Below are 70,414 nucleotides of genomic sequence, written 5' to 3' on the forward strand. Positions count from 1 at the left end.
GTGCCAAAACAGCCTAACCCTGGCCTCATCTGTGAGGTGTCATCCCTGATATACTGGAAAACATACATAACCCACCAGACCAGATTCTCATCTAGCACTTCAAGTTAGGCTAAAGAGGTTCACTAATCTATGGCTGACCCTGTAAAACAACCCATTTCACTGCACCTATCTGGTGTACAGTGCATTCGGAAGGTATTCAGACCCCTTGACTTTTTTCACATTTTGTTACGTTACAGCCGGATTCTAAAATTGATTAAATTAATGTTTTTCCTCATCAATCTACACACAATACCCCATAATGACAAAGCAAAAACTGGTTTTTAGAAATGTATGCAATTGTATTAAAAATAAAAAACGGAAATACCTTATTTACTTAAGTATTCAGACCCTTTGCTTTGAGACTCGAAATTGAGCTCAGGTGCATCCTGTTTCCATTAATCTTCTTTTTTTTGTTGACATTTTAGTCATTTCGCAGACACTCTTATCCAGATCGACTTACAATTAGTGAGTGCATACATTTTTCATACTCCTTAAGATGTTTCTACAACTTGATTGGAGTCCACCTGTGGTAAATTCAATTGATTGGACATGATTTGGAAAGGCACACACCTGTCTATATAAGGTCCCACAGCTAAACGTATAGGTGCAGAGCCCTTTATTGTACATAGAAGGCTCTGGGTAGGTGTACAATTTCTCACAGCACCCGTTTAGCGATAGTATTCTAGAATAAGGAGTCATTCTGTGGGAACACTGTCTATGAGGATGAATTGTATTGTAGTAGAACAACACACTACTGCTTACATCCCTCTCTGTTCGAGTCAGACAGCCACTTGTTGATTCAGGAATTTTCAATGTTTTCAAACACGTCTTGTCCGTCGGGTGTGATTGTCAATGACCTGCTAAGCCAGCTGCACATGCCCAGTTCAGATCTGGTTTCGAAGGTCCACATTTGGTGTGGGAGAAGAGCCAATTCATGAGGCTCCGGTTTGTCTGCAATGTGGCTCACGTTCCCCATTCGTGCTATCGGAGGTGGAAACGGACCGGTGCGGAATCTCCCCATGCAGAGAGAGTTGAGATGAGCATCAGAGAATCTGTGATGGGCCCTGTGTTGACAGTCCCTGAAACGCACACTGAGTGATGGGCTACGTGTTTGCAATGCAGATGTAGGAGAATGCATTTCTGCCGTGCCGAGTAGAGCCAAGCACCTGCCACATGGCAGGCCTCAAGTGTGGTGAGAACGGGCCCTGATGTGCCTTGAAGGCAGATGGACAGATGGATATTAGTGTTAACACTGTGGAAGTTTCTAACCACTTTTATAAGGGCCCGTTAAATGTGTCTCAATCTGCTCCCTCCATCTCAGCTTCATTTTCCGCTGACACATTTATTCTGGAGAATTAAACGGCAGAGCAAATTCGATTGACAGAGAGACATCTCCTTGCCAGCAGACAGTAGGTTCATCTCAGTGATAGCCCCTGCATAGCCCCCTTCCCTCCTCCTCCTCTGCTCCTCTTCTCCACTCCTTGCCTCCTCAGCCCCTCTGCACAGGCCAAGCCGGATATAAATAGCCATGTGGATGGAGGGAGCGAATGTCAGCAAAGCCAGTGCCATGACACATCAGCACTTTGGTAGAGCCAGGCAGGGGTTTTGTGCTTTGCTCCTGTTCTTTCATTCCCTCCATTGCCCTGCTGTTTTGGCCAGCAGGTACTGCCTCACGCTGGTCACAGGAGCCCTGTTTATTCCTGGTTCTAATATGCAGCCTTTGTCCTGATCTTGTAGATGTAGACGATTAAAAGACGCATTGTGATCTGATTGTGATGAGATCTTATAAGTGTAAACAGACAAGATCAGGTCAAGATCATGACGAAGGGCACATTTTAAACGGCATGTATAAACAGGGCTTAGGTCACTGCAGCAAGTTGGTTTGCCTTTATCCTGACTATGGACTAAACTCACCCTTAAAAAAGATGCACATGATTAATCTCAGGCCAGTTGGTGCGTGTGGTATATCCCAGGGGAGTCATGTACCCCAAAAATCTGAGGGGGCACAAAGTATGTGAGCATGGCTAGGGGGTGGTTGGATCATTTTGCATTTTCAAACACCTGAAACAGCGTTTTCCTGCAATCTAGAGCCATAATCATTATGCCTAATTCTATGTTAAAATTATCTATATTTTTCTGCATATCTAAGCATACCTCTTGAGCTGTCTGTACCCTCCTGACTGGTGGTTATTTAAATAAACTAAACATGCTTTTCTGTATCTTTGCTAAAATCTGGTAAAAGATTGAAAGGAATGTATCTTATTCAGTACATTTAGTAATTGCTTCTAAAGTTTACCAACCTTACCAGCAGGCATGCCAGCTAAGACAAGCTAGCTACTCTGATTGATAACCTGAAAGGTTGGGAGATTGGGAACCTATCTGGGCTAGCTAAAGCATAAACGTGCTAGGTGGATAGTAGGTGGATAGTAGTATTACAGAGAAATATTTTATTTATAAAAATACATTTTAAAACAGGACAAATCTGAGGGGTCACGTGCCACTGTGCCCCCTATGGGCATGACGCTTCTGGTATAGTATATTCTGTTCCCTTTCTCCCATTAAATGTCATTTTGAATCAATCACTATCTGTCTATACACAGTCATAGACTGCTCCTAGTATTGCTGTCACTGCAGGTATTTTTGGTTTATCACCAACGGCAACTGTGAGAAAGATTGTGGCGTCAGCTGCACCTAAGTGTTCCATGGCAACCACTGCATGTGTGAACAGGCAAGGTGCAAACCAGAGTGAATGGTACCTTGGGAACAAGGGATTCCGTGGCCGGGCTGAGAGGATAGATTTATTTGCAGTTAGCATCCGAGGGGAATAGGATAGCAGGATGTGTATCAGTCCTGGGGAGGGAGGGGAGGCAGGAGGATATGGGAGATAGACAACTTGCTCAAACTGGGCCATTAATGGGAATGCACCCTCAGGGAGAATGGCATTCCCGTGCTGTGCACTAAAGCAGAAGGATATTCCTGTTACTGCCATTAAATCTAAGCTCTCTGGTAGACAGCAGGCGCTATCTGTCCTGGTTAGTGGAATTATGATAAGTGTGTGTGTTTGTCATAGAGAGAGCCTCAGGGAACAATCACATTGAGGTGGAGGGTGACATGGGGTGTGCAGGTGTTTTCAGCACAGACGGCAGATTTAATTCATATTTAATGTGTTTGATTTGATCTGTGTGGCTTGTTAACCACACTGTGGCAGAGAGGGAGAGAGACGGCTCCCCCAGCTAGTGTGCAAGGTGTGGATGGGATGACGCATGACGAGTGCAACAGTGTGTGAGGCAGTGCCTTAAGCTGTGTGATCCCCCCCAGACAACTAACTTCAATTTAAATGCAGATGGATGAAGGGTCCTACTCATCAGAGACTGGAGCGATTTGATCTGTTTGCAGGAGCTGCGGAGGAGCTGGTAGTGTGTATCTGCCTCCAGAGGACTAATGTCCATATGGTAGAGGGATGCAAGGGGAGAGAGAGACAGAGGGCGACAGATAGAGGCAGAGAGAAACAGAGGGGGACAGGGTGAGTTAGAGAAAGGCAGAGAGAAACAGAGGGGGACAGTGTGAGGCAGAGAGAAACAGAGGGGGACAGTGTGAGTCAGAGAAAGGCAGAGAGAAACAGAGGGAGGAAGAGGGAGGCCGACGGAGACAGAGAGACATAGAGAGACATAGAGAGACATAGGGAGACATAGGGAGACAGAAGGAGACAGGGAGACAGGGGGAGACAGGGGGAGACAGAGGGAGACAGAGGGAGACAGACTCAACATGCTGTGGGTCCAAGGAGGGCGCTTAGGTGGGGTGGGTGGGGAGGGACAGCAGGAGTGCCGCATTACCCAGATTGGCACAGTAGCTTCAGTAAGAGTTGTTACTGTGCAGGGGAACAGTGTTGTCTCTCTCTGGAGCTCTAGTGCAGTGAAGGGAGAGAGTCACATTGAGCAGGTTGGCACATTTCAGACCACCGTTCTGGTTCCACTTACTGGAAGCCACTGTGTGACCTGATACAGGAAAAAGTCTCCAGCCCAGTGTAATTGAATTGTTTTTGTGTTGTTCAGTTTGTTATTGTTAGCCTCTCCTATGCTGTGATGGGGCATCTGTCTCTCTGGCTGCCCTCCATTGATGCCTTAGAGGCATTTTACAGCCACTGAGCCACCACCATACCTTCCCTGAGGGGGTAAATAGACCCTGCCTGGTACTGGTACTGCGTGCCACACCCGTCTCTCTCTCTCCTGGCAGAGCGAGGGGTGACTTGGGGCAACATTTGCCAGACACAGACCTGTTCTGTCACAGCACAATTTCATCCAAAAAGATCCTAATAACTCATTTGATGAGTCACTGCAAATAGCTTTAATGGCACCCTGCTGATGTAGTTGTATAGGTAACTGCCAAAATAAAGGAAACACTTGAGTAAATGAGGGATACAACGTATATTGAAAGCAGGTGCTTCCACAAAGGTGTGGTTCCTGAGTTAATTTTTTTCATTAACATCCCATCATTCTTAGGGTCATGTATAAAAATGCTGGGCAGGCCATTATATTGGCTACCATGGCTATGCCCTCATAGGATGACAATGCCCCCATCCACAGGGCACAAGTGATCACTGAATGGTTTGATGAGCATGAAAACGATGTAAACCATATGCAATGGCCATCTCAGTCACCAGATCTCAACCCAATTGAACACTTATGGGAGATTCTGGAGCGGCGCCTGAGACAGCGTTTTTCTACCACTAACAAAACACCAAATTATAGAATTTCTCGTGGAAGAATGGTGACGCATCCCTCCAATAGAGTTCCAGACACTTGTAGAATCTTTGCCAAGCTGCATTGAAACGGTTCTGGCTCGTGGTGGCCCAGCGCCATTTAAAACACAAATGTTGGTGTTTTGTTTATTTTGACAGTTACCTGTATGTTTGCCAGCCTGAGAGTGGTCATCACAAATGGAATAAAAACAAATAAAAAAATGGAAAGAACTGTTGCCCAATTTGGTCTAAAATTGGGATGTGTACCTTTGTTGTTTCAGGTGAATCTCCTGCTGTCTGGTTCTGCTGTTCCAACATGACCTCAGGCTACTGAAGACCTTCCTGTTATTCCTCCTCCTGCTCTCTGTATCACTCCTACTACTATATTCTCCAATGGGCTCCCACAGTCAAAGTGGCTTTTTCCACCATCACCACCACAGCTCGGTGGTGCCCACGGCCGTGCCCAGGCTTCTCACAGAGAACGGCAGTCTGCTAGGGGGCATCGCCCAGATCACCCCCAACCTCTTCCTGAGCCGGGGCAACGTGGCGTCCAACCGCAGCCTGCTGCTGTCCAAGGGCATCACCTGCGTGATCAACGCCACTATTGAGCTGCCCAACTTCAACTGGCCCCACGTGGAGTATGTGAAGGTGCCCCTGGCGGACATGCCCCACTCCCCCCTCTCCCTGTACTTCGACAGCATAGCTGATAAGATCCACAGTGTGGGGAGAAAGCGGGGGGCTGTGCTGGTGCACTGTGCTGCAGGGGTGAGCCGCTCAGCCTCCCTGTGCCTGGCCTACCTGATGAAATACCACCGCGTGTCTCTGGCCGAGGCCCACGCTTGGGTCAAGGCCCGCCGGCCAGTCATCCGGCCCAACGGGGGCTTCTGGATTCAGCTCATCGACTACGAAAAGAAGCTGTTTGGCAGGAACTCTGTGAAAATGGTGCAGACGCCCTATGGGGTGATACCTGACATCTACGAGCGGGAGCGCAGGAATCTGGCACCCTACTGGGGCCTGTAGAGGAGGGCTGGGGCCTCGCCAAGGGGGGAGGGAAGGAGACGGAGAAGAGTGTCCTCCAGTGCTGCCGGTTCATGCATGTTCCCCCAGCCAGAGATGCAGAGTGAGATGAAGTGTGTGACTGTCTGTCTATGTGAAGCTTAATTAATGAATGCATTGGGATGGAGGGAGTCTTAGTAATCAGTCACTACACTGCCGACTTGTAACTGGTGGGTGATGCTACACTACACTGCATCGAACCCCCGTCTGTCTGTCTCTGAGAGGGAGCAAGGCCACCTCAAGTCTGGAATCCTCAGGACCAAAGGAGTAACAGAACCACGACCAAGCCAGACCACAGATCAGCTGACATGGCCAGACCCAGACTGTGACTTTGGAGTCTAGCTTGACTCCCCAGACTCCAAAGAACAGGAGCATTCTGGGAAGGTGTAGGCGGTGCTTTAGACTCAGCAATTCTGACAGGCAGCGGTGTGACTCACAGAAGTCCAGTCCCGACGTAACGTCATGTGATGCTATTGTGCCAGTTTTGCTGTTGTCTTTAATGTGAGAACTAGCAGCAGTCCTGCTCTGTTTAAAACTCTACAATTTCTTTTTGACAAATTGAATTATGCTCTTGGGAGAAAACTGAAATCAAGAAAAATAAAAGATATGGTGCACAATTAATATTTAAAGCTGTTAGGGTATACACATTTTTAATCAAGACAACATCTAAGGCTTATAGTGTGTACACTTAAAAGTCCCTATTTACTATGGGGGATGATCGTGCAGAATATACTGTACTGGTACTAATATTGTACAATATTATGCTATTTTAGAATGTCACCACCCTCTGTTAAGAGGAAGAGAGTACTGTGTTAGGGGCTTCGGAGAAACACACTTTCTATTTCCCTATTTTTGCCTCATATTGATGTTTAAGTTAAAAGAACACTGGTGTGCTGTCATTGATAAACCTTCCTCTTTTTTTGTGGTTTGGAAGAAGTCTATACGCTACACACGAAAAGCTTTAAATAAAATGTTAATATTACTGTAGCAAGTGAACAATGCCCTTGTCACAGGTGTAAGCAGAAAGCCAAGCTTCCATGAATGTAGTGCTCTATTCAGTCGATCGCTGAAGCGTTACAGATTGTGCGATTGAAATGTAAAGGTAATTTCCGATTGAGCCGACATATGCAGCGTTTACCGTGAATGCAGTCTCCGCTAACGTGGGAACATTGCCTTAAAATTTGTATCACGCTGTAACGCTGAACTTCCGTGATACGGATTGAATAGAGCCCTTAGTTTCATACCCTAAGGCAATGAATGATTAACAAGCTAATGTAACAGGTTAGCTCATGCAACTGTTTGTGTTTGAAATTAATAACAAAATAAAATAAATTACTGATATGCGTTATTGTCAGTTTATACTTTGCCCTGTAAATATGGAATAGTACTGAAGCAGAGTAACAAAATGGATCCAGATACAGCGTGACTGCACTAGTGTATATAAAAAAGAAAATATATACACTGAGTATATCAAACATTAGGAACACCTTCCTAATACTGAGTTGCACCCCTCCCCCCTTTTGCTCTCAGAACAGCCTCAATTAATTGGGGAATGGACTCTACAAGGTGTCAAAAGCGTTCCACAGCGATGCTGGCCCATGTTGACTCCAATGCTTCCCACAGTTGTGTCAAGTTGGCTAGATGTCTTTTGGGTGGTGGTCCATTCTTGATACACACAGGAAACTGTTGAGTGTAAAAAACCCAGCAGCGTTGCAGTTCTTGACACAAACCGGTACACGTGGCTGGCACCTACTACCATACTCCGTTCAAAGGCACTTAAATATTTTGTTTTGCCCATTCAACCTCTGAAAGGCACACATACACAAACCATGTCTCAATTGTCTCAAGGCTTAAAATCCTTCTTTAACCTCTCTCCCCTTCATCTACACTGATTGAAGTGGATTTAACAAGTGACATCAATAAGGGATCATAGCTTTCACCTGGATTCACCTGGTAAGTCTATGTCATGGAAAGAGCAGGTGTTGTTAATGTTTTGTATTTTCAGTGTTTATATGGAACGTTTAGGAATGGTAAGACTTTTGGGGGGGACTTTCAAGTCCCTCAGTCGAGCACCTGATTCCCTTTTTGTTTAAGCTGGGTTGAAGCGTGTTTTGGGTACACCATTATTTTTTTTTTTGATTGATAATGGTCAATATTTATCCAAGGTGTTGGTAAAGTCATTGTCAATTTGAGAGCTAATCAGTTGATTGTAACTGACCATGGGGATACTCATTGTAATACAGTGGGGGAAAAAAGTATTTAGTCAGCCACCAATTGTGCAAGTTCTCCCACTTAAAAAGATGAGGCCTGTAATTTTCATCATAGGTACACGTCAACTATGACAGACAAAATGAGAAAATTTTTTCCAGAAAATCACATTGTAGGATTTTTAATGAATTGATTTGCAAATTATGGTGGAAAATAAGTATTTGGTCAATAACAAAAGTTTCTCAATCCTTTGTTATATACCCTTTGTTGGCAATGACACAGGTCAAACGTTTTCTGTAAGTCTTCACAAGGTTTTCACACACTGTTGCTGGTATTTTGGCCCATTCCTCCATGCAGATCTCCTCTAGAGCAGTGATGTTTTGGGGCTGTCGCTGGGCAACACGGACTTTCAACTCCCTCCAAAGATTTTCTATGGGGTTGAGATCTGGAGACTGGCTAGGCCACTCCAGGACCTTGAAATGCTTCTTACGAAGCCACTCCTTCGTTGCCCGGGCGGTGTGTTTGGGATCATTGTCATGCTGAAAGACCCAGCCACGTTTCATCTTCAATGCCCTTGCTGATGGAAGGAGGTTTTCACTCAAAATCTCACGATACATGGCCCCATTCATTCTTTCCTTTACACGGATCAGTCGTCCTGGTCCCTTTGCAGAAAAACAGCCCCAAAGCATGATGTTTCCACCCCCATGCTTCACAGTAGGTATGGTGTTCTTTGGATGCAACTCAGCATTCTTTGTCCTCCAAACATGACGAGTTGAGTTTTTACCAAAAAGTTATATTTTGGTTTCATCTGACCATATGACATTCTCCCAATCCTCTTCTGGATCATCCAAATGCACTCTAGCAAACTTCAGACGGGCCTGGACATGTACTGGCTTAAGCAGGGGGACACGTCTGGCACTGCAGGATTTGAGTCCCTGGCGGCGTAGTGTGTTACTGATGGTAGGCTTTGTTACTTTGGTCCCAGCTCTCTGCAGGTCATTCACTAGGTCCCCCCGTGTGGTTCTGGGATTTTTGCTCACCATTCTTGTGATCATTTTGACCCCACGGGGTGAGATCTTGCGTGGAGCCCCAGATCGAGGGAGATTATCAGTGGTCTTGTATGTCTTCCATTTCCTAATAATTGCTCCCACAGTTGATTTCTTCAAACCAAGCTGCTTACCTATTGCAGATTCAGTCTTCCCAGCTGGGTGCAGGTCTACAATTTTGTTTCTGGTGTCCTTTGACAGCTCTTTGGTCTTGGCCATAGTGGAGTTTGGAGTGTGACTGTTTGAGGTTGTGGACAGGTGTCTTTTATACTGATAACAAGTTCAAACAGGTGCCATTAATACAGGTAACGAGTGGAGGACAGAGGAGCCTCTTAGAGAAGAAGTTACAGGTCTGTGAGAGCCAGACATCTTGCTTGTTTGTAGGTGACCAAATACTTATTTTCCACCATAATTTGCTAATAAATTCATAAAAAATCCTACAATGTGATTTTCTGGAATTTTTTTTCTCAATTTGTCTGTCATAGTTGACGTGTACCTATGATGAAAATTACAGGCCTCTCTCATCTTTTTAAGTGGGAGAACTTGCACAATTGGTGGCTGACTAAATACTTTTTTCCCCCACTGTATTCATGGTGATACTCACGTTAATTTGTAGGAAACATTGTTTCTCAGGTTTATTATTCAGACCATTGGAAAATAAAGATGTAATGAGGTTAACAGGACAATTAGTTTAGAATAATTGCAGCATTTTTCACTTTTGATAGATCCTGTTAAAAGTCCTGCTATCCAGCTGTGCCAACAGTGAGGCTGGAATGATTATAACGTGGTTCTCTATAGACAAAGACAATTCAGAAGTTTCTGTAAAACATCATGATTGAAAATACACATTCCTACAATTTAACCTTGTGCTCTCTGTTTCTTTGTGACTTTAAAAGTCTTTAATAGAGAGGTTGATATAAAAGTACACTCTGTACACCGGCTCCTTCAACAGAAGACCATGGATGCATCCCAAATGGCACTCTTTTCCCTATATAGTGCACTTCGTTTGACCAGAGCCCTATGGTGTCTGGTCGCAAGTAGTGCTCTATAAAGGGAATAGGGTGTCATTTGATTTGGGACGCAGACTACTGAAGTCGCTCACAACCATTTGCCCCAGAGAAGTCTTCAGATGTCACAGCAACATTCTATAATTCATTTTCATTTGGCATGGCCACAGAGAACCAGACAGACAGTGATGGGGACTATTTGTCTTGTGGCCTATTCTACTGAGGGATCTCCAGAATGGCCTACACAATAAACACCATTAACCACACAGACACTGGCTCCATCAGATGACAGGTCAAGCATAATGAGATGCAGGAGTGATGGGCCCAAATTATACGTTTCTGTACCAGCTTGCTTCCCCCAATGGACTGACTGTGTGTGTGTGTGTGTCTCTCACTAGCTGATCCTCAGGGAATAGTTAGCCATCCTAGAGTAAAGACATACTTCAGCAGCAGAATATGACCATTAATCAGGAAACCAGTAAGCAGAGCGATCTACATCACCCTGAACATCAGAGGCTGTAGACTGGGCAGCAGTGCCGTGGCGCAGGCCATGCAGAACAAACTGCTGTCCTGAACTTGGATGAGATGTCATTAGGCTGTATGTAGGAAGGAGATGTGACTGGCAAATGGTCTCACAACAAACTACCTGCCTGACTGCAGCTTAATACGCTCTGCAGAGCTTGGAAGGTTGCACTCTCATCAAGTTTGTCTCTTAGAAGATACTCCATTTTAAATTGGAATATGATAAAATGCAAATAATATTTTTTCATGACACTAACATAGTAGTAATGTTATGATGCATCGCATCTCTGAAAAAAAAGGAAAGTGTTCCTATTCCAGTAGCCTTGAACTTGAATTGATGCCCTGAACACTACAGATGTAGGATCTTACTTTGAGCCAGTTTGTTACAGCAGGAAAATAATCATGCAGCAACAGGAAATGTGAATTATACTGAAAAAATATATAAATGCAACATGTAAAGTGTTGGTCCCATGTTTCATGAGGTGAAATAAAAGATCCCAGAAATTTCTCATATTTTGTGCACAAATTTGTTTACATCCCTGTTATAGTGAACATTTATCCTTTGCCAAGATAACCCATCCACCTGACAGGTTTGTCATATCAAGAAGCTGATTAAACAGCATGATCATTACACTGGTGCACCTTGTGCTGGGGACGATAAAAGGCCACTCTAAAATGTGCAGTTTTGTCACACAACACAATGCCACAGATGTCTCAAGTTTTGAGGGAGCATGCAATTGGCATGTTGACTGCAGGTACGTCCACCACAGCTGTTGCCAGATAATTGAATGTTAATTTTTCTACCATAAGCTGCCTCCAACGTCGTTTTAGAGAATTTGGCAGTACATTCAACCGGCCTCACAACCGCAGACCACGTGTAACCATGCCAGCCCAGGACCACCACATCCGGCTTCTTCACCTGCGGGATCATTTGAGACCAGCCACCCGGACAGCTGATGAAACTGAGGAGTATTTCGGTCTGTAATAATTCTGATTGGCTGGGCCTGGCTCCCAAGTGTGAAATCCAAATGAATTTATTTAAATTTACTGATTTCCTTATATGGCCTCCCAGGCCCACCCTGCCCAGTCATGTGAAATCCATAGATTAGAGCCAAATGAATTTCTAAATTGACTGATTTCCTTATATGAACTGTAACTCAGTAAAATCGTTGAAATTGTTGCATGTAGCGTTTATATTTTTGTTCAGTATAATTATGTGGATTGTAATATATTTGTAATATATTTTGTAGAGGTTGATACATATTACATTAGGACAAATCAAGTCTGAAATTCTAAAGTTGAAATTGCAAACTTTAGAAGCCTTTTTAAACCTTGAACACAAGTTTACATTTCCTGCTGTTGAAGAAAATTCTCATCAACAAGAGTGATCAAATTAGATCTTACATCTGTATAATAGGTGTGGTTCCATTCTGCCTTTTATGCTTACTTTTAATTAAAGTAGCTCATCCTGTTTTCTTCCTGGTATATATCATGCTTTTCTATTTAATAACAAGTTACAGACAGAGAGCATAGCCACAATATTCGGACAAATAATAATCACGCTTGTCACACCATTGATGGCATAAGAGAAGGCTGCCTGAAAGGGACATGGTTTTCTAAAGCAACCAATCCTCACACAGGAGGGGGGAGATGCACTTTATGACAATACCTTTACAGCAAATGAAAACTACAGTAACCTTGGTAACAGTCACCAAGGGCAGTGGTGCTGTTAGTGATTAATATTAACACTGAATCAATGCCTGGGCACAGTAATCAATTGCTGTGGCAAGCGAGCGCTGTGGAGGAAAGAATGGTGGGAGGAGGTGAGGAAGAGAGAGAGAAAGAGAGAGTATACTGTATGTATGAATGATAGACTGAGTTCATGTCCATTTGAAAGTGAAACTCAATAAAAAGGGAGACAGAATGTGATGGTTGATGAATAGCCCAAGCATCATCAAAGCAGTTATATTTGTCCATCACGGAACCGTCTGTGTTCATTCCAAAACCATTTGGTACAACGACTTCTATTGAAACACAATCATGGATGGGTCAGAAACCGAACACAGAAAATCACAGAATTCTTGCTCCTTCTCCATAGTTATATAGTCAAAGATTGAAGTTCAATCGAGAGAGAGAGAGACTGACCTTGAAGTAATTAAATTGAAGCGGGGGTGGATAAAGTCATTCTTTCTCAGTGAGCGGTTGACTGAATGTGATTCTATCCTCTCTTTGAGCCTGCCTTCAACTCATCTGTCCATTCCCCTTTAGAATGAACACTGATGTGGTCTAAATCCATGGCCCTACCTCACTGGGTTGTCTGGATCCGTTTATAGAAAGGTCACAGATGCTGAATACTGTCTATTTGTAATAAATAATACATGAATGATTAATACATAGTAATGATTTCTAATAGTTTCATCTCGTCATTGTTCAACTGAACAATTGAAAGGGGCTGTAGGAGATATCTGACAAATCTTGTCAGTGCCTTCTTCAAAGACCCATATTTGACCAGACAGGGTTTTCAAATCATTAATTTCTAAGTACAAGATCTTGGACACTCAAGTGAAAATCTTCACAGATCTCAAGCCCTTTAAGCCTCAAGCCTTTTAAAAACAGCAAAACTACAGCTTAGTCTGAAATATCACCCATATTAGGCTGTGAACACTAGCTTTCATGGCCGATAGGATGTTTGTATGAATTACAAAGACAAAAAGAAAAATATACATTTTTCGAAGGACATCAAAGTAATAAAAATCCTCACTTGAGAATTAAGAGTAAAGGCAATTATTTGCGTGCCAGGTGAGGAAAAATCTGCCTTTAATCAATACAGTGACTGACAATGGGCAGAAAATATGAAAGAGCCTGCGGCTGAAGAATAGCGGTCAATACAGTAGGGTAGCACTCCCTCCCATCTCTCTAGACCCATTCTCCTGAGGTGATCCTCTGAGGCACAGCCCTGCAGACAATACTAGGCATGAAGAAGACAGGACATGGGGAGAGACAGGTGGGTCTGCATTTCAAATTTACACAGCCTTATTATTCAGTAATTTATTTGAGCGTTTGTAATTTTCTGTAATCCGGCAGCTCACAGTGAGTAGAGGACGGAGAGAGGAATTCATTTTCAGCAGGATGTTCAATTAGGGAATGGTGAGAGATAAAATGTATGTTGGAGAACACACACACCTGTCCTGTACACACGAGGCAACACAATGATAATGAGACTGGTTCCATGCATGGTGCCACTGTAGGCATCTTTTTCTTCTGATTGTCTTAGCTCTCTGTCATCCAGCGATGGCCCAGCAGGCTTGTCTGAGGGTAATGTATTTCATTTGGTCACAAAGTGATAGAGATGAAGCCTCTCTGGTCTGAGAAATAGCAGGTTATTGAGTGAAATAGAAAAGGTGAGACAATCTCAAACCATTTGGCGTAAGTACTGCTTATATGATATTGCTGCATTAGACTCTGAACATGACTTTGTTCCAGATGTCATCCAGATTAAACGACTTGTGCTATTGGGACAATAGAATGCCTTCAGGATTCATGTTGACATTCAAACCAATTCAACAGAATTGTGCAATACTCTTAATTGATTTGTATGGTAATAGGCTTCCAGGTAATACATTAATTGATGACTTGATTCATGACCATGAAAAGTATTTAATTTATGCATCAATGTATTATTTATGTAAATGTCATCATTCCACATTACAGTTAGTCATTGTAATTACAATACTAAGATACTGTAATCCACACAAAGTGCTGCTGCAATAGTAGTCCATAATCACAGTTGACTTCATTCAAGACTTAGATCTGCAAAAACATCACCATCATCAGCGCGAGTATATATACACTGGCACAGCAAGACAGAAAAACAAAACCCACAGCCAACAACCTTTAAGAATTAAGACTCTCTTTCAAGTCACAAAAATGTTCAAACAGCACATTAACATTCATTTAGATAAAGCAGTCCCTATCAAACAATACAAAGACATTAAAAAGCATTTAAATGTCACACAATATTTAAAAAGATAAATATCAATTAAAATGTTAGCAACCACAGACTATCCTTTTAGAGACCCGACCATCAAATTGATTCAGTTCCAGCAGTGTGATGATACCACATCCCTGATTAGAGAACAGAGAGGAGAAAATACTACTTTAAGACTGAAACCAACAAAGTCCCTCTTTCTTTGCTGAGCTCAAGCATTAAAGAGTAACAAAGCAACAAGTGAGGGAAACGACAAATAGCTTTACATCTCAGTTTGTCTCCAAGTTCCTTCGTTACTAGTATATTGCAAATTTTTTATCGTTTGTTATGGACTTGTTGAGTCACAGAAAGAGTGCATTACAGAAAGTGTTGAGAGACCCATTACCCTATTCATAAAACTTTCCAAATTTTCTCCTGCTCTGACATAGGGACTAGACCTCCTTTGGGTTACCGTAGCACAACATTGGTTAATTATCTGAATACTGTTTGACGAAATAAATCAAGCCTGCCAGAGAAGTCGCATAAGCATCAATGCTAAAAGGCCAACTTGTAACTTCTATTGCATTCTACTGTATATGAGACCAGACAAAGTCAAACAAAAAAATAGACAAAATGAGACCATTCATGAAGTATAATTTCACAATACATTATGATACAGAATAGGCTTTACAGTGCCAAGCTTTGAATTTGTACAAACTAGCAGATTTGCACTTCTTCACCTCCGCAAAGAGCACAGAGAGAACCTCTGAGAGAGAAAGAAAGAGAGAGAATAAAAGGCTAATAAATAAAGAGGATTCCAGTGACTTCTGAGTTCTCTCTCTGTGATCTCTGCACTTGCAGCCCAAGGTGAGAGGCCGTGAGGTGTACGGCAGAGAGTCCGGCTGTTGCACCTTGCCGGTGTTGATTACCTGGTGCCCGTTGCCATGGCAGCGGTGTCTGCAGTTCAGAGCAGGTCGGGCAGAATGAGGCCCGGTGGTTTGGGCTCCACGCAGTTAATCCAGAAATTGGCACAGCTGGCGTGGTACTGGTGGCCCCCGTACGGCAGCTTGAAGTTGTCCGTCTCTGAGTTGAAAGCCTGGCGGAAAGGTCAAATAAGAGAGAAACGGGGGTGATGTTAGGACAACAAGGTTCTACTGAATAGTTAATAAACAGATGAACTTGGCAGTAGCTCAGGCTAACAAATAGAAATCAGTGGTAAAGATAAATCAACGATCAACAGTAACAAAATAATTAATCTATGAGAGTAACGCTAGAAGCAGGGATTTGTGGGTAGCTTAACCTGCATACAGTATCTCTACTGTGGCACACAAACAAGGGGTCAATGAAAACTGATCCTTTGAAAATATGACTCATGTTTGGCACATCTGTTTACTGATCAATAAGACTGTTGCTCATTGCCTGTCCTCCTGACAGTTAGTTGAATATATTGAGATAGCTGAATGGCACTCCCACATAACATCTGACTACAGCCGTTGAGAAAATAAACTTAGTGAACTGAGAGGGGCAGAGAGCTGTTATGTGAGCTTGCATTTAGATGAGCCCAGCTGTAGCAGCAGGTTGGTGATAAGGAGGAGATGCTAATGTGTGTGTTGTGCGGTTTAAGAGTTTTCATCCCTGGTGAAATGTCAAAACTAAAGCAACAAAGATAAATAAGTCATCTGTGATTAATCATATCCTCCCACAGACAGATTGCATATACAACAACCTAGAAACACACACACCATACAGTGTACTCATACCTGTACACCTGCTCACAAACCGTTTACAGTACATTTACTATGCTGTGCACACCGGTTGCCTTTCTCACACACACTCACACACTCCTTTTCTCACACACTCAGGTTTCACAGACACAATGTACTGTCGTTCCGTCTTCTGTGCCTCCTCCTACTTCTTTTCTCAGACCTGCATTTAGCCTGCCTGCCAAAGCGTGGAATGTTGGAGAGAGAGAGAGAGAGAGAGAGAGAGAGAGAGAGAGAGAGAGAAAAGAAAGAGGAGAACACAAAGGCATAACCCCTAGTCTCCTTCTCCTCTCTCTTCTTCAATCCCACTCCTCTCCTCCTCCTCTCCCTCACCTCCACCTCCCCACTCCTTGCCTGCATAACCGTAATTATGTGCAATTTACCCATCAAACATGATTGTGCCAACATACATAATGTGGAGAGTCATAACATAACTAGAAAGTGCTGGATAGAGGATATGTTTGGGAGAGTTTGACCATTTGAAAACAGATGGAGGAATAAAACAAAAATGAAAGGTCAGCATGATTAATCCTAGGTGACCTTTCTAACTGTAATCTAAAGGTTAATAACCCTCCATTAGGAAACCAAGAGGACAGTGCTGCTCATGGTGCTACAGAGCTACAGACTAGAAATGCCACCTGTTAATGCAAGGGGCACCATGCCTAAAGCAGGAAGCTACAGTCTACTGCTGCTTAAGAGGCAAAAATAAGTGAAGCATACCCTTACCCTTAACCTCCTGTCATGGTCTTTAGCCAGTGCCTGTAAGTAGCACAAGAGGTGTCAGCATTTTCCTGGTTTCATGCATTGTCCTGAGTAAGCAAACTGAAACTGTACAGTAACTGAGGATCAGTCCGTCAGTACGTACGGAATGTTGGTACACCAAAGGAACTGAAAGAGCAACCCGTCTCCAGAACATTCCAAGAGCCCCAAAGTGAAAGAATCTAAAGTACCACCCTACGATCATCCATCTAATTTTCCAATAAACATCAAACAGGGATGGGCATCTTTCAAACAGGGATGGGCAAGATTCCAGACTCTGCAATAGATTTGAGATAAATACTATGCAGTATGCAAACCCATGGAATTAGGCAGCCACTGCCAAATACATTTATTTTCCAGAGAAAGTCATAACCAAATTACACAAACTGAAAAATAACTTCAAATACTGGAGGTACAGTATATTTCAGAATCTGACATTTATGAATAATAATGCATCATACTGCATAAATTATTATTGGGAAAAAATTCTCTGGAAATAATTTGCATTTATCATTGAGCAAAAATAGCAATACTTCATTAAACTCAAATTATCACTCAGAGAGTTTATAGCTTGTTGCAGTCTCCAAGTAACAAACTATGTTTAGATGCTACCTGTTGCTTAGCCTGATAGCAGATCTGTATGTGCTTTAACCAACTCCCTTGTCATTCGTTGTCATGCCATACATGTTTGACATGACAACAAGCACAACAGAGGCTAAAACCCAGACTGATCTGCTACCAGGCTACATGTTTCTGTTGCCCATCCCTGACTCAACGTATGAGGATGATTGGATGAAGAACATGGAGACAGATCTCCATTGGATAAGATAAAACACAGACCCGAGTCAGCAGTCTCAAAGACCAACAACCTAGCTCCAGTCTCTCAATGGTGCCCAACATAATATTATGCAAGCGATGCCATCATCACCACACACCTACAGACAGAACCTACCTGTACTCTGAAAGACAATACTATTATCAGCTTCTGTATTAAAACGCTTTCTGTGATTTCATTATTCTCTGAGGGGATGTTATTCTCTGTTTGGCTTTTATGCTTTCTTACAAATGCTCCTCTGAACAAAAATGTAATTAAAAGGGGCATGCTGAATAAAACTATTATTCAGCCTGACTCACTCCACACGAAAGAGAGAGAAAGAGAGAGATAAACACAAAGCGAGAGAAACACAGAGAGAGAGTAGGTGTGTGAGAGAGAAAGATAGAGAAACAGAAAGATAGAGAAAGCGCGAGAGAGAAAGAAAGATAGAGAAATACCCTATAACCCTCAGCAGATTTCTTAGCACCTGCGCTCCCAGCTCCTGACTGATCTGATGCATCTAAACTCAGTCCAGACTCCAGAATCACATCCCTCTCAGCCATCCTCATCAATCTATCTCTGGCTAAATGATGCAGGGGAACACAGCAAGAAACAATTAAGTCAAACAATAATATTAATGGTCCCCAAAATGACAGATAGTTACTGATGATCAGGGTTTGACAAGTGGAAAAGAAAGTGTCACAAACACATCTTAAGCCATAGCAGAACTCAAATGAAGTCACAAATGAACACACAGATATGGATAAGTATTGTATAGACTTGTTGTTAGTAGCTGGTAAGAGGTGAAGTGAAAGGTGACCGTCAGATGAAGGTTGAGCTACAAGCTTGTTATTGTCAGAGTAAAGCTGCATGCTTCAATGACCCTCCAGAAACCTTCCCACAATTCCCTCAGCCCAACCAGAGGTGCCAAAAGAACAACTTTACTCCTCTCACATCCTATCTGTCTGTCTGTCTGTCTGTCTGTCTCCTCCAACTCTCTTTTTATCTCCCTATTTTTCCTCCTTCTCTCCCTTCCTGAAGAGTTATCATCTTAACGGTTATCATTTTATCATCATATTCTAAGACTCATAAGTGAAGATGACCTAAAATAATATTGGAGAATTTGGTGAAATAGGATTGCCTGGTCACTTCTAACCCATCTGTGCATGAACACAGTGCTACTGCTGTCGGCACTGGCAGCGTATCAAATAGCACTCTATTCCCTATATAGTGCACTAGTTTTGACCAGGGCCCATTGTGTCTTTTGGGATGCAGTCAGTGTGAAGGGAGGGAGCTGTGAGGAGAAGAGTGTGCTGTCAATTTGGCACCCCATCATCTGTCTATCAGCAGAGAATTTGGCCCCCAGGCCCCCAGTAGGAGAGAGTGAAATGAGATTCAGTTGACAGTTCACTGCCTCATACTCTTTTAAACAGACGTCCAATAGTTGTCTCTTCTTTGCTCTGCAAAATGTTCAAAGTCAAAGAAACGATCATTTAGTTATTATGCGTCAACCACTAGCTTAAAAACAGCTCTAAAAGAAATGGCAAAATGATTCATGGTTTAGTCAACTTCAGAAATCTGTTGGAACGTATTTGTAATCAAATGTTTCAACAGTTGTTGGGTCCATCTGTTGAGGGATTGCGGGTGTGTTGGTTGGCAATCGTTATTGTGTGTTGACTGAGAATTACTGTATGCTTATATGTGTTGTTGTGTGTGCGCAAGTGTGTGTCTGTACATGAGAGTGTGTGTGTGTGTGTGTGTGTAGACCTTGCTGCGTGAGTCCACATTGAGCAGGCACACCCCACAGGCCAGCTCCTTGGCGTTCTTGATGCCGTGTCTCAGGATACAGGAGGAGAAGTCCAGAGAGCTCTCATCAGGCTGTACAGAGAAACACACAGCATAACATTACACACACAGTTCTCCCGAGTGGCGGGAGACCCATGAGGCGGCGCACAATTGGCCCAGCGATGGGACAAGGATGTCCTTGTCTCATCGTGCTCTAGCAACTCCTTGTGGCTGGCCGGGCGCATGCACGCTGACTTCGGTCACCAGTTGTACAGTGTTTCCTCCAACACATTGGTGTGGCTGGCTTCCGAGTTAAGTGAGCAGTGTGTCAAGAAGCAGTGAGGCTTGGCGGGGTCGTGTTTCGAAGGACGCATGGCTCTCGACCTTCGCCTCTCCCGAGTCCGCACGCGAGTTGCAATGATGGGACAAGACTGTAACTACCAATTGGATATCACGAAATTGGCTAAGGGCTGTTCTTAGGCACGACGCAATGCATTCAGTGCTCGAACGACCTGGTTTACAATACCTGGATACAGACCACTGTAACAGCTTTCTCTCCAACACTGAGCTACAGAACACTAGCTCTAAGGAATACACATTTCTCTATTAATTCATTAACCAGCTAAATTAACTGAAGTAGAAATATGTCAATACAATCCATTAGTCTGTTGGCAGCAGAGATGAACAAGTGAGAGTGCCCCGTGCGTGCCTGCAGAATCAGAAAGCAGCTGCAGGTCTACGGTCTGAGATAACGTAGCATTACTACTCACTCACTCACTGACTGACTGACTCCATCTCCCTCTACCTCTCTCTCCGCTCCAGTAATTCTCTCTCTTTCTGTACTGACATTATCTTGAGTCAGGAGATGGCGTCCTGTATTATCTGCTGGCATTTGAGAAGCAATGTTCTTCGTGAGGCTGTAAGGGATAAGGCCAGCACATCTCCTCTTGGCCTCTGATCTCCATACATCCCTACAGCCTACAACAGACTGCTACACACTAACAGATACCACCCTAGGGTTTGGTTTAGTACACTTTCAAGGTTTCATTGACTATCCTATTAGGCATGAGTCTTTATCCACTCAACATTTAATCAGGAACACTTTCTAGACAAAGTTGTTACAATCAAGTGTCAATTTCTCAGGTCTGTGTGAAGCCAAACCCACTGCATTGGAGGAAGGGAGGTCTGTGTGTGTGTGTGTGTTTGTGTTGACTGTACTGTGTGTGTGAGTCTGTGTCTGTGCGTGCGTGTGTGTGTCTGGGTCTGTGTGTGTGTGTGTGTGTGTGTGTGTGTTTCTTACCGCCAGGTTGGCCAGGGACATGAAGCCCATGAGGTTGTTCCACACGTGGCTGATGTCCTTCAGCAGCTGCTGTAGCTTCTCAGAACACACGGCCGTGGCCTTGATACCCAGCTCCACACGCTTGGTCACGCGGTATACCTCCACCACACCTGCCACATAAACACACACACTTACAGTGCCTTCAGAAAGTATTCAGACCCCTTGACTTTTTCCACCATTTGTTACATTACAGCTTTATTGTGAAATTGATTAAATAAATAAAAATCTCATCAATCTACACACAATACCCCATAATGACAAAGCGAAAACAGGTTTTTAGACATTTTAACAAATGTATTAAAAATTAAAAACAGAAATACCTTATTTACATAAGTATTCAGACCCTTTGCTTTGAGACTCGAAATTGAGCTCAGGTGCATCCTGTTTCCATTGATCATCCTTGACATGTTTCTACAACTTTACTGGAGTCCACCAGTGGTAAATTCAATTGATTGGACATGATTTGGAAAGGCACACATCTGTCTATATAAGGTCCCACAGTTGACAGTGCATGTCAAAGCAAAAACCAAGCCATGAGGTCGAAGGAATTGTCCGTAGAGCTCCGAGACAGGATTGTGTCGAGGCACAGATCTGGGGAAGGGTACCAAAAAATGTCTGCAGCATGGAAGGTCCCCAAGAACACAGTGGCCTCCATCATTCTTAAATGGAAGAAGTTAGGAACCACCAAGACTCTTCCTAGAGCTGGCCGCCCGGCCAAACTGAGCAATTGGGGGAGAAGGGCCTTGGTCAGGGAGGTGACCAAGAACCGGATGGGCACTCTGACAGAGCTCCAGAGTTCCTCTGTGGAGATGGGAAAACCTTCCAGAAGGACAACCATCTCTGCAGCACTCCACCAATCAGGCCTTTATGGTAGAGTGGCCAGACGGAAGCCACTCCTCAGTAAAAGGCACATGACAGCCTGCTTGGAGTTTGCCAAAAGGCACCTAAAGGACTCTCAGACCATGAGAAACAAGATTCTCTGGCATGATGAAACCAAGATTGAACTCTTTGGCCTGAATGCCAAGAGTCATGTCTGGAGGAAACCTGGCACCATCCCTACGGTGAAGCATGGTGGTGGCAGCATCATGCTGTGGGGATGTTTTTCAGCGGCAGGGACTGGGAGACTAGTCAGGATCGAGGGAAAGATGAACGGAGCAACGTACAGAGAGAGATCCTTGATGAAAACAGGACAATGACCCTAAGCACACAGCCAAGACAACGCAGGAGTGGCTTCGGGACAGGTCTCTGAATGTCCTTGAGTGGCCCAGCCAGAGCCCGGACTTGAACCCGATTTAACATCTCTGGAGAGACCTGAAAATAGCTGTGCAGCAACGTTCCCCATCCAACCTGACAGAGCTTGAGAGGATCTGCAGAGAAGAATGGGAGAAACTCCCCAAATACAGGTGTGCCAAGCTTGTAGCGTCATACCCAAGAAGACTCAAGGCTGTAATCGCTACCAAAGGTGCTTCAACAAAGTACTGAGTAAAGGGTCTGAATACTTATGTAAATGTGATATTTCCGTTATTTATTTATTTATTTTTATCAATTTGCTAGAATTTCTAAAAACCTATTTTTGCTTTGTCATTATGGGGTATTGTGTTTAGATTGATGAGGAAAAATACAAATTTAATCAATTTTAGAATAAGGCTGTAATGTAACAAAATGTGGAAAAAGTCAAGAGGTCTGAATACTTTCCGAATACATTGTAGACATTAACACACAACCTTAACACACCTGCTCCCAGTTCTCTCCCACATAAGCCAAGGTTAGACAGTGAGAAATACAACAGGGACAATGAAAAACACTTCCAGGAAAACAGCTAACATGTCTACACTCCCCTATGTTGAAACCTTCTCTGAAGATGGATCATTAGACCAAACTGACATAATGTTGGCTGTAACACTACACTTCCCTCCCTAGGGATTGAAGGGTTAACATGGAATGGTGATTGGAGGTTGAATGTTTAACATGGAATGATTGAAGATTTAAACATGGAATGGTTATTGATAGAGTTGTTGTTCTCCGTTGAGGTGGAGAGCTCAAAGGTTTATAATGGTCTGTTTTTGGAAGAAGACTCTCAGCAATTGTGGTACACTGTGTTCTGTTCTCAGCCCCTCACAAAGGCAAGTGTGTCTGCGCCACTCTCACCACTCATTAAAAGGAGACACTGTATCTCACCCAGTAGGTACTCCATGCCCTGAGCAGACTGGATGACCTCAGTGCAAACAGTAGAGCTGCTGATGCTGTTCAGGGTGTTGTTGGCTTTAGTGATGACCTGGGGACAGAGACAGACAGCAGAGTGGGTTAGGGTTACACGCTGCACACACAAACACACGCACAAGGGTGGATATAGCAAAACAGGAGAGGGGGAACAGTCCTGTACAGTATCTTACCTGTAGAGCACTCTCCAGACACCTCTGCCACTCATATGCATAGCGCTCACTCTCCTGAAACAACATACTGTAGATGTTAGAATGAGTTCAGATATATGAGAAGACATTTATACATTTCCATAAAGACACTTACAAAAAGACAAAATAACCTAATCAACTTAAGGCCAAAGCCTCTGTGGTTTGCTACTGAAATGTGTATTTATTATGGATCCCCATCTTCCTGGGGTCCAGCAAAATTATGGCAATTATACATTTTTAAAAACATTACAATACATTCATTACAGAATTCACAACACACTAAGTGTGTGCCCTCAGGCCCATACTCCACTACCACATATCTACCACACAAAATCCATGTGTGAATGCATGTGTCTGTGCCTATGTTTGTGTTGCTTCACAGTCCCCGCTGTTTCATAAGGTGTATTTCTATCTGTTTTTTTTATTTTATCTGATTCTACTGCTTGCATCAGTTACCTGATGTGGAACAGAGTTCCATGTAGTCATGGCTCTATGTAGTACTGTGCACCTCCAATAGTCTGTTCTGGACTTGGGGACTGTGAAGAGACCTCTGGTGGCATGTCATGTGGGGTATGCATGGGTGTCTGAGCTGTGTGCTAGTCGTTTAAACAGACAGCTCAGTGCTTTTAACATGTCAATACCTCTCACAAATACAAGTAGTGATGAAGTCAATCTCTCCTCTACTTTGAGCCAGGAGAAATTGACATGCATATTATTAATGTTAGCTCTCAGAGTACATCCAAGGGCCAGCCGTGCTGTCCTGTTCTGAGCCAATTGCAATTTTCCTAAGTCCCTTTTTGTGACACCTTACCACACGACTGAACATTAGTCCAGGTGCGACAAAACTAGAGCCTGTAGGACCTGCCTTGTTGATAGTGCTGTTAAGAAGGTAGAGCAGCGCTCTATTATGGACAGACTTCTCCCCATCTTAGCTACTGTTGTACCAATATATTTTGACCATAACAGTTTACAATCCAGGGTTACTCCAAGCAGTTTAGTCACCTCAACTTGCTCAATTTCCACATTATTTATTACAAGATTTAGTTGAGGTTTAGGGTTTTGTGAATGATTTGTCCCACATACAATGCTTTTCGTTTTTGAAATATTTAGGACTAATGTCTACTGAATTTCTAAACACTCTACAGAGCATCTGGATAACTGGCAAGGGTAGTTAACATGTCTGGGATAGAGTGACTCTGTGTGGGTCTCACCTCCACCTCCCCAGTCAGGTCCTTGTACTTGTCTCTGATGACGGGCAGGGCAGGCTTCTTCTCACTCAGGGTGTTGGAGCGGTCTCTGAAGGGCTGCTCCGGGGCCGGGGAGGGGGGCGAGCGCCCAATCTCCTTCTCCCCCAAACTGTGGCTACGCTTGTGGGAGCCTGAGACAAGGAGAAGAGGAGAGAGTGTCTTTATACGTACATAAATAGTATATACAGGCAATGTCTGTCATACATACAAATTCCCTTTTAATGGCCACTTCTACTAACCCAGATATGTTGGCTAATTCCAGATATGCACCTGTTTGTTTACTATGGCATAATTGGGACTTTTTACTGAGCTCATATTCTGTTGTGGCTAATTCCTTCCGGACAAGGACACAGACGACAAACACTTCATTTACAACAGATGATAATTATGTACAAAATAGCGCCACGGCAAGCAACGCAAGTATGAATAATTCATGAGGGCTCACTCACTCAACACAGACAGACACACACAGAAAGAACAGACAGATACACACAGAAAGAACAGACAGATACACACAGAAAGAACAGACAGACACACACAGAAAGAACAGACAGATACACACAGAAAGAACAGACAGACACACACAGAAAGAACAGACAGATACACACAGAAAGAACAGACAGACACACACAGAAAGAACAGACAGACACACACACACAAACATGAAAACAGACAGACACATTAAAAAAGACAAACACACAGTCACATGCTGAGCCCAAACTATTCCACAGGGGCTCTGTCTGTCTGTCTGTGTCTGTGGTGTGTGTGTGTGTGTGTGTGTGTGTGTGTGTGTGTGTGTGTGTGTGTGTGTGTGTGTGTGTGTGTGTGTGTGAACCAGGTTATCACCCCCTGCGTAGACATGCATCACCCTCCCCACAGCATGATAGCACTAATACATTCCCTCATTACACCACACTGATCAGATTACCATTCAATAAGGACAGGGGAATAACAAGAAAAACTAATAAAGTTTAACACTGGGCAAGAAATCATTGAGGCAAATTAGCTTTTATCACTTTGGAGGTAAGAATCGCTAATTAACTATGCGTGAAACATAACACCGGAAAACGGCAGTAAAAAATTAACACCCACGGAGTGAATACGGTTAATTTAGTCTGGGCATGGATTTTCTGGGCTGTGTTGTTAATTCATCTCATCTGCCTGTGTTGTGTACCAAGGATGTGTTTTATAGTCTCTGGGCTGTAGTCACAACTCTGCCATCTATTGTCTGACATTGGAACTGCACTGAGCTGCCTGAGGGGCCACAGATGCTCCAATATGAGGTGATGAAAGTCCTGCTATGTCACATCAGGGCCAGCTGATCTGATTCACGCCACTACATCAGAACTAGAAGGCATGGAGTAACTGGACGCAATTTATCTACTTATCAGTTGACTTTCGAAAATAAGAGCGAGTACAGGTCAGATGACTCACCTTGTACAGAGAGGTCAAAGGTGGCAAGTTCGCTCTTGATCATCTCTTCACTGGACTTGACCTTGGTCTGAGAGCTGGCCTTCAGAAAGTCAGACTTCCCAAACTTGGCCTTGTCCCTCTGAAAGACCCCGAACTCATCCAAGGCCTCGTTCAGGTTCCCCTCGGAGCCCAGCTCGGCCACTGCCGCGGGGGAATCCGACTTCTCCGACACCGTGCTGGCAAAGTCCCCAAAGTCATCATCCTCATCCCCACCCAAACCTCCCGGCTCACAAGTGCCAAAGTCAGCGAAGGCCTCAAACTTGCTGTCGGTCGACACACTATCCTCTGTTGAGAAGGTGGTGATCTTAGTCTGGGAGGTGTGTGTGATGGGGATGTTCTCTGTGCTGCCGAACGACATCTCTTTCCTGTGGACTACGTCTAAGGAGGGGAGAGAGGAGGAAACACCAACACCGTCCAGGCCCAGATGCTTCTTGGCCTGACCTTGAGCGGACAGGCATTCCTCTCTGTCTGACCAATCATAGCTGGCCAGGCTGCTGACTGCTGACGTTCCGAAGGGGTCAAACTTCATGTCGTCTCCTTCTGTAATGACAACACAAAATACACACTGGTAGCTCTAAGTGGGAAAAGCATAGGGTGCTGAAATGATATTTACTAGTCTGTCAGCCATGATAAAGTGAAAAGGCATCTGGCGAAGCTATGATATGTTATATGAAAAATACTTACTGTGGAAGCCATATTCTGTTTCTGATGCTGAATGTGTGTTGACTTACAACAAGCAGCTTTACTTTGCTCAGAGTACCACCCCATCTCCCCTACATTGTAACAGTGAGATCATATGCACTGCATTTAATCATGTGCTGCACTCTAATGTGTGTAAGGGTTCACTTACTAGGGTGTGGTCACCAGCTTAAAGGAGGGATAAAAAGCTGAAATCGATTGTGTTCTAAACATATGTTTCTTCACCAGTCTATTTCCAACAGCTGACATAGACGACAGATAATATAGGGGTACAACATACACTCGTTGCTCACATACAAATACAGACAGTGAAATATTAGTTTTGATAATACCAACAGGTTTAGGTTAAAGGGATACTTCAGGATTTTGGCAACGAGGCCCATTATCTACTTCCCCAGAATCAGGTGAACTTGTGGATACCATTTTTATGTGTCTGTGTCCAGTATGAAGGAAGTTAGAGCTAGTTTTGTGAGCCAATGCTAACTAGCGTTAGCGCAATGACTGGAAGTCTATGGGTATCTGCTAGCATAAATTAACCAAGGGTTGTGTTAGCTGTCCGCTGATGCAAAGGAAATAGACGTCCTGTCAGGGTTGGCTGCTGGGGCTGTGAGGTAGATTGGAGATCTGACAGTTCTGATATAGATAAGAAAGGATAGGACATAAGGCCCTGCTGTAGAACACCTCTCTACTGTTTTCTCTAGGTGTGTGACAATACCGTAGCACAAACTATTAGAAGCAGACTGTTCTGCTAACATGATACAAAATGATATCTGTTTCATGACAGATTGCCATGGCAACGTCAGTAGTGGAGTGGAGCAGTTCTTTCTCTGTATTGATTATCTATCCCACAAACTGTGTTGTACAAGCAGAACACTGTTCAATTCATAACATATCAGTAAGGAATCATATGATTACCGGTAACATAAACAAGTACTCACACAGTCACACACACAAACACTCAGAGATACACACTCCTTCTAAGATGCAGTATAACCTGCAGGCACGTGTGGACCCCAGTCAGCGTAGCCTAATGCGTGACAGAACCCTTGCACACAAAAACGCAATTTGTGAAATTGACAAGGAGCTAGTGTAGTAGTAAGCCTAATGTAGCTAGATCATAATCTGCCCTCTGAGGATAGGGAAGGGAGAAAATAAGACGGTACGCATTTCAGCAATACCAATAGTAATATTTATTATGACAACATGGGTAAAGAGAGAGAGAAAGATCACAAAATACTCTGAGAGAGGTCTACTGTTACAAGAGGTTTGCCAAACTAACACTTGTAAAAGTATATTTTAATCATTTAGAATACAAGGGCATGCAGAGTCAGAAAATAAGAGAAGAAAAACAAACAGAGAAAACGGTAAAAGAAAGAAAACCCCAGAAGAATATAGATGCAGAAACCAGAATGAGAAGGCACATTCACAGACTAAAATGAGTAAATCTTTGTAGAAGAAGACACACTGTAGTTGTACTAATAAGGTGGAAAGCAACAGGTTGATTGATTGAAAGATAATTGAATATAGAACACTTGAAAAGCCAAGGTGATTTAAAGGACAGGTTCAAGGCAGGAGAGTGATTAACCCTTTGAAGACCTGAACGCTTCTCTACTATTCTCGCCAGAAAACTCAAACTCAAATGTCAACAGCAGACTTTTGAGATAAAATAACGGTTTTGTCATTTTTAAATCAAAACTGTTTGTGTCCTACTACAATGACATAATGTCAACATTATATAAATAGGATATATTTATACATCTACTACATCCAATAGGACTCAGAGGCATTACATTGCCTTACATTCTATTTCTGAGAATTTGGAGGAGAGGTATGGATCACCAAATCCATTGTTTAGCACATGTATGTAAACTTGTCAAGCGATCATACTACATTTCTCTCCATTTGTGTTTTCTGTATGATTCTTCATAAAACCAGTCTGCTCAAGCTCTCAAAGGGTTAAAGAAACAAAGTGGGCTATCTTACCACAAGACCTTAGAGAGGATCTTCATCTTGTCCAATCACAGGTGACAAAATAGATTTAAAGAGACAGTATCATTTTTCTCTTGCTACCTGTTAGTTCTAGGCTCCGGTGTACAAGCTCTTAATAGGACCCATTCAATAACTAACAGCAAGATAGGGTTTCTCAAGACAACAATCAATCTTTGATCTGAAATATTTTCCATAACTAGCCTATCCGCATAAGTACATTTAATCTTCAAATAGTTTACATAACACATAGTTTAAAACAATATCAGGAAGTCGATCTAGTTTGAAAATAAATAAGAATTCATTTTCCTGTAATAAAAATACACTATTAAATCTGTATACATTTAGTCTTTTTTTCTTTCCTTTGATAAAAACAACTAGTAATACTGTTATGCAGAAAAATGGCATCCTATAATAATATGTTCTTGTCAATTTCACAAATTGAACAGGCAGGCACACCGCAGAAAAACAGCAAGGCAGGGAGGGTATCACTAACTTCAGTGTGTTCTCAGAGAGCCTGTTCATGGACCCACACATAAAAAAACATACCTGAATATCAAAGACAAACGAACAGGCTTCCTTTTGAGCTGCTCTGACCCAAAGGAGCCCCGGTCAGGGAAAAGAGATACTGTCTCTTTAAGGTTGGTTACATTATATCCAGGATTGAACACAGCACAAGCATGGTGAGGCTTTCACACTCCAAGGCCTGCTACTGTACACTTTCTTAAAGATGAGATTTGATTGGTGCTGTCCAAAAACAAAAATCCTGATTGGATGAACATGGGCCAGAATAAAATAGAGCAGCAATTAACAGGTTTCTGGGGAATGTTTTCAACGCTCCACTACACTATCTCCATCATATTAACGGCAAACATTTTGTTGCAGCTCCGGGATCAGTTGCCATTGGTCATTGTCCTACTCTCTCCTTCGAGAGTAGCCTAACAATTTCTGTTAAACTGAAAGTTGATTTATTCTGATGTGCAATAAAATTGAAACAAAGAAATGGGCATCATAACATTGATCATTTCCGATTTAGAATAACTAAAATGGTCAATTCGTAGACGGAACTTGATTGACATGCGTCTTTGCCCAAACTGCTAAAACAAATAAACTGATAGGTTGGCTAGTGTTGAAATATTATAGTCTATAAGGACATCTCACTGCACACTCATGCCAATAGATAAGCACATGGGTGTTAAAAGGAGTGTGCTGCTCACACACAGAGGCTGTAAGGAGAGACCTTGAATGTACTCTGAGGAATATGAGACATGACATGGAAGACGAGATGCTTGGTAAATTAATTATGATCATGGGAGGGGAGAGGAGAGGGTGTTGATATGGACAATGCCTGGACATTAAGGCAAATTAGATTCCATGACAGTGTTTTCATTTAGAGGTTCAGTCCACTGTCTGCTCCGCTAACCTTTGATCTCTTTGTAGTGATGTGGGCTTTGTGGGGTCAAGGCCAAGAGACCACTTAGGTTTAGGGAGATGGAGCAAAAGCACTATGGGAGATTGATACCCAACACTGGGAGTGCCAAGGAATACTATATGGGTACTCACACACAGTAGGAAAACTCACTCGTACACATACAAAACACAACCAAGCAATCACACTCACACATACCAACACACAACGAGCAATCAAAACAATTTACTCAATGCAATATGATCAACTGTAGAGGTAAGGTGATTTCTGCCATTCATAAATACTTTCTGCCTTTTCATAAGTACTTTATTTTCACATAATACTTAAGTACAGTGCATTCAGAAAGTATTCAGACCCCTTCCCCTTTTCCACATTTTGTTACGTTACAGCCTTATTCTAAAACTGATTACATTATTTTTTCCCTCATCAATCTACAAACAATATCCCATAATGACAAAGCGAAAACAGGTTTTTAGAAATTTCGCAAATTAAAAAAACTAAAAAACATAAGTATTCAGACTCATTGCTATGAGAATCGAAATTGAGCTCAGGTGCATCCTGTTTCCATTGGTCATGCTTGAGATGTTTTTACAACTTGATTGGAGTCCAAGTGTGGTAAATTCAATTGATTGGACATGATTTGGGAAGGCACACAACTGTCTATATAAGGTCCCACAGTTGACAGCGCATGTAAGAGCAAAAATCAAGCCATGAGGTCGAAGGAATTGTCCGTAGAGCTCCGAGACAGGATTGTGTCGAGGCACAGATCTGGGGAAGGGTACCAAAAGATTTCTGCAGCATTGAAGGTCCCCAAGAACACAGTGGCCTCAATCATTTATAAATGGAAGAAGTTTGGAACCACCAAGACTCTTCCTAGAGCTGGCTGCCCGGCCAAACTGAGCAATCGGGGGAGATGACCAAGAACCTGATGGTCACTCTGACAGAACTCCAGAGTTCGTCTGTGGAGATGGGAGAACCTTCCAGAAAGACAACCATCTCTGCAGCACTCCACCAATCAGGCCTTTGTGGTAGCGTGGCCAGACGGAAGCCACTCCTCAGTAAATGGCAAATGACAGCCAGCTTGGAGTTGCCAAAAGGCACCAAAAGGACTTTCAGACCATGAGAAACAAGATTCTCTGGTCTGATGTAACCAAGATTGAACTCTTTGGCGTCACGTCTGGAGGAAACCTAGCACCATCCATACGGTGAAGCATGGTGGTGGCAGCATCATGCTGTGGGGATGTTTTTCAGTGGCAGGGACTGGGAGACTAACGGTCCCGTGTAGCTCAGTTGGTAGAGCATGGCGCTTGCAACGCCAGGGTTGTGGGTTAGAATCCCACGGGGGGCCACTAACTGTAAGTCGCTCTGTAAGTCACTAACTGTAAGTATGCACTCACTAACTGTAAGTCGCTCTGGATAAGAGTGTCTGCTAAATGACTAAAATGTAAAAAATGTAAATGATCGAGGGAAAGATGAACGGAGCAAAGTACAGAGAGATCCTTGATGAAAGCCTGCTCCATAGCGCTCAGGACTTCAGACTGGGACGAAGGTTCACCTTCCAACAAGACAACGACCCTAAGCACACAGCCAAGACAATGCAGGAGTGGCTTCGGGACAAGTCTCTGAATGTCCTTGAGTGGCCCAGCCAGAGCCCGGACTTGAACCAGATCGAACATCTCTAGAGAGACCTGAAAATAGCTATGCAGCGACGCTCCCCATCCAAGCTGACAGAGCTTGAGAGGATCTGCAGAGAAGAATGGGTGAAACTCCACAAATACAGGTGTGCCAAGCTTGTAGCGTCATACCCAAGAAGACTCGAGGCTGTAATCACTGCCAAAAGTGCTTCAACAAAGTACTGAGTAAAGAGTCTGAATACTTATGTAAATGTGATATTTCAGTTTTGTATTTTTTATACATTTGCAAAAATGTCTAAAAACCTGTTTTGTGTTGTCATTATGGGGTATTGTGTGTAGATTGATGAGGGGGGAAAATAATTGAATCAATTTTAGAATAAGGCTGTAACGTAACAAAATGTGGAAAAAGTCAAGGGGTCTGAATACTTTCCGAATGCACTGTGTCCACGTTCAGGGAACATCTTTACACATTTCCCTTGTATGCCTCTTATTATCATCATGTTTGATTTGATAACGGAGCATTAAGCGTCAACATAATATAATCAATCTGAGGAAGAATTTGGCTTGCTCTGAGTAAAAGTAAAGCCTATTGCAGCATACAGTAACTGGGCATTCTGAAAGTGATGTGAATCAATAAAATCTCCTGCACAGAGGCCCATCACCATTACATGGCCCTGCATTCATCTGCATTCAGCCATTTTAGTTGCGTCCCTCAACACACACAATCACGGCTGGGGAGACAAAAGGTGTATTGAGGAGATGAGCGATGTGAGCTATGACAGCACAGACAGGGAATGAAGGCCAGTGGTATCATAGAGCAGCCTGACTGCATCACATCAACCTGACTCTGTCTCTCATCAACTCTATATGGATGGAGCTAAGAGGAGGTGGAGAGGCCAGTGCTTTTTGTCTGTGCTACACAAATGCTAAACAAATTAGTAATAAATAATACATTCATCAAAAGTACCTTAATATGTTTAATAAATAAATAAATAATAAATAAATAAATATTAGGTTAATAAATATGCTGAATTTAAAACCAGGTAATGATGGGTTTGGGAATGAATGACTGATGGGTGTGATGAGATGATATGCTAATAGTGTGAGGCATTTGACTGTCTCATCATGATTCAGTTATCTGGCTGAGCTAGCTCACTGCTTTGCCCTCTAGTCTAACCCCTGGTTTAGTGGGCGCTAACGGGCACTGAGGGGGGTGGAGACAGAGAGGCCACCGCCAGGCCTACGATTGGTTCTCTATGTGTGACTGGGCGGGGCCTCACCAGAGGAGGCGCACTAGTTCCTCACCTGCGGCGGGGGGTTGGTGGGCTGAGAGGCCCGGCAGGTCCAGAGAGCTGTCTGACATCACATGCTTCAGGTCTCCGCCCATGTCCGACAGCTTCATGTCCAGCTGCACTGACAGAGCATCCTCAGAGTCCTCCTTGCCCACGCTGCTGCCCCCGATGGATGGGAGGTCTAGGGACTTAACTGAAGCCGAGTCCTCCTTGCCTCCATGTTTGAAGGCTGCCAACTTATCCACCAGGCTCTTCTCTGAGGCCCCCAGCGCCGTGCAGAACTTGGACGACTGGAAGTCGGCGAAGTCGTCTGCTTCGCTCCTGAGGGAAGAGAACGAGCAGCCGGCGCTCTCCTTGTTGTCATCGTACGCCAGGCCTCCCTCCAGAGACAGCTGCTTGAACACGTCGTACTTTTCAGAGCCCTGCGGAGCAGTGGTGGTCTCTCCTCTCCCCCCTGCCCTGCCCTCTACAGACCGCAACCCCTCACCCTTGGCCTCCGCCCCAGAGCTGCCGAAAGCCATGAAGTCTGCAAAGTCATCCTGAGATGCTACCACGCCCCCTCCCACAGCAGGGCCAATAGGAGCAGCCTCAGAAGATGAGGCGGGGCCAAAGAGGGCAAAGTTGCCAAAGTCCTCGGCCCCTCCCCCAAGGGGCTTGGCTCCACCTGGTGGGAGCACTAGGGAGAGGTGCACAGAAGGGAAGGGACTGGGCTTGGTCTCAGCAGGGGTGGGGGCTGAGGGAGTCATAGAGGAGAAGAGATCCAGGTCAGCCATGTTGAGAGGGTTTTTAGGCTGAGAGAGAGAGACTGCTGGTTGTTGTTGATGTAGAGACTGAGAGTTAGGGAAAGCAGGAGAGAAGGCTGGCTGAAACATCTTGGCCTGGTCTGGAGGGTCTAGTGGAGAGATGCTGTCGGCGGTTTTAAAGTCTGTGAAGCCATCATCCACGCTGACAGACTTGAAATCGGCAAATCCTTCCCCTGCGAAACAAATAGAACAATTGAAGGAGATTGCAAAATCATTTAACACAGCAGCCAGACAGGGAGGACATTGGCATGACACAAAGTAACATCAGTCGCCTCAGTTCCGGATTTTTTCACAATCCTACAAGAAAGAGAGGGCCGGATTAGTTACGCCTCTGTGACATAGCAGATGCTCGTGGTGAATTTCAAGCTGTGGAGAGAACTGCGCTGGGCTGCAGTCCAGAGACACACTGCTATGAGAGAACAGCAGCAGCACACGGCAGTGCACAAACCACATGCATCAAGCCGTCTGTCCCTAACTGGGACAGGACATGATTAAGCTGTGACTTCAGAGGAAAGAACTCCTTACAATCTACAAAGTCTCAGTAATGTTTTAGATTTTTAGAACAGCATCTTATTCCCAAACCACACATTTTACTTCAATCATGACACAAAGGAAAAGTGGGTAGAGAGAGTTGTGGTTGTAGGGGCTGCTACACCACTGCAGTGACAGAAGCAGGAAATTGTGTTCACACCACTGCTGTTTTGTGGGAAAGAGAGAACTAATGGGCTCATTATGGAGAGTGAGCCTGGCAGGCAACACACAGGAAAGGTCACTGCAATCAGACTCAGGCAGGACTTACTGGAGTCATGAGAGCTGCTGTCCCCATCGGAAACTGTTCTAGTGAAACAGGGAACAGCAGGAAACAGACCTAAATCAGGGCTACTGCTGAATGTACTGAGCACTCTGGAAATGTGTGCAAGATAAAAGCACACACACCAAAAAGCAAACATGGCACTCAGATATTATACAAATAGAATTCTTCTCACTTTCTCTAACCCATTCCCATTTACACAATTGGTGTAATTAAATATAGGTAGAACACATGGCTATTTCTGTCTACCTACAAAAACAAGTCATCCAAAGTATTTTATTTTCTCCTCCAAGGCTGCTGTGACTTTGTGTTTGAAGGTCTGTCAGTTTCTTCCTCTAGCCATCTGTTGAGTACAGGGACCATCTCAGAGCCCAGTCCCACTATGTACTCTCTGTCAGAAGGCTTGGGAGCTGTGGGGGTTCACTTGGGAACAGTGTGTGTGTGTGTGTGTGTGTGTGTGTGTGTGTGTGTGTGTGTGTGTGTGTGTGTGTGTGTGTGTTTGTCTCTGTGTGTGTGTGTGTGTGTGTGTGTGTGTGTGTGTGTGTGTGTGTGTGTGTGTGTGTGTGTGTGTGTGTGTGTGTGTGTGTGTGTGTGTGTGTGTGTGTGTGTGTGTGTGTGTGTGTGTGACCCAGCGCAGAGCCAGAGAGGATGGAGAGCTCTACTTACCTACTGGTTTCCTGTCACCTGGTGGCTCTAGCTGTCGGAACACACTGTATTTGTCTCCGCCAACAACATCTGGGTCAAACCAGATAAACAAAACAGGTAAGCTTTCAACTAAATGATAAATGACTGCATATTTGGCAGGCAGGCAGGCAGGCAAATGTACTGTACTACAATCCACACAAAGACTATTAGGTAAGTATTCTATGACAAACAACATCAGCAATGTCTTCTATTTTCTACACATCTGTTAGTTGTGGTGGAGGATGAGTGTATTAGCAGTTGTTGAGGTGTGTGTGTGTGCATGTACATGTGTGTTGTAGGGCCAGGTGAGTGTGTACCTGAGGCAGGCTGAGTGGGCTCTGGAGGCTGCTCCACAGAGAGCTGCTTGAAGACAGCATACTTATCAGAGGATGACGAGGAGGAGCCAGAGACTGGAGTCAGAATGGCAGGAGCACTGCAGACAGACAGACAATACAGCATGCTCAGTCCACAGGGGAGTCTGGGGCTATGTCCCAAGTGGCACCCTATTCCCTATATAGCGCACTACTTTTGACCAGAGTGCGCTATGTATGTAGGGAATAGTAGTGCACTATGTATGAAGGGAATTTTGGACGCAGTCTGGGGGTCAATGCTGCGCCTATCTCCTATACCTTAATCCCTTTAAGCTGCCTGAGCTAATTGGACATTTATAATCATGAAATCCCACAGCAGTTTTACACCATACTGGACCGCAGATAAGACACAGTGAATCAAAACCCTGGAGGGATGAGGGGCCTCTCCAGACACCTAGCCTTCCACTGAACATCATCTTGTTAAGAACCATTCTACTGCTGCTGTGATAGCCACCTGTCTATACTGAGGATTCAGCATGGGGTTTCTCAGTCTCCCTTTTAATTAGACAGTGATCTGAGACCGGGGGGGGATTGGAGATACGCAGGAGGAAACAATGAAGCTTTTGTTTTTGGGGAGAGAGGAAGGGTATTGTAAGGGACTATGCCACTCAGACGTGTGAGATCCTTTATTTCCACATTCTCTTTGTCTTATAAGATAACTGGCTTTGCGCTGCCTCTCCCTGAGGGACAGACTCCCCACGCAGGGTTTGAAAAGTAATATAAAGAAACTCTACTGTCCATTGAAATTGATTCATTAAGAGATGGCGAGGTGCAATTGTTATGCTGGAGAGACTATTACAAGCAACTAAGAGACCATGTACTTGTTACCCACAACACCTGTATAACATGTAGTATTCAGCTTTACTTCCATACAGAATGAGTAATCTGATTTAAAGTAATACCAAACACTGATCCCGCCACTGAAGTCAGTCACTCCAGCCAGTCTGCACTGTACCTGTTCTGGTGCTGAGAGGGTGTGGTGGTGGGGAAGGTTCCCCCTGACTCCCCCTGGAACTCAGTGAAGGACTGGTCCCCTCCTCCTGCCCTGGGGGCCTCCTGGAAGTCCTGGAAGTCATCATCGTCTGCTTTCCCCTAAACACACCACCAAGACGATGGACATGAGTGAGTAATAATAATAATAATAATATGCCATTTAGCAGACGCTTTTATCCAAAGCGACTTACAGTCATAATGAATGCACACACTACTGGAAGTCGCTTTGGATAAAAGTGTCTACTAAATGGCATAAATGATATATTATTATTATACATAATGTGAAATAAAACCACATGTATCTGTATATACTATGGAGAGGCTTGGTTGGCCCATTGGCTTTATGTGTTACCTGCACATGTGGGAAGTTTGTGATGAAGTTAGTGGGTAGTTGGACAGAGGGTAGAGGAGCACCAGGAGGAGCCCTGCCCATGACTGCTGGTGCTGGGGTGGGCATGGCCATGGACACAGGGACGGGGGGCTGAGTCATCATGGCCTGCTGGTGCTGGTGCTGCTGGGGCATGACAGGGGCCACAGCCATGGTCAGAGCAGGCAGGTTGGGCACCGGGGGAGAGGGGAACTGGCTTAGGATCTCCACATTCATGGCTGGAAGACCACTCTGCAGGGGAGGGATGAACAGGGATCAGTGGTCAGGTTCAGATAAGGCTACGTCTCCTGAATGATGATTCTATTTTTGTAATATATATATTATTTTTTTATCGCCTTTTTCGATCTTGTCTCATCGCTGCAACTCCCCATCGGGCTCGGGGGGCGAAGGTCGAGTCATGCGTCCTCCGAAACATGACCCACCAAACGCACTTCTTAACACCCGCCCGCTTAACCCGGAAGCCAGCCGCACCAATGTGTCGGAGGAAACACTGTTCAACTGACGACCGAGGTCAGCCTGCAGGTGCCCGGCCCGCCACAAGGAGGCGGTAGAGTGCGATGAACCAAGTAAAGCCCCCCTGGCCAAACCCTCCCCTAACACGGACGATGCTGGGCCAGTTGTGCGCCGCCCCTATGGGACTCCCGATCACGGCCAGTTGTGATCCATCCCGGGATCGAACCCGGGTCTGTAGCGACACCTCTAGCACTGCGATGCAGTCCCTTAGACCGCTGCGCCACTCAGGAGGCCATGAATGATGGACTTTTAGCGTGATATCACTGAAAGTCACAGTTGAGTAACTGCTTAATGCGTTAATGTCAATTTTCATGTTAGACATTTAGAAAATTACATAAACAGGGGTACCCGTCATCCTATAGTGAATAGGCAGTGCTGTCTGTAAGTGTGAGTGCATCGTAACTATAAAACAGTGACGCTGGAAAATTGGGCTTTTCCATTCATCCAACCCAATCATCTATTATAATTATATTCCATCCAGCAGGAGCCAGACACATGTTTTGCTGAAATAAATAATTCATTAAAGTCAAGTTCCATTTTAACAGCCATCACTGGCGGTGGCTTCCCAATCTTTTTCATCACTCTTCAAAGGATGCAGCTCATGGCGGCGCTCCCTCAAGACCCTACATTTACATAACAAAATAAGTGTTATTATTCTCGCTGTGGCAGGCGGCGGTGGCGTGCAGAGTGAGTTGTGCAGTGCATATGATTGTCAGTCTCCCAGGGGTGCTTGTGAGCGGCAGGGCCGGGCAAGGCTGGGGTAGATAAGAGGTCTGCTGTCACACTGGGCTGAGAGGAGACTCAGTCACTTTCACCTGGCTGCCTGAGCTCAGTCACACCACCACCACCACCACCACCATCCTACCAGGGGCCCAGAGCTGAGATTCAGCACAGTCACTCACTATCAGTCTCCCTTTCACTGTCTGGGGTGACTGACTGTAAGACCATTCTTGGAAGATCAACTGTACACATAATAATATGCAATAGGCCTAACTACTAAAGTAAGGTGCTATGAAATATAATATTAGGGACTGTCCTTTACTTCACATGAAGAAAATATCAGTGAAGGATGGTCTTATGTCCCAACTGACAGAAAAAAAACTCAAACCTTTCTGTTGTCAATAACTCTGACCCTTTAAAAAATGTAAGGTGATGCAAATGCCTACCTGTGCCACACCAATCAGAGCCAGGACTGTGTAGAGCTCCTCCTTGGTCAGCATGCCAGGCGTGGTGCGATTGGCTGAGGCCCAGATCTGGCCCAGTGCTTCCCTAGGCAGGCCTGATGACATCAGGATGGGGTAGAGCTTGGCTGTGTCGATGCCCCCCGGAGTCATGGTGAACTGCAGGACCTTTTTGAACATCTCTGGAGGGGAGAAAGAGAAGGCACAGCAACAGGTCAAACATATTATAGAAAGACTGGGTAGAACCAGGAAGTTTTCTCTGACTCATTGGAGAAGGCGTTGGACAGGATCTGAGTAGACACCATAGACATAACACATAATTGGTAGAAACCTGTTCCAAAACATAGGTGTTTACCTGGGATGAGGCTGTCGTTGTAGAGCCAGCCTGGTACCATGGGCTGGATATGCTCTTGTTGAGGGTACCCACCAACACCTGCTGTCAGAAACACAGGGACAGTTAGGTTAGGAGCTGAAGCAGAGACTTAGGGCTGAGTGTACTATGCTCAGCATCTCACCAGACCAGAGCCTGCCTTGTATAGTATAGTATTCTCCACCTGTCTGGAGATCTGAGTGGAAATGTAATGCTGCTCTGCACTGATTCACTAAGGATGAATCCCAAATGGCACCCTAATGCACTACCTTTGACCAGGACCCATATGGGTCTGGCCAAAAGTAGTGCACTATAACGGGAATAGGGTACCATTTGGGATGCCACATCCTAAGCTTCCTGCTGCTTCATACAACTATTAATCTGTCCTTGGACCAGAACCAACTACTCCGACAGCTCCTGAGGGGAATAGAGGGATTGGATTTGGGTTGTCAAACAAATAAATTAGCCTCTCTCTTTAATTCATACTGACATTGATCTAAATCTTCTATGTAACCATGAGGTCCTTTTTTAATGAATGTACTAAGGCGAAGTTACTGATTCAGCAGGTGTAAAAGCAGCTCCTAAAACATACTTAACAAGGTGCATTCGGAGAGGAAAATGTCTCAATGGATGCCTCAGACTAGTATGTCGAAATGACAAATGTTGACTCAAGCAGCTACTTGGCTACATAATCCCCTCATCAGACCAGCTCAATCGTCTCAGACACTTAAATAACTCTATTACAGTTCACCCAGTCTCTATGATGAGGACCCTCTACATTTCCCTGGATGACAGACAGCAAGCGACTGAGGAGAAAGACAAACAAACTAAAGCAAATAGATAGCAGCAGAATAGCAGAATCAGAATGAGGCCTCAGCTTTAGACCAACGGGATCCCAGTAGGTACGGGTCAATCCAAGCGTAGCATCTTATCCATGTTAAACCCAAGCAGTCAGCAGCATGCGCCAGTCTCTCTATGACTGCGTCAAATGACACCTATTAACTACAGAGCCCTATGGGCCCTGGTCAAAAGTAGTACACTATATAGAAAATAGGGTGCCATTTGGGACAAAGCAAGAGCGGTCAATCTCTGGGAAAGTGTTCCCCAGTAGAGGAACAGACAGAGGCTTATTGAGTTAGCAGCCAGGTATTCCTCCAGGGGATCTCCAGAGATACAGAGCATTTCCACATTGTGTAGGCTAGCGAGGGCCCAACGTGAGACAGGCCTAATGAGATCTGGATGGAGGAGACCCAGCAGAAAGATTCCTCAGCTATATAGGATAGTCCCGAAGCAGTTACCCAAGGAGGTAGAGATGGGACACTCTAGTCCCTATGAGTGACTCATACAAAACAGGATAAATGACATCAAGAGCTTTTAGGCTTTGCCAACCTAATCTGTGAGCCCAGAGGTGGTTAGTATGATTTCCATTACAGATAGGAAAATCAAGAGAAGTATCAGGGTTAGAAACAGTAAAAATCACATTGTCTGAAGTCTTATCAGTCAACGTTGAAGTGTTTGCTGAAAAATAAGAGGAATCGGGGGCATTCGGCCATAAGCTTGAGTGGAGAGTGAAAAAATAGATAGGCCCCATGCTCTGCGTTGATTGTGTGTTAATTCTGCAGTGATCGAAGGCAGAGAGAGAGACTGTTAATAAATGGTTTATTTTCTCACCACTGTCACTACTGGTTTGGGGAGGAGGGGTGTCGGCTGATGGTGAGGGGGCTGTGGGTCCCTGTGCTGGTGCCTCTGGTTGTGGTGTTTCTATAGTGAAGGCAGAACTCAGGTCCCCAGGAGCCTCAGCCCAGTTCCGGGCCTTGGTGCTGGAGTGAAACTGGGCCGAGACTGTAGCTCTGTTAGGGGCCAGGGTCCTCTGGGACTTAAAGCTAACCTGGGCCTTCTTTTCAGCCGTTAAATCACACGAGGAGAACAGTTTCTCTTCCAGAGACGGGCCTAGAGAAGTGGGTGAGGAGGAACACAGCTGCTTGATATCACAACCATTTATACTGCCTGTTTATTAGTTCTACTGGCCCCTCCTCAGTATGGACGGTAGAGTGAATTTAGATTTCACAGAAACTGATTTCTCATTACTTTACAGCTGTAATTCAGTGTGCAAATCTGAACTCAGGGACACTTTAAGGGTGTAGAAATGTAACGCTTCAGCAGCTTCACACATTACATGACAAATATTTTCAACTTTTGCACCTAGGTGGAGCTACTGGCTGCTTACTGAATGCTACAGATAGGCTAGGCTATCACTTTCCAGGTCGGTGGCACCGGCAGCATATCAAAGAGCTACAGCAGGGTTGTCAAACTCATTTTGCCACGGGGGCCGCATTGGTCTTCAGTGAGGTCCGGAGGGCCGCACTGGAAATTGGTTATAATTTGCAAAAAATAGTCCTCTATCCATCGTTTTTGGAATTTACTATGCTCTCTGACTGTCAAGCTTTCATTTCAGTGATTATTAGCAAGCAGGACACATACAAGAAACTGTATCAATATAGGTTCATTATCATTTCTACACAGTTTCAATTTGGTTTTAGTCATTTAAAAAAATGTTTTAAAATGACCACCCGCGGGCCGGATTGGACCCCCTCGCAGGCCGGATCCGGCAGTATGTTTGACAACTCTGGGCTAGAGCATGTTTGTGCCACCTAATTGGCTTATTACAGATGGGAGACAAATAGGTCACTAACTCCTTAAAGGATTTGAGATAAAACAAAATAAAAAGGGAATTCTGCCGTGTGCGTGTGTGTGCGCTCTCAGCTGGTGTGTCTCCTCTGTAGGCCAGTTCGAGCCCCCTCCGTCTCCGTACAGAGATCACAGGGACTGATCCAGGAGATTACAAGGCAGAGGCACAACGAGCCAGGTTGCGTCTCAAACGGCACCATATGGGATGCTACTTCAGTCTCCTGTCCTCCTGGTGTGTTTACTTTCTGTCAGAGTCTTCCATCTCTTCCTCACTATAACTGGTTTATCAGGGTCACTGCCAGCCAGAGTGAGCAGTGACAGTCACAGCCCATACTGGATGGTGCAGATACATGTGCCACTGGGAGTATTTTACTAAATGTCAGTACTGCTTTTAATGGAGGCAGAACTGGTTGTTGGGTACAGCACACACACGGTTTACTTTGTAGTGTGCGTTAACTTAAAGGCTTAAGTGATCTGACCATCTGTCGTGCCGTCTGTATGCTTACACACAGTAAACTGACTACAAGCAGAGTCTGACGCTAGATGGTTTGACGCCACGATGCTGTACAGCAGCACTGGTCACATTGTGTTATTGGTTGATTATGAACACTGAACACTGACTTATGAGGTTGATGCAAACAAAAAACAGTTACCTTGAAATGCAGATTGGGAGCTGGAGTTGAGAGTAGAGTGTTGGGTGGCAGTAGGAATGGACACAGAAGCAGGGAGGGACTGGGGGAGGGGGGCAGAGGACGGTCTCTGACCAGGACCTGGGTCTAAAGACTGGGGAAGGGCCTGGGAGGAGGGGGGGAAGACTGAGGAGGAGGAGGGGAGGAAGGAGGAAGAGGCATCTACGGGACCCTGCATAAAGTCACTAAACTCGTCATCGTCATTGGGGAAAGCAGGGGGGAGGGAGTGAGAGGTGACGGAAGAGTGGGATGGCGATGAGTCTGTAAAAATGGAGGAAGAATGATAAATGGCACAACAAGACAACACAGGCTACGATGACGGGAGGAGGACAAAGTGCACAGTGCTATAGTAGTGAATTACACACTGGGTGGTTTGAGCCCTGAATGCTGATTGGCTTACAGCCGTGGTATATCAGACCGTATACCACAGGTATGACAGAATATTTATTTTTACTTCTCTAATTACATTGGTAACCCGTTTATAATAGCAATAAGGCACCTCTGGGGTTTGTGGTATATGGCCAACATACCACGGCTAAGGGCTGTACCCAGGCACTCCGCGTTGCGTCGTGCTTAAGAACACCCCTTAGCCGTGGTATATTGGCCATATACCACACCCCCTCTGGCATTATTGCTTTAATATAAAGGCCAGTTTGTGCAGGCTCAGAAAATCTACCACAGATTCTTAAGCAAATTATTGTTGAATATGTTTATTATATGAAATAATAAATATGATAATGTCCATAGTTAATATGAACTAAGGATGTCAGATCAGTTAATACTAAATAAATAAGGTGGTTAGTTTGATGTTTGCTAATAGACAACTTTTTGTAATGCACAAGATAATGACAGTGAGAGACACAGTAGGTCAAGTTGAAGATCTAAAACAAAGTGAAACGTGACAGAAGATTATGTTGCTCTCTAAGTATGGTAGAATCTTTATGAGACACAGAGGCAGATACAGGCTGCTCTGTCCTTTGCAACAGCGGCTGTCACACAGTCTGGCAGTCACCAGCCTGTTTGTCTGTCTGCTTGTCTCTCTGTCTATGTGCCTACACCCCAGAGGCAGCCTTATCATTCTCAGGGGGAGGCCGTTCAGTCAGGCAGCAGGGGAGTGGAGCTGTGTCCTGACTCCTGGGGGGTAGATAGGGAGGAAACACAGAGTGAAGGACAACTGATGAGTGTACCTGGCTTCTTGGGGTGTGAGGATGGCGTGGGGTGCATCTTGGCGTCTCTGCTGAACCCGTCCAGGTTGCCTTTGATGGCCTCCAGCGCGTCGTCCCGACTCACCCCCATCTGTCCCTGTGGATGGGACAAAGCAGGGCTCAGGAGGGGAATGTATCTAGACTGACAGCATGGAAGCGTCGTAAATTGCACCCCATCACCCTTATCACACTGTGTGAACTAGGACCGAACGAGGGCAGTACTGAGGCAGTAGCCAGGCATGATGGTGGGTGGGTAGATGATGATGTGGCTCACCTTGGGTTTGACGCTGCTCAGCAGCCTCAGCTTCTGTTTCTGCTCCTCAAACTGCCTCCTCTTCCTGTCCTCCTCCAGCATCCTCTGCTGCTGCTCCAGACGCTTCCTACACGACATAACACATAGAGAACATACAGTTAACACACACACTGACCACATAGACAGACAGAACAACATGTAGAGAGAGAAAGACAGAGAGAGGGGGAAAGAGAAAGAAAGTGAGAGAGAGCGAGAAAAAGAAAGAAAGGGAGAGAGAGCTAGAAAGACAGCGAGAGAGAGAGACAGAGAGAGAGAAAGAGAGAGAGAGAGAAAGACAGGAGAGAGAAAGGGAGAGAGAGAGAGAGAGATCAAGAGAAAGAGAGAGAGACAGAGGGAAAGAGAAAGAGAGAGGAGAGAGAGAGAGAGAGAGAGAGAGAGAGAGAGAGAGAGAGAGACAGAGAGAGAGACAGAGAGAGAGACAGAGAGAGAGACAGAGAGAGACAGAGTGAGTGAGTAAGTGAGAGCGCGAGAGAGCGCGACGGACAAAGACAGCGACAGCGAGAGAGAAGCTCTTACTGGTGTTCCTCAGCCATCTGTTTCTGCATGTCGGCAGTGTACTGGGGCCCGGGGCCCCTCATGGCCATGAACTGCGGCTGGCCCATGAACTGCATCCCAGCAGCCTGCATCCCCATGGTCATCCCACCCTGCACGGAACACAGAACACACGCACGCACACACACAAAGCGGAGGTCTCGTTAGCATTCCTTTCATTCAATATTATCACAGCACAGTGGCAGGAAACCAATGCATTTCAAAGTGGTTTTAATATAGCAAACACTACATAAGTACAATCACTTAGACAGTAAATAATTTGTGCTATTAACACTATGTAACACAGAGGTCCTAACATTACAGCAGTGAAAGTGAAAAGTTGTAATTTGATAAAACAAAGAGCAAAGAGACAGAGATAATGACTGAGGATGTGGTGAGGATGAGGCAACGCCCTGCAAAGTGCTCTTTCTTCTAAATATCTAGCCTGAATGTGAGAGGTAGCTTGAGGCAGTCTCCTCTCTTATAAAGAGCTGCATTACAGGAGAGATCGTCTTGCCCTTCTACTTCTTTTGGCTTATTTAAAACCTCAGAGGACCAAAGAGCCAATAACGTAAAACAGAGTACCTTTCACTCTAGAGTAATGAAAGGAACAACATGCTTCTACATCTGCATTACTTGCTGTTTGGGGTTTTAGGCTGGGTTTCTGTATATAACTTTGTGACATCTGCTGATGTAAAAAGGGCTTTATAAATAACATTTGATGATTGATTGATTTGAATATGTTGTGGCCATTGCATTGAAATACACACACAACACACCTGCATAGGTATGGTACCAGGAGGCATCTGGCCTCCGAAGTTCATTCCCATCATCCCTTGCATGTTGGGCTGCATTTGGACTTGGACCATACCAGGGAAGCCCTGCTGTTGTTGCTGCTGCTGTTGCTGCATGGGCATCATGCCTGGACGAAAACACGACACATGTACAGTCAATCACAAGCTCTGCAAATGGCTACACTGACAAAGGTGTGTTGCAAACCATAAAGATAACATGTAGTCACTAAAGCGTGAACATGTACGATATACAGTGGGGAGAACAAGTATTTGATACACTGCCGATTTTGCAGGTTTTCCTACTTACAAAGCATGTAGAGGTCTGTCATTTTTATCATAGGTACACTTCAACTGTGAGAGACGGAATCTAAAACAAAAATCCAGAAAATCACATTGTATGATTTTTAAGTAATTAATTTTCATTTTATTGCATGACATAAGTATTTGATACATCAGAAAAGCAGAACTTAATATTTGGTACAGAAACCTTTGTTTGCAATTACAGAGATCATACATTTCCTGTAGGTCTTGACCAGGTTTGCACACACTGCAGCAGGGATTTTGGCCCACTCCTCCATACAGACCTTCTCCAGATCCTTCAGGTTTCGGGGCTGTCGCTGGGCAATACAGACTTTCAGCTCCCTCCAAAGATTTTCTATTGGGTTCAGGTCTGGAGACTGGCTAGGCCACTCCAGGACCTTGAGATGCTTCTTACAGAGCCACTCCTTAGTTGCCCTGGCTGTGTATTTCGGGTCGTTGTCATGCTGGAAGACCCAGCCACGACCCATCTTCAATGCTCTTACTGAGGGAAGGAGGTTGTTGGCCAAGATCTCGCAATACATGGCCCCATCCATCCTCCCCTCAATACGGTGCAGTCGTCCTGTCCCCTTTGCAGAAAAGCATCCCCAAAGAATGATGTTTCCACCTCCATGCTTCACGGTTGGGATGGTGTTCTTGGGGTTGTACTCATCCTTCTTCTTCCTCCAAACACGGCGAGTGGAGTTTTGACCATAAAACTCTATTTTTGTCTCATCAGACCACATGACCTTCTCCCATTCCTCCTCTGGATCATCCAGATGGTAATTGGCAAACTTCAGACGGGCCTGGACATGCGCTGGCTTGAGCAGGGGGACCTTGCGTGCGCTGCAGGATTTTAATCCATGACGGCGTAGTGTGTTACTAATGATTTTCTTTGAGACTGTGGTCCCAGCTCTCTTCAGGTCATTGACCAGGTCCTGCCGTGTAGTTCTGGGCTGATCCCTCACCTTCCTCATGATCATTGATGCCCCACGAGGTGAGATCTTGCATGGAGCCCCAGACCGAGGGTGATTGACCGTCATCTTGAACTTCCATTTTCTAATAATTGCGCCAACAGTTGTTGCCTTCTCACCAAGCTGCTTGCCTATGTCCTGTAGCCCATCCCAGCCTTGTGCAGGTCTACAATTTTATCCCTGATGTCCTTACACAGCTCTCTGGTCTTGGCCATTGTGGAGAGGTTGGAGTCTGTTTGATTGAGTGTGTGGACAGGTGTCTTTTATACAGGTAACGAGTTCAAACAGGTGCAGTTAATACAGGTAATGAGTGGAGAACAGGAGGGCTTCTTAAAGAAAAACTAACAGGTCTGTGAGAGCCAGAATTCTTACTGGTTGGTAGGTGATCAAATACTTATGTCATGCAATAAAATGCAAATTAATTACTTAAAAATCATACAAATTACAGACCTCTACATGCTTTGTAAGTAGGAAAACCTGCAAAATCGGCAGTGTATCAAATACTTGTTCTCCCCACTGTAAGTAGAGTTGGCCCAACTGGACTAGTGTGTTATTGGACATAGGCTAGATGTGCATTGTGCAGTGAATTATTATTGGAAACACATTTCCTAGACAGTGAAGCATAAACAGAGGCACAGCAACAACCCAATCTGTTTTGCCTGTGTGAATGGAGTGCTGTAACAGCTCAGAGCAAAACAGAGGAGTACTAGGGAATAGAACTAGAGAGAGTGTGTTTGTTTGCACAGATGCTCTGGCTGACAGTCCTCCTGGAGCCTCCACATGATTTACCATATAACGCCCCAACCAGGCTGAATAATGGATTATGGCTCATCCAAACAAAGTGCTGCATGCATTCTGATGCATATTTGCAGAAACATCTAACAACCCCCAACACAGCCACAAGGGTGTGTGTGTGTATTTGTTTTATGTTATTGCGCGATATTCCAAATGCCTGTATCACAAGAATCAAGGTTTTGTTATTTTTCGTGTTTATGAGCGTTTATGTCCGCTTGTTCTCATGTTGTATTTCTGGTCTCCTCTCCTTCGCTCCTCTGTGCTGTGTGGACCTTCCCCATTTACACCAGAGATCTATATATAATGACGAGATGTACGTCTCCGCCCTAACAATGGAAGTCGTTGTCCCAAAGGCGGGAATGCAGGCGACAAGCTTAGGTCCAAAATAAGCCCATAGAAACGCATTGGCCTTATTTTGGACAGATATTAGCGAGAGTGAAACATCTCGCTTCGCCTCCTCCTCAAAACACATTGACTTCTCTATTTTACTGTAATAGAGGAGTTAACTTTTCAAACGATACCCTTTTTATGTCTCAACTACTCAAATTGCGCAAAGAGCAGACACTACTAAAAATTGATTCTGGTAAATGAATGCTCAGTTTGTCGCAAGCGGCATTGGTACCACGTACCGTTAGCAGCATTTTTGCCAAAGAATTATACTATCTGTCTAGTCTGTGTTTTATAAATGTGCAATAAGCATAAAACACAATTATATAAGGAATTGGCAACTCATTGTCATTCTGAGAAATAAGGTAGACCACTTCATTTCAACATCTGAACAAAGTGGACAGGCTAACATGCTTTTCAAACAGTTGGAGACAGACAGAAGGGTGTGTTCATAACAATTCAACTGTTCAATTTTGTTAGCTAGCAAATAGATCCAAGTTGGCTAAACTTGAAATATAAAGATTAGCTGACTAATCACTAGCAAGAGGGCTTAAGAGGTTGGTGATGAAACCTGTGTTAATTGTCTATAGCCAAATGCCTGCTACAAGAAGTTAGTCATTATTAGTGTATGTGCATTGTGCATGGTTCTAGTTAAATTTGAAACAAAAAATTGCATTTTCATAGACAGACTTGAAAGCCAGAAAAGTGATTATTGCAACAAAAAGCAAGTTAAACTATTTTGATAAAATAATTAAATTATTTGTGGGTGTTATGGTTGTGGAAGACTTATATTTAGCCTAGGTATAACCTCATAAGCCCTGAATTCATTAGATTATTGCTGACTGTTTTAAATGCAGTGTATTTGACCTTCAATTGTACAACGCTTATTTTTATTTATTTCAAAAAAAATGTTTTGTCATTTAGCAGACGCTCTTATCCAGAACGACTTACAGTTAGTGAGTGCATACATTTTCCATACTGGCCCCACGTGGGAATCAAACCCACAACCCTGGCGTTGCAAGCGCCATGCTCTACCAACTGAGCTACAGGAGGCCTCAATATACATTTTGTGAATCGCCCATATTTAAGAAAAAATCGAGATATGATTAATAGGCCATATCGCCCAGCCTTAGTTTGTTAATGAAGAGTGTCATTGTAAACTCAACAAACACCCTATACATACAACAGCTACAACATAAGCTACATGATACCAGAGAGTTGTCATGGGTAATGATGTAAGCTTAGTATTGTTAAGTAATCTGGTCAATTCCAGAGCTTACTATCACACTGCCAATGTGCAATGATCAAATATCCCCAATACCTAATAAACTATTACAAACAGATAGGACATAAGGCTAGCCTAGGCCCTATGTATTGTATTTGACTGATGTTGTTGTTGATAGCGCACACTGCACATCTGAACTGACTTTACTCTGAACTCTGATAGATAAAGATCATTATGAGTTATTGGTTAGGCCTATTTACTGAATCCAAAAACTTCTCAGGAAACCAGGGCACATTGGAGAGTGAAGTGCCCGGGGAGATTTGGAAAAGTAGCGCTGAGTGACAGGACATGTCACAAATGGCATACTATTCCCTATATAGTGCACTACTGGTCAAAAGTACTGCACTAAATAGGGAATAGGGTGCCATATGGGATGCAGACTGTAGGATGACTCACCTTGTGGTGGTCCCAGGCCCCCTCCAACAGGATAAATAAAACTGCAGGAGAGAAGGAAAAACACAGGTCAATAACACAACTAGAAACTAGCCTAAATGGAAAACTAATGGAGCACATCTAGGCTGAAATCATTCAACTGTCACTCATAATAGGCTATCATATAAAAGTAGGAAAGTTTGGGCTATTCATCGAAAATCATTCAGTAAATGGATAATTATCAGTTCACACACCAATCATTTGTCAGACTTTAAACAATGTGACACAATAGCTATCATTTTAACAACGGAGTCATCATTCACATCACAGAGAATTACCAAAACTGGAGATTGGATATGATTTCCTTACAATGGCACGGAGAGAAAGTAAAATAGTAAACGTGCAACTGTATGGTGATGTGGCAGTACCTAGCCTCCCTTTTTCTGTCCCAGCTTTTTATTTTGGACACTTTTCTGTTCGGCTAGGCAGCCGGGACTTGAATTCAGTGTGGCCCTTACTGTTCTAGCTCACTGCTTTCCAGGGAATGCATGAATAAATATTGCATTGACCGCGAGCACTAAACCTGACAGGCAGGAAGAAAACTTTATCCAATAACACTTTGCTGTTGGTCAGAACAACATTTATCGATCAGGGAATGAGCTCCTCTGACAACAGCCGTTCTGGAATGCTTCTCCTAGCGTATCCGTGTGATGTAATTTTCCATAGTGGTTAAGTATTTACAGCTAGACATGATGGCTTTAATGGGAATGCATGTCAGTGGTCATTTCATGTGCTGTAATTGATGGAGAATCTGTCTAGGTCGTGACGCGGCAGGGAAATGGAGACAAGAGCAGGAATCTACAGAAACGTATTTATCTATAGAAACACAGTAGATAGGCTAGATTCTAAGAACAGACTGCATCAAAGAATGAGGTAAGAGAGAGGGATAAAGAGTGAACAACGCCAGCTTAGAACTTTGATGCAGTCTGCTTCTTCTCTGACTCCACCTCTCACTGGCTCTATGGTCATACTGATGCTGGAGGAGAAAGGAGATGGATGAGAATGCAAGCAGACAGCATTAGTCTACCTGCTACCCATCATAACACCTGACCATCCAGAGAGACTACCAATACCCAGTTAAGCCCAGTAGCCCAGTCCATCCAACAGAGCAGTACACTGGACCTTGGGGCTTCACTTTACAACTGACATTTCAGGCAAATCCATTCATCCATCTAAATGACACTTGCAAGCTCTGTTTTTTCTCCATCTTCTACCCCCAAGCCATAAGACTCCTGAACAGCTAATCATGGCTACCCGGACTATTTGCACTGCCCCCCCACCCCATCCTTTTTACGCTGCTGCTACTCTGTTAAGTATTTATGCATAGTCACTTTAACTCTACCCACATGTACATATTACCACAACTACCTCAACTAGCCGGTGCCCCCGCACATTGACTATGCAACGGTACCCCCCTGTATATATAGCCTCCCTACTGTCACTTTATTTTACTGTATATATAGCCTCCCTACTGTCACTTTATTTTACTTCTGCTCTTTTTTTCTCAACACTTTTTTGTTGTTGTTTTATTCTTACTTTTTTTGTTTAAAATAAATGCACTGTTGGTTAAGGGCTGTAAGTAAGCATTTCACTGTAATGTCTGCACCTGTTGTATTCGGCGCATGTGACCAATAAAATTTGATTTGATTTGATTTGATTTGATCTTGTCAAAATAATCATTTCCCAATGGTACCAAAATGCCATACGAGACAAAAAACATTATGTTTTTCTATTTTAGAATCCCAGAATCATAAAATTATAATTTTAAAAAACTCAGTATTACTTTGTTTACAAATGCAATAATACAATGCAATAACAATACCAGGATGCTTTCCCTTAACCTGGGCTTGATGTGGAGTGAGAGATTCTGGCTCACATCTGTTCTCCCTCAGATTTAGCCTGTAGCTTTACAGAGCTTTCACTTATAATTCACTGTATCACAATTCCAGTGGGTCAGAAGTTTACATACACTAAGTTGACTGTGCCTTTAAACAGCTGGGAAAATGCCAGAGAATGACGTAATGGCTTTAGAAGCTTCTGATAGGCTAATTGACATAATTTCAGTTAATTGGAGGTGTACCTGTGGATGTATTTCAAGGCCTACCTTCAAACTCAGTACCCCTTTGCATGACATCATGGGAAAATCTAAAGAAATCAGCCAAGACCTCAGAAAAAAAATTGTAGACCTCCACAAGTCTGGTTCATCCTTGGGAGCAATTTCCAAACGCCTGAAGGTACCACGTTCATCTGTACAAACAATAGTACGCAAGTATAAATACCATGGGACCACGCAGCCGTCATACCGCTCAGGAAGGAGACGCGTTCTGTCTCCTAGAGATGAACGTACTTTGGTGTGCGAAAAGTGCAAATCAATCCCAGAACAACAGCAAAGGACCTTGTGAAGATGCTGGAGGAAACAGGTACAAAAGTATATATATCCACAGTAAAAACTAGTCCTATATCGACATAACCTGAAAGGCCGCTCAGCAAGGAAGAAGCCACTGCTCCAAAACCGCCATAAAAAAGCCAGACTACGGTTTTCAACTGCACATGGGGACAAAGATAGTACTTTTTGTAGAAATGTCCTCTGGTCTGATTAAACAAAAATAGAACTGTTATAATGACCATAGTTATGTTTGGAGGAAAAAGGGGTTGGCTTGCAAGCCGAAGAACACCATCCCAACCGTGAAGCACGGGGGTGACAGCATCATGCTGTGGGGGTGCTTTGCTGCAGGAGGGACTGGTGCACTTCACAAAATAGATGGCATCATGAGGAAGGAAAATTATGTGGATTTATTGAAGCAACATCTCAAGACATCAGTCAGGAAGTTAAAGCTTGGTCGCAAATGGGTCTTCCAAATGGACAACTTCCAAAGTTGTGGCAAAATGGCTTAAGGACAACAAAGTCAAGGTATTGGAGTGGCCATCACAAAGCCCTGACCTCAATCCTATAGAAAATGTGTGGTCAGAACTGAAAAAGCGTGTGCGAGCAATGAGGCCTAAAAACCTGACTCAGTTACACCAGCTCTGTCAGGAGGAATGGGCCAAAATTCACCCAATTTATTGTGGGAAGCTTGTGGAAGGCTACCCGAAACGTTTGACCCAAGTTAAACAATTTAAAGGCTGTTGCTACAGTACAGCTCTCATATCACAACTCCCTATAGACCTAGTTGTGTGCTAGTCCCATGATGTGTGAGACTTTCTGGTCAAAAGTAGTGCACTACATACAGTGGGGAAAAAAAGTATTTAGTCAGCCACCAATTGTGCAAGTTCTCCCACTTAAAAAGATGAGAGGCCTGTAATTTTCATCATAGGTACACGTCAACTATGACAGACAAATTGAGAAAATACATCCAGAAAATCACATTGTAGGATTTTTAATTTATTTATTTGCAAATTATGGTGGAAAATAAGAATTTGGTCACCTACAAACAAGCAAGATTTCTGGCTCTCACAGACCTGTAACTTCTTCTTTAAGAGGCTCCTCTGTCCTCCACTCGTTACCTGTATTAATGGCACCTGTTTGAACTTGTTATCAGTATAAAAGACACCTGTCCACAACGTCAAACAGTCACACTCCAAACTCCACTATGGCCAAGACCAAAGAGCTGTCAAAGGACACCAGAAACAAAATTGTAGACCTGCACCATGCTGGGAAGACTGAATCTGCAATAGGTAAGCAGCTTGGTTTGAAGAAATCAACTGTGGGAGCAATTATTAGGAAATGGAAGACATACAAGACCACTGATAATCTCCCTCGATCTGGGGCTCCACGCAAGATCTCACCCCATGGGGTCAAAATGATCACAAGAACGGTGAGCAAAAATCCCAGAACCACACGGGGGGACCTAGTGAATGACCTGCAGAGAGCTGGGACCAAAGTAACAAAGCCTACCATCAGTAACACACTACGCCGCCAGGAACTCAAATCCTGCAGTGACAGATGTGTCCCCCTGCTTAAGCCAGTACATGTCCAGGCCCGTCTGAAGTTTGCTAGAGTGCATTTGGATGATCCAGAAGAGGATTGGGAGAATGTCATACGGTCAGATGAAACCAAAATATAAGTTTTTGGTAAAAACTCAACTCGTCGTGTTTGGAGGACAAAGAATGCTGAGTTGCATCCAAAGAACACCATACCTACTGTGAAGCATGGGGGTGGAAACATAATGCTTTGGGGCTGTTTCTCTGCAAAGGGACCAGGACGACTGATCCGTGTAAAGGAAAGAATGAATGGGGCCATGTATCGTGAGATTTTGAGTGAAAACCTCCATTAAAAATCCTACAATGTGATTTTCTGGAATTTCTTTTCTCATTTTGTCTGTCATAGTTGACGTGTACCTATGATGAAAATTACAGGCCTCTCTCATCTTTTTAAGTGGGAGAACTTGCACAATTGGTGGCTGACTAAATACTTTTTTTCCCCACTGTATATATACTCCCCTTTATTACTTTTCAACCCCACCATCCTTTCCCTACTTGGAGTAAATTAGTGAACAACAATGCCCAGGCCTCTACTTCCGGTCTATACTTACTATCTACACCTTATGGACAGAGTTAATTTTACAATAATTCTATTATATATATATATACAGTGGGGAGAACAAGTATTTGATACACTGCCTATTTTGCAGGTTTTCCTACTTACAAAGCATGTAGAGGTCTGTAATTTGTATCATAGGTACACTTCAACTGTGATAGACGGAATCTAAAACAAAAATCCAGAAAATCACATTGTATGATTTTAAAGTTATTAATTTGCATTTTATTGCATGACATAAGTATTTGATCACCTACCAACCAGTAAGAATTCTGGCTCTCACAGACCTGTTAGTTTTTCTTTAAGAAGCCCTCCTGTTCTCCACTCATTACCTGTATTAACTGCACCTGTTTGAACTCGTTACCTGTATAAAAGACACCTGTCCACACACTCAATCAAACAGACTCCAACCTCTCCACAATGGCCAAGACCAGAGAGCTGTGTAAGGACATCAGGGATAAAATGGTAGACCTGCACAAGGCTGGGATGGGCTACAGGACAATAGGCAAGCAGCTTGGTGAGAAGGCAACAACTGTTGGCGCAATTATTAGAAAATGGAATTAAGTTCAAGATGACGGTCAATCATCCTCGGTCTGGGGCTCCATGCAAGATCTCACCTTGTGGGGCATCAATGATCATGAGGAAGGTGTGGGATCAGCCCAGAACTACACGGCAGGACCTGGTCAATGACCTGAAGAGAGCTGGGACCACAGTCTCAAAGAAAACCATTAGTAACACACTACGCCGTCATGGATTAAAATCCTGCAGCGCACGCAAGGTCCCCCTGCTCAAGCCAGCGCATGTCCAGGCCCGTCTGAAGTTTGCCAATGACCATCTGGATGATCCAGAGGAGGAATGGGAGAAGGTCATGTGGTCTGATGAGACAAAAATAGAGCTTTTTGGTCTAAACTCCACTCGCTGTGTGTGGAGGAAGAAGAAGGATGAGTACAACCCCAAGAACACCATCCCAACCGTGAAGCATGGAGGTGGAAACATCATTCTTTGGGGATGCTTTTCTGCAAAGGGGACAGGACGACTGCACCGTATTGAGGGGAGGATGGATGGGGCCATGTATCGTGAGATTTTGGCCAACAACCTCCTTCCCTCAGTAAGAGCATTGAAGATGGGTTGTGGCTGGGTCTTCCAGCATGACAACAACCCGAAACACACAGCCAGGGCAACTAAGGAGTGGCTCCGTAAGAAGCATCTCAAGGTCCTGGAGTGGCCTAGCCAGTCTCCAGACCTGAACCCAATAGAAAATCTTTGGAGGGAGCTGAAAGTCTGTATTGCCCAGCGACAGCCCCGAAACCTGAAGGATCTGGAAAAGGTCTGTATGGAGGAGTGGGCCAAAATCCCTGCTGCAGTGTGTGCAAACCTGGTCAAGACCTACAGGAAACGTATGATCTCTGTAATTGCAAACAAAGGTTTCTGTACCAAATATTAAGTTCTGCTTTTCTGATGTATCAAATACTTATGTCATGCAATACAATGCAAATTAATTACTTAAAAATCATACAATGTGATTTTCTGGATTTTTGTTTTAGATTCCGTCTCTCACAGTTGAAGTGTACCTATGATAAAAATTACAGACCTCTACATGCTTTGTAAGTAGGAAAACCTGCAAAATCGGCAGTGTATCAAATACTTGTTCTCCCCACTGTATATATATATATATATATATATATATATATATTATTATTATTTATTTATTTATTTTGCTCCTGGACTACTTCTACTCTCAACCTCTCCGATCATTTTCATGATGTCCATCCGGATTGCTTCTATATGCCATATCTTTCTAACTGTGCTCTTTCCCAAAAGCTCCCAACATACAACCTATATACTTATTATGGACACAGTATGCTTACATTATTAGCTATCTTTGTTATTATTTGTTGTTATTTGTTATTAGTCCCATCCTTCAACTCTATTCAATACCTCCCATCTATCTCTTAACACCATCCATATAGGATTTCTATTTGCCATATATATTTCAACCGTACTGTGATGTTTTACAAAAGTTCTGAACCTTTCTATTCTCATTGCTTCTACAGATTGTGAATTAAAAATAAACATTTTTGCTAAAAGTATTATTATATTATTGATTGATTGACTATGACTTTTCAGATCACCCAGTAATGCTATCTGCAAGGTTAGTTCCAGGTAAATATTGCAATCCTTTAGCCATTCCTGGACCTGTGTCCAAAAACAAGCTACAAATGGACAGAACCAAAACAAATGATCTAATGATTCTGTCTCTTCACAGCAAAATCTACAGAGCTGGGAAGATTGTATCCCCCATATAAATAACATTCTATTGGTAGCAAGAATTTTATATAATAATTTAAATTGAAAGATTCTAATTTTTGAATCCGGTGTCGTTTTGCGTGTCAGTTCATAAACACTATGCCATGGGATCGGTACGTCAAAGATCTCTTCCCAACTATTTTGCAATCTATATGGGACGGCTGTCAATCCTTTGGTCCTTAAGTGAAACTGATATACTTTTTTATTTATCACAGTTTTCCTTAACCAATTATGTTCTTTAATGCAAGGCCGACAGACAAGTTCCTTACTTTCTCCCCCTTCCACTTTCCTCTTCCACTTTTGCGGTAAGGCTGCAATTATTTGGTTGTAATTTTGGGTAGAGCAGACATTTCCATATGTTTTTGTTAGCTGCATGTGCGACATAACTCCACCAGTCCTACAGATTATATCATTTACGAAGATTATACCTTTTTTAAACATTCTGTCAAAAAATTAAGGTTTTTTGTCAATTAGTATATTTGAATTTAACCACAATATTTGTTGCATTATTTGTTATGTCGTTTCTGGAGGATTAAATTGAAATTGCAACCAACTTTCTATGGCTTGTTTTAGAAATAGTGATATTTGGGAGATTATTTCCTTTTCAAATAACTGAAAGTGAGAGGTTGTAATCTGAATAAAGGGAAAAAGGCCTTTCTTGAACATTGGGTGAGACAATCTTACTAATTTGCTTGAGAACCAGTGCGGATTTAAGTATAACTTTTGTATGACTGAAGCTTTTAGTGATAGGTCTAATGCTTTAATATTTTATAATTTCTGTCCTCCGAATTCATATTAATTATATAAATATGTCCTTTTAATTTTGTCTGGCTTGCCATTCCAAATAAAATGGAATATTTTTTTCTTATATAATTTAAAAAACTGTTCGCTTGGCGAGACCATAAGCAAATAGGTAAACTGGGATAATACTAAAGAGCTAATCAGGGTGATTTTTCCACAAATTGACAGGTATTTTCCTTTCCATGGTAGTAAGATCTTATCTATTTTTGCTAACTTTCTATTAAAATTTATTGAAGTGAGATCATTTATTTCCTTTGGGATATATATTCCGAGTATATCCACATCACCATCAGACCATTTTATTGGTAAACTACATGGTAATGTAAAATTTTTATTTTTTAGTGATCCAATACGTAATATAGTACATTTGTCATAATTTGGTTGTAATCCAGAGAGGTTAGAAAATGTATCTAGATCCTCTATGAGGCTGTGGAGGGATACTAGTTGTGGATTTAAAAGAAAACATGAATCATCGGCGTACAATGACACCTTTGTTTTTAAGCCCTGTATTTCTAATCCTCTGATATTATTATTGGATCTGATTTTAATAGCTAACATCTCGATGGCCACAATAAATAGATATGCCGATAGTGGACAACCTTGTTTCACTCCTCTTGACAGTTTAAAACTTTCTGAGAAATAGCCATTATTTACTATTTTACACCTAGGGTTACTATACATGATTTTGACCCATTTTATAAGAGATTCTCCAAAATTGAAATGCTCCAGGCATTTATATATAAACCCCAGTCGAACTTTATCAAATGCCTTTTCGAAGTCTGCTATGAATAGCAGGCCTGGTTTCCCATATTTTCCATAGTGTTCTATTGTTTCCAATACTTGCCTTATATTATCTCCAATGTATCTTCCATGTAAAAAACCTGTCTGATTAGAATGAATAATATCCGACAATACCTTTTTAATGCGCTATACATTTTGCTAGGATTTTTGCATCACAACACTGAAGTGTAAGGGGCCTCTAATTTTGTAAATGGACTGGATCTTTATATTTTCCACTTGTATCCTGTTTCAGTAATAATGAGATCAGACCTTCTTCTTGAGTGTCAGATAATCTACCATTTACATAGGAGTGGTTAAAACATGCTAATAACGGTCCTCTTAGTATATCAAAAAAGGTTTGGTATACCTCGACTGGTATGCCATCCAACCCTGGAGTTTTCCCGGACTTAAAGTCTTTAATTGCATCCAGAAGTTCCTCCTCTGTAATTTCACCTTCACATGAGTCTTTCTGTGTGGCTGTTAATTTGACATTATCAATAGAAAAAAAATCTCTACAATTAGCTTCAGTTAGAGGAGATGGAGGCGACTGAAAAGAAAACATATGCTTAAAGTACTTTGTTTCTTCCTTCAAAATATCATTTGGTGAATTATGGGTGACTCCGTCAATTGTAACCAGTTTCATTAAGTTCTTTTTGGTAGCATTCCTATGTTGAAGATTAAAAAAGAATTTTGTGCATTCATCATTACACTATTGTTGTTCTAAATTGAATCAACCTCTTCACCCTCATCATTCAGTTAGGCCGAACTTAAATTTGATTGTGAAGTAACGTGCACAATTCTAGCCCATTCATTCAGTGGGCAGGCATCGTTTGCTTCCTTCGCTCATCAACTCGGATAGTCAAGGATATGTTTTGCATTATTCTAAAGGCCTACTGCACCACGTAGCATGTTTTTGTTTCCCTTACAATAAATGTGATTAGTAATAGAGTTGTAGTAAATAAAACAGTCCTGTAACAGCTTATTTGTACAAAGTAAAACGTAAAATAAAATTATATCAACCCTCAAGGTGCCTGGTCAAATTATTTGCTATAAACATAAGTGCCAACGCTGATTTAAATTCCATTGTGAAGTAATGTGCACAATTATCGCCCATTCATCCATTTGTCATTCATTCAGTGAGGAGAGACACATTAGCGCCTGGCTTGGTAACAACGTCCTACAGCGAATTGTCTCGGTGGGTTAAGTTGGGAATAGGTGTGAAAAAAAACTGATAAAAAGGCTCTAAATACTTTTCTGTTTGTGACTTTAAAATTCTGATAAAATGAGCAATGTAAAACACAAACACTTAGGAAAAGTTAGGGAAGGCTCAGGACCTTGCTTTCTTTTTGGCCCAATTTGTTTTATTTACAAAATCAAACGTCAGTGGCCGTTGGCCTATGGTTGTTCTAGTGTTAAGACATGACTGATAGATCTGACTGACTGAACTACAATAGTTGTATTATAATGACATCAGACCAGAAGCAAAGATCAGAAAAGCAAAAGTATTTTTTGTCTGAGCAGAGGATGTATCTTTCATGGGGGGGAAAACGAGATCTAGGCTATATGCAGGTGTGAGGAGATCATGATAAAGCCTAGAAGTATTGTAAAAAAAAAATGTTTTTATCAAAACTAGATTTGGCCACTGAAAGAATGAGGGCATGGCAGCTTGCTTCATGATGTCATCCAACATCTGATCAGACATCAGCTTTGTCCAGGAAGATTCACGATGGCAGCACAGGTTAACTGCTTTAGTGCTTGAATGTTTAGGGGATAACATCTTATGGGATATTAGCATGATTTGACCTTGGTTTTTTACGAATTCCCAGTTGTCTTGAAAGCACAATCACCATTGAAGAAGGTTGGGGAGAATGTGCGGGTGCTCTGACGTAACGTTAGTTGCTACCGTCCTTATTAACTCGGGCCATATGTTAGCTCGCTAGCTAGTCAGCTCAATCCAACAATCTAAAGATGAGTGTGTTTAGGTATCGAATCCTCTTAGCCTGCCAATACATACCTGGGCTGTTTGCACAAGCTAGCTAGCGTTAGCTAGCAAACAACATCTGACAACTCAGCTGACCTAGCTACTCGCTAACGTTTTGCTGGACGGCTAGTTAGCTAACTACATTACTGTGCTGCAAATACGCTTTATATAAACTATTACACATTATTATTGGTTATTATTATTCGACAGCCAGCAAAGATGTGACACAATACAGCTAACCATTAGCACTTCACCAAAGCTGCATTCCTAAAATAGCTAGCTAACTTAGGTAGCTAGCATTATTAGCTGTATGGCTCGCCTAACAACGTAGAGCAACGCTCATTCTTCACTCGCTATTCCGTGTGTAAATCGTATCTTCGAACAATTTAAACCGCAGCTGTCAAATACAGAATACTGTGAGACAAATATTTGACAGAAAATAAGTACCTGCCACCTCCCCCAGATCCTGGCCGTAACGCCATCTTGATAACAGTGGTCTGTGACAGAAAGATGTCGTCGGCAGTGACGGTGTGTGACGGATCTTGCGGGTCACTGTTGTTTCTTCTCCACAAGATGTCACTGTGGTGCTTCTGTCAATCTCACTAAAATGTTTGGCCTTGCATGCATGGAACATGATGCCAAGGCTCTTGGCAGGTTTACAGTAAGTATGTAAATTGTGTACCTGTCTTAATTATATGGAGAAGATGCTTCTCATATCACAAGACAAACCTTTTCAAATAGTCCCACATTTCTCAGTTATTTTAAATTTTAGATTAATAAAATATTAATAAATGTCACTGAGTCAATGCTGATGATAAATTGTCCTGGGTCTTTTCCATATCACTGACAATATAACCCTATCCTGGGCTGGATTGGATTAAACCTGCCTCTGCAAGGTTTGCAATATGTGTGTTTTACATAAATACTGTCAGTTCAACACATGCATCAATCATGGTGTTTTTTCAGTCCCTCAAACACTGATTTTATTTGATGACATGGGAAAAGTTATCTTCATGGATAGACCTACTGCAACATGGTTTCAATTGAGTTGACCCCTCAGTCTTCCTAATTGATCAAATTAGATTTCCCTAATACAGATGTAGGATCTTCATTTGATCACCCTGTTGCAGAACTTTCCTGCAATGTAGGACATTTAAAACTTGTTAGTGTATTTGATGTTTAAAAAGGCTTCTGAAGTTTGTAATTTCCACTTTGACATTTCAGACTTTATTTTTCCTTACGAAATGTTTTATGAACCCCTACAAAAACATCCATTAAATATAATCCACATATAATTAACATTTCCTGTTACTGCAGGATTATTTTTCTGATGTAGCAAACTGGCTCAAATTAAGATCCTACATCTGTATAACCATTATCAGCATGTCAAATAAACTGATATTTTTACAGCTTGTTGTATTTCATGGCACCTGCATTTGTCCCCTGAGGGATTTGTCCAACATTTATACAGGCTGAATGAGGTATTGAGGCTATTGTGTGGCCCCTCACATAAACGTTTTCAGCAAGCATCTTCATTGTTGCACCAGTGACAAGGTGGAGTTACAAGGAAGAGCCCTTCTCCCACTGTTCTGTGGGTGTTGTTGTGAAAGATTTACAGCTTAATGAGGGTAGGGTGAGACATAGGATGAAAGGCCCCTCTGCTATCCATCACCTGGTCTGCCCTACACCGAGCCTCTGCCCCGGATCTATTCAATAAACATGTTCACAGTTCATATCCACAATAGAGAGAGCAAAGCCACCAGCTAGAATTGACTGCATTTATATAATTTTTACTCTGAATGCATCTGATGCTTTCAATAGATCACAGACAGGGTATATCCTGATTGTGTAGAATAATACCCAAATATGCATAGGAGGATATTGCATATTTATACCTTTGTGTATACCAGTGTGCATCCACATTGGTATACTGTACTTCATGACTACCATTGCCAGGATACAAATTGATACAAGTAAATTACTGCACTACAAATATAAACAAATTACTTGACCCCTTAGTCCACATTGCATCCATATTGGTACACTGACACATGGCTACTGACACAAATGTAACTGATACTCGGTGCAATACATTCTTTGAAAGAAACTACTAACTACTCATTAATAAACTCTCATTACAGATACACTGATTAGCAGTTGTCCTATCCTGTGATTTGTTTTAGTGTGAAGTGCTGATTTATACAATATCTTCTGAAGGAAAGTAACTTTGTTTGCTACTTTTTGCTACTTGTGAATCTCCTCAGCAGCCCCTCACCAGTCTCCTCAGTCCCTCCTAAACAGCTCTTTGAATCCATTCACAGGCCTTGAAGAGAGCATGGATCTCCTACCCTGCTGGGAGCCCAGAGTTTAGCTGTAGGCCGGCAGAGTCAGGTAGGTCCCCCTACGGTGGAGCTGCCTGGACAGGCTGTGGGCTGGCAGACCCCAGAGGTGGTCCTGTGAGAGAGGTGAACATTAACCCAGGCCCACTCTGGGCATCCCACCATTCTCCATAAATCATTAACCTCTTCAGCACCAGGCCAGTGACAGCATCAGCATGACAACTGCAATCTGTCAGGATCCTTCTGTACTGTATATGATCTGTCTCTGACGGGAGAGACAAGAAGAGACACATCTCATTTACTATCCATTTAGGAACAATGGGCCAAAAAGAGCTCTCATTCTTATTCTGCCTTATTCCTCTGATGGCCTGCTAGTAAGATTGATTCCCTCAGGATGTGAAAGGACTCCCCATTCGACTCATTTATCCTTTAACAATGTAATGTATCACATCTGAGGGTTTATGGCCTACTGGATGAAGCTAATTTGTTTATATTTGTAGGGCAGTAATTTACTTGTAGCAATTTGTATCCTGGGAATGGTCATTTCTGACAGAAAGTACAGTAGTGTACTGTGACAACAACTCTGGGAAGTATAGCACTTCGTTCTATTGACTGTTTGTTTCTCTACTTGTGTTGTCTCCTGTGTTTATGATACACAACTGTCAGGCTCTCAGCTAAATGATGGCTTGTAATAGATAGACCATCTTCCAGGAGGATTTGTCCTACTTTTTCCATGCTAATTGAGCCCTTTGTGTTGCCCTGGACAACTACTTTTTCATTCAGTATGGCATAAGGGTTTATATACTTGCACGCTGAAGACAATAAAGTGATCCCACAACAGTGACTGAGCAGGTTACATCTTTTACAGTACTTGACATTTTTACTTGACATTGCCATTTCTGCCAGTTTAATTGTTAAGAAAAATTACTGCAGATTAATTATATCCTGAGATAAAAAGGGGATAAAATGTTTGGTGTTTTTTAACACGAAAGCGAAAGAGTTTTCAAATGTAATCTGAACCTACAACAACAAAGAATTGTATTGAAATGCATCTGTAAGAAAGAACCAAAGGCCACCTGTACTGTCTATACCTGTCAAACTGCATCACTGTAGGTGGTAGTGAGGGCGATGTACGGTGAAGGGATTGTTCTAACTCAGGCCTGTCTGAGAACAGAAGTACAACAGAAGAGCTCTCTCTTAGTCAGATCAAGGGCTTTGATGGAAGACGCCTCTATCAAAGCTGCTGCATACATGTGTATGTATTTCTCCATGGAGGGCCGGCCGGTGGGCCTGAACTCTGTTCGCTGTGGCCAATTAGCCCTGGTGGAGAGTGGCCTCCTGACCCCTGACCCCTGCTGGGCAGTCTTATCCATTAACCCCTTGGGCCCCAGCTGGAGTTGATGTAGTACCCATTCTTTTGGGACTGCTAAACACACGGCCACATTCACCCTGCCGCTTCCACTTTCCGTCCCTTTGTCCCTTCCCTCTGTTCCCCACGTGTCCATCTCGCTCCTTGCGTTGACCTCTGGGTCCCCACTGGAACTGAAGATTCACTCCTCTGTCTTGGCAGTATACCAGTGAACAAATGTAAAACTCTCTGGTCAGTGAAACCTGTCCTTACATGTTCTACTCTCTTATTACATTTTAGCCATGTTGTAATCGGTATCTGCATGGCTTTTCTCTTTCCGGCTTAACTTTCTCCTCTACCTCCCTTTATCACCAACTCTACATCTTCCTTTTTCTGTCTTCTTTCTTTTTCACATTGTGGTCGATGACATGAATGATGACAATACCATGTCGGTCATTAACCTGAGCTCTCTGGCTAGAGATTCCATAACAGAGACAGACTGGATGACAAATGGGGACAGAAGTCGGGGCTGAGACTGTAGGTTAATTTGTTTAACAATGGTTGATGCATCAACATCACATCAAATACTATTGAAACAAAAGCAATGATGTAAGACTCAAATAAATGCACAAATAGAATCACTATATTCTAAGTTCAGATATGGAGATATTAGAAGCTGTCTAGCAGTTAGATTGCCCACCAATTTTAGTTAGACTATAATATTTAAAGATAGACAGTCAAATATTTCCTCTCACAGAGCCAAAATGCAAACGTGGCCAAAATGATGCAATAAAACACACAATGTTAATGTACAATATTACATATTCCGTCCAATGCTATTGTCAATATGTGCTCACATGAACAAACATACTCTGTGATTTCAATTGTAAATTAGTCTTAAAATCAGATGAGCCCCAGAAAACAACTATTTATTGAATGATAATTTAATTTAAATAGTTGTGTTTAGTTTACACACAGCAATTTTGATTGAGATAATGTAGGCTATTGGGTGACTTTAGTGCTGTATAGTATAGCATTGTAAACTCCCTTTTCCAAAAGGATGCAAATTAGTATAGTGTTCTTTCTCCTTTAACCTGTGTTCCTTTCAGTGAAAAGTAGTAAAAGAGCAGTAGTCAGATCTTTAGTGGCTCCCTGGGCCTAAAATCAAAGGGCTCATTGATAACCAAACAGAGCAACATCATTGGATTACAAGGGTTTCCCCAGCATGACTCCTCCTCTTAGAACTATGGAGGACAGTCTCTTTCAGGGTCTTTCAGTGTCTTTCAGTTCTCTTTAAACTCAGGATAGAATAGCTCAGCCAGAGTATTACTAGAGTAATTTGCCCTCACATTACATGAACTCTTACAAGAAATATCAATTCACCCTCCTGTATATTGCAGTCCCTCATTGTGTATTTAGGTTTTCTTGGACAACACACAATAAAGTGCATTGTAACACAATTTATCAAAGTTGTCCCCTTCCAGAGAGCCAAAAAACACAGGGGCTAATCTTGAACGTTGCTTTTTGTATGGCTGAGATCCTGTCATAAACAAATGATATGCAAAGCCCTCGCTGGTGTCAGTTGGGGAGAGCTGACCTTAAGAGTTGGACGCTATAAACTGGATGAATGCTAGACCCATGGGGCGGCGCATAATTGGCCCAGCGTCGTCCAGGGTAGGGGAGGGAATGGCCGGCAGGGATGTAGAGCATGGCGTTTGCAACGCCAGGGTTGTGGGTTCATTTCCCATGGGGGGCCAGTATGAAAAATAAAATAATGTATGCACTCACTAACTGTAAGTCGCTCTGGATAAGAGCGTCTGCTAAATGACTAAAAATGTAAAATGTAAATATGAAAATCATATCATATTATTCCACAGAGGATGCAGTTTCAGTTCAGACTTGAGACACTGTATGTTTGTTGTAGTTTTGAGAGAATGTTGTAGTGTTGTACAGCTGAATTAGTTTTGTCTAACTGACTCCCACTATAACTGTGTATTCGAAACAGTTTCAACATTTGAATATTTCCATCCTCCCCATGTGTCATCCTCCCAATTTTCAACTGTTGTAATAAAGTTTGCATGAAGGAAAGACCCTTGAGTATTCAAGCAATGAAACGGTAAGCTAACTTGTGAATGATTCATTCATTTGAAGTGAAATACATTTCTCAATCACTTCTTTCTCAACCATAGCGAATAAAATGTATTATTACTTTGATAATGAAATAGTGTATACCAATTGGTTTTATATTTGTAAGTATAATCAAGTAATGATCAAGTTATCAGGGGCCTAATTTTTTATTTTTTTTATTGCTTACTTACGAGCAAATCTGCACATGTGATGTTTTGGGAATGAGGCCCCCTAGAATGTCAGGATGTTACAGTAGGTGCAAGTCAAACACTTACACATTCAAACACACACATACAAAAATTGCTCAACAGCAGTAAGGTCCTCATTAAGTTGCCCATCATGAAACAGCTGAACTCTCACCTGGAGACCTGAAGGCAATAAAGGATCTATAAATATTCATACATTTTCTTCGAAATATCCAAATCCATACCCACCACCCCTCCACTCTCCTCTTCTATAGACAGCATAGGCCATGGATTGACTAAATGTATACTTATGACTTTGCAGCAGAGGAAGGTCAGAGGCATAGCCATAGAGATATATTGTATAGTTCTGTACAGACACCCAAGTGGGCCCCAGGCAGCCTCTCACACAGCCTCTCACATAGCCTCTCACATAGCCTCTCATATAGCCTCTCATATAGCCTCTCACATAGCCTCTCATATAGCCTCTCATATAGCCTCTCACACAGCCTCTCACACAGCCTCTCACACAGCCTCTCACATAGCCTCTCACATAGCCTCTCATATAGCCTCTCATATAGCCTCTCACATAGCCTCTCATATAGCCTCTCATATAGCCTCTCATATAGCCTCTCACATAGCCTCTCATATAGCCTCTCACATAGCCTCTCATATAGCCTCTCATATAGCCTCTCACATAGCCTCTCACATAGCCTCTCATATAGCCTCTCACATAGCCTCTCATATAGTCTCTCATATAGCCTCTCACGTAGCCTCTCACATAGCAACACAATCATGCTTGACCTCAGCTGAGCAATGTGAGAGATGGTGGCCAGGGTCCATGTATGAATTACATGTCATACATGTTGTTAGCAGTGGCCTCCCCTCTGTGTGCCCTCTTAAGACCAAGCCCACACATAATAACAACGTGAGACTCCCAATACTGTGCTTACCGAGACAACACCAAACTGGCCCTTTCAAGTTGTTCTTCCTGAGGGATATTTTGGTTGTTGTTCCAGACAAGTAGGAGAGGTCTTCCACTGACTCCCTGTACTGTTGGTCTGTCTGTCGCACAGGGAAGGAATGAAAATGATCCTTTGCAGTGAAAATATTATGATTTAATATGGGGACGTTTTAATGGGTTTGCTCAGATCATAAGAAATGTACTGATGATGCTTATACACACTATAGTTTAGAACACACAATGGTAGGTGCAATGAACTTGATAGATTGCTTGGTATGGGTGCCTGTTGGAAATTGAACATGCACTTTAGATCTACAAACTTCAAAGGAGCTGTCGTCTTATCACATCGAAATACAACAGATCTTTGTAGAGGGCTATAAACACAGAAATTGACCAACAGGGCTCACTGCTTCAAGGGTTATGTGCATTGTGTTACACATTGCTCCTACAGGCAAGGAACACACACACAGGGACAATGTGACTATGTGTACGCCTGGGAATTCAGTGTGTCGATTAGATAGCTTGAATAAACATGATTTGCAAAGGCATGAGGGGTGTAGGGTCATCTGGTCGATACATTCCTTTCACACTTCTCATAAGGAAACAGTCAGGTGAAAAGGTAACACTAGGGACGTTAATGTTGTAAAATGCCAGGACATTTTGGGCTTAGTGATAACCACTTCCCTCAAGGTCCCTCATGAGTCATGACTAAGTATACATGTTGCAAGGGAGGAAGAATCAATGTATTGCAAAATCTGTCAACCACTCTTCCCACTGGGCAAAAAGTGGTTGAATCAACGTTGTTTCCACGTTATTTGTTATAACAAAAAAATTCAATGTGATGACATTGAATCAATGTGGGAAATGGATTGGATTCGAATAAAGTCATCAATTTAAGGGAATTTAGTCTTTATTTCACCCAACTTTTATCCTAAATCCAATGACATCGGTGAAATTGTTTGTTGATTTCACATTGAATTGAGGTTAGTTGATAACTCAACCAAATGTAAATCAAAACTAGACGTTGAACTGACATCTGTGCCCAGTGGGTTAATATGTCATCAAAAAATATAGCCTTTCTGTTAAGACACATGAAAACAGAAAACACTGACCAACACTAATTCATTCATTTTGAAAAAAAGCTTTACTTGAATATCAACATTTTCTCAGAAAGTATAAATAACGATTTTAAAAGATTGATTTTCATTTTATACAAAAATAATACATCAAAGAGAAAATAACTTGTCCTCATCTGTCATCTACAGTTGAAAGTGGTCCTGCATGCCCTCTGATTAGATGGCAGTGTGTATGTTTAGAACATACTGAAACAAGGTAGTACACAATAATAACAAGGTAGTGACCTATTGAAACGGAGTCAGTACAGTATGTGCCTAAACCAAAATATGGAGGTGGAGAGGGTATGACTTATGAAGTAAAATAATTATTCAGAAAACATATAGACAGTCAAATGCAGACTATACAAATGTTCATTATAAAAACCTGATTGTTTGTATCCTGTGGTTGTTTTTCTGGACTCCTCTGGTGGATTGGGATTTCATAAGTAACTAATATTGTTTGTGCGGCTGGGTGTCCAACTCTACATAACATTTCTCAACCTCTGTGGAATCCAGCCTGATTACATTGGCTGCTGTCACAACAAGAGGTGCTTTTATCTTCCACCCCTTCACAAATTATAAGACTCATATCACTGTTTTGCTTGCAAATACTTGTCAATATTGTTATTATCACAGGGGAGTCCCTGTTATGATTTATGATGGAGAATATTAAAAAAGGGTCCAATTCCATATGTGTCTTTAAATTAGGAAACGTTGGGAATGAGGAAGTGGGAGGAGAGGGGAGGGAGCCTGAGAGGGCTAAAGTCCCATTCCTGAAATTCACCTGAACCCTATGAGCAAACATCAGTCAGAGAGAGGTCTCTCAGGCAGACAGACAGGCATGGGCCACCCTAGGATTGGGTCTATGTGTGCATCCTAAATGGCACCCTATTCCCTATATAGTGCACAACTTTTCTTTTAACCAAAAGTAGTGGACTATATAGGGAATAGGGTGCCATTTGGGACAAAACCTATAAATGGGTTTGAAGGCATACAGTGAATATGTGAGTCAACACTCCCACAAGGCAAACTTTGCTTATGATATCATGGCATGCTGACTTGCTCTTCAGAATGAAACATGGGAAATGGGTGAAAGAAAAACACCCAAAGTGTCTAACTGAATTTCTGACTACTTTATATACAGTATCTACTGTACACGTATATAAAAACATGTCATGTTGTGGGCAGCTCTGACAACAGAAACAACACGAGGGTCATTAAGTTCATAGAGTAATGGTGCGTCTCAGAAATTCCTCTGTCTTTTGTTTAAATGTGGAGTACTGTACACGTTTCAGTCTTCTAACGCACCAGATGCACTTCTATGCACATTGCATAGTCCTTCAAAGTTCTAAAGATTGTCATATCTTTCAATCACAGTTTAAAAATGGCACAAAATAAAAAATACAAATATATTGTCTATTATATTTTCCCCGTATTTGGTAATAACTAATGTTGAAATCCTTTAGACACATAAACAATGTTATAATTATCTGCACTATTGACTGTTCAGTACAGAAAATCACATTATGAAAAACCCACATGGAAGACTCCTTCAAACAGAACAGGTATGTACGTATATGAAATATCTATCTACAAAAACCTATACAGTTGCTCAGGACAAGGTTAATATGATTGTCATCCAGTAGTTCTGATAGTTGTGCATGGCCGTTAATAATATACAGTATAATGGGGATCAGATTATTCAGAGTCCAGGCACTGGGCCAGAGGGAATCACCCAGTCCCCCATACAGTTCTTCCCCACCACAGCCCAACGTAGCTGGGCCGACTGAGGCAGATTGTGTCGTCTCACCCCAGCATCCATATGCCTTCATCTTTCCACATCAGATCCCAGTATCATGTTAGTTCTTCATGAACATCCACTCCACCAGTCCTATTCTTACATACCACAGCATGTAAGGCATAATGTGAAGATCCATTAGTTCCTTGATAATGTCTCAAATGATTGGCCACATTGAAGCGATGACTTGCCATTTGCACACATTTCCAATGAAAAGAAATGAATACTGTTTTCACAAGATTGTGTTTGTAGTGAAAAATCAAACATCCTTGTTGATCATCTGTATGTCAGGGGAAATCCAGTTTCTCCTCCCTTCATTTAGGTGTCTATTAACTCAAACCTGCAATGTTCGTTTCTCTCCCCTTCTCTCACTCCTCCTCTCCTCCTGCCCTCCGCCAACGCCACTCTGGATTTATT

The 70,414-nt window shown here is 43.0% G+C and overlaps 2 protein-coding genes and 1 long non-coding RNA gene across 8 annotated transcripts; 1 reads left to right on the top strand and 2 right to left on the bottom strand.

The window, feature by feature from the left end:
- Positions 1 to 5,170: 5,170 nt before the first annotated feature.
- Positions 5,171 to 5,797, top strand: LOC311105693 (dual specificity protein phosphatase 14-like; the record flags this gene model as incomplete). Its single annotated transcript, XM_084147912.1, has 1 exon — positions 5,171 to 5,797. One exon carries the CDS (start codon positions 5,171 to 5,173, stop codon positions 5,795 to 5,797), a length of 627 nt encoding a protein of 208 aa, XP_084004038.1.
- Positions 5,798 to 14,253: 8,456 nt separating this feature from the next.
- Positions 14,254 to 60,619, bottom strand: synrg (synergin, gamma). Of its 6 annotated transcripts, none has more exons than XM_084148376.1 (24): positions 60,572 to 60,618; positions 49,683 to 49,723; positions 45,534 to 45,676; positions 44,740 to 44,867; positions 44,185 to 44,290; positions 43,893 to 44,007; positions 42,670 to 42,966; positions 41,000 to 41,278; positions 39,314 to 39,391; positions 38,944 to 39,140; positions 37,229 to 37,495; positions 36,839 to 36,975; positions 35,830 to 35,945; positions 35,495 to 35,563; positions 33,228 to 34,190; positions 26,136 to 26,714; positions 24,666 to 24,832; positions 23,437 to 23,490; positions 23,222 to 23,318; positions 21,005 to 21,153; positions 19,687 to 19,797; positions 19,341 to 19,379; positions 17,073 to 17,105; positions 14,254 to 15,679 (listed from the first exon to the last, which is right to left on the bottom strand). In XM_084148376.1, the coding sequence occupies exons 1-24, from the start codon at positions 60,604 to 60,606 to the stop codon at positions 15,548 to 15,550; spliced, it is 4,332 nt and encodes a 1,443-aa protein (XP_084004502.1). In that variant the 5' UTR covers positions 60,607 to 60,618; the 3' UTR covers positions 14,254 to 15,547. The 6 variants fall into 6 exon arrangements, with proteins under 6 accessions (XP_084004502.1, XP_084004501.1, XP_084004506.1 ...); XM_084148375.1 differs by having other exon boundaries at positions 39,314 to 39,394; XM_084148380.1 differs by lacking the exon at positions 41,000 to 41,278 and having other exon boundaries at positions 39,314 to 39,394.
- A 7,590-nt stretch (positions 60,620 to 68,209) lies between these two features.
- On the bottom strand, positions 68,210 to 70,408 carry LOC311105431. The gene is made up of 2 exons (XR_014610256.1): positions 69,171 to 70,408; positions 68,210 to 69,087 (listed from the first exon to the last, which is right to left on the bottom strand). It is a non-coding gene; the product is annotated as an uncharacterized lncRNA (long non-coding RNA).
- Between the last annotated feature and the right edge of the window lie 6 nt (positions 70,409 to 70,414).

Source organism: Coregonus lavaretus (genome assembly GCF_964263955.1).
Source record: "Coregonus lavaretus genome assembly, chromosome: 30".
In the NCBI taxonomy this organism is placed as follows: domain Eukaryota; kingdom Metazoa; phylum Chordata; class Actinopteri; order Salmoniformes; family Salmonidae; genus Coregonus; species Coregonus lavaretus.

Excerpts from the sequence above, each read along its gene's own strand:
- synrg (XM_084148375.1), bottom strand. The coding sequence starts at position 60,606 with ATGGCGTTACGGCCAGGATCTGGGGGAGGTGGCAG. Across the intron at positions 26,715-33,227 it reads CCACCAACCCCCCGCCGCAG|AAGGAGACGACATGAAGTTT; the intron begins GTGAGGAACTAG and ends TTGTCATTACAG. Across the intron at positions 24,833-26,135 it reads CTTTGACCTCTCTGTACAAG|GCTCCCACAAGCGTAGCCAC; the intron begins GTGAGTCATCTG and ends TCCTTGTCTCAG.